The sequence below is a fragment of the Gymnoscopelus microlampas genome, assembly GCF_963454915.1.
Source record: "Gymnoscopelus microlampas genome assembly, chromosome: 14".
In the NCBI taxonomy this organism is placed as follows: Eukaryota; Metazoa; Chordata; class Actinopteri; order Myctophiformes; family Myctophidae; genus Gymnoscopelus; species Gymnoscopelus microlampas.
The window spans coordinates 15,945,882-16,017,970 of NC_139951.1; positions in this window are offsets into that span (position 1 = coordinate 15,945,882).

Genomic DNA, 72,089 nt, shown 5'->3' on the forward strand with positions numbered 1-72,089 from the left:
CACACACAGCTTTTGAGCTCATCCTCCATTTCCTGTAAGGACACATTGACAAAGACAGGAATACAATTTCAACTAAGCCACACAATGTTTTCTCTCTGATGTCACCTTGCCCTTTTTAAAAGCAATGTCATGTCTTTTCCATTTCAACACTTAGCTCGGGACAACACGCAGTTCTTATTATCTCAATAGGGGTTGAAGCGACTCTGGCACACAAGCCCCAGTGAGCATTTCAAACGTGCGTGCCCAATTTATATGTGCTGCCAGTAATACATTTAATACATGCTCCGCAGCCAAATGCATTTTAAGAGTGTAATAGAGTGTGAGCACAAATTGGACTTCTCTAATTAGCGCAAGTGACTTTAAGGTGGGAAGGGCAGCCCAAGTACTTCAATCAATAGTATTTTAGTCTGCTGGATAAGGCTGAGCACAATGGACAAACTTTGTCTATAGGTTAAAGAGTGCTTAGAGTGGTTAAATACCAATTACCTCAATATCGATCTTGTGACAATATTGTAGGGATGAGTATTGTCACTTTCACAAATTAATTACATAGAGATGTTTTAAGAATTATCATCAGAATTGCCTCTGTAACGGCATGGGTAAAGGCAAATAACAGAACAGCAAGAACAGAACAACAAGAAGATAAGTTAACAAAGCACAAATCACAGCATTACAATATCCGAAATCCCAGACGATATCATCTCATGATATCGATAATATATTGACCGCCCTACTGCAGGGCACACATATGACCCCTGCATCAACCAGCGAGAGATAAAGCATGTCCCAGGGTCAGTGTTTTTGAGCAACAGATTTTTAACTCCTGCCCGCTCTTTGATCTATCTATAAATTATACAAATGTCTCTACAGTATGTATGTATGTGTGCGTGCGCACCCGTCTGTGGCTCTAGCTTTAGCCTAAGCATATGGTATGACTCATATTCATATTGATATTCATATTGATGACATTGTCGCCCACGAATGACCGGTACTGTACTGCACTAGTGGACTGCAGTGTCAGTTAAATCGTCTCTGTTGGGGAGAAACCTCATATGTCCAAAACTGTAACTTTTCAGGATTTAAATAAAACAATAGCAAAAGTAACAGATCTACAAGCTCGAAACGCGTCGCTTCGCGCAGCGTTTCGAGCTTGTAGATCTGCTACTTTTGATGCTTTTGTGTGACGCTGTAGTATGATCAATAGGGCGCTAATTTACGAAAAAACACAAAAAGTTAAAATATGGAGATAAGACGTTTCTGCCCGACGCAAGATAGAGAGCAAAGATACTTTGGTTTTGGGGTATTTGTCACTGCACATAAGTTGAAATGTGTCCTCTGCCTCTCCCCATCCTAACTAGTAGGAGCAGTGGGTGCCATACATACAGTGCCCTGTACATTCATTACTCTCAACCTGGCATCCCTATTTTGAGCATGTAATTATGTCCTATTTCAAACATAATTCAAAACATTTCCCGAAAATAGCAGATCTACAAGCTCACCACACTCAGCATGACAACATAATTGTGAGCTTGTAGATCAAGCTTAAGAGGTTATGGCTACTGTCCCGCATCAAGTAGGAACAAGCAGTGACGTGTATGGCGTTCAACCTCTCTCTGAAAGTGCTTCAAGTGGGCTGAAGGCACATTTTGACATAATACTGTAAATTCAGCAAGTGAAATATAAGTGTTCCAGACGCGGGACAGCCTCCATTCTCTGCAGATATTCCAAAGAGACTACCCTGTATATTAACAACGTCAGCAATCTTTCTTTCTTTGTGTAAGCACGGGAGCGTTGGGGAGCTTCTCGGGAGGAAGAAATGTGCAGCCGTGAGATGAGGCACATTTCCCCGTTGCCAGTGGTGTAAAGTAACTAAGTACATTTACTCAAGTGCTGTACTTAAGTTCACTTTTGAGTATTTCTTTACTTTACTGGAGTATTTCCCATTTTCAATACTTTTACTTCTACTCCACTACATCTCAGAGGCAAATATTATACTTTTACTCCACTACAATTATTTGAAAACTTTAGTTACTAGTTACTTTGCAGATAAATTATATTATAAAACACATTAACCACTTTAGCCCTATTTTATACATAGGCTATTTGAAAATAGCCGATCTACAAGCTCACAGCGCGTTGTGCGCTTGTAAATCTGCTATTTTCAAACGTTGTAGCACTTTTACTTTTGGTACTTTAAGTATATTTTGATGCCAATACTTGCCTGTACTTTTCCTCAAGTAACATTTTGAACACAGGCCTTTTACTTGTAACAGAGTACTTCTACATTGTGGTATTGATACTTTTACTTGAAACTTTTTCCCTCACTGCCCGTTGCTCAAACCTGCAGAGGCACTCCAGAAAACTAATTATTTCCCGGTGCTTTTTTTTTGTTATTTAATTTTGGAAGGCATTTATTATTGCGTTGTTGTGCATGTATTATTTCAGTTGTGGAATACTTTGTCCACAAAGCATCATCAGTTTAAAAAAAAAAAAAAAATCTTAATACATCATTCAGTTCTCATTTTATCATCATCTGTCTATTGTTTTGGCTGACTTGATTCCACTGTTTATCCATGTTATTATTTGATCTTTTGTGTTTCCACCGGAATCCAGTCTTTATCTTCATTGTCTTGTTTCCCATATTGTTTCATGAATTCTCTTTTCAGTTCTTAATCTTATAGGTAGTTTCATTTTAAACCCCGCTAACGGCAGGGCTATAATTATGGTGAAGTTGGTCGACCTGTCCAACCCTTTGATCCAAACACGATACTGTATCTCTGAAACTACTGGCTGGATTAACATGGAATTTGATGTGGCTGGATTAAAAACGTTCCCGGGCACCTAGGCTACAATGTAGCCTGACAGTGTGCCTTTGCTGCGTGTCACTCCCCATCTCACTCTCCCAATTTCCTGTCAGCCTACTGTCCTATCAATATAAAGGCATTTTTGGGCAAAAAGCCCAAAAATAAATCTAAAAAGTAAATAAAAAAATCACACCCAGTGTGAAGTGGGCGGTGTGTGGTCATCACAACATGACTCACTTAAAAAAAAGGATAAATTACTTTTTTTAAAGTCCATACTGCTATTCATAGGGCTGCACATGTGTCATGTGTTTCGCTAGCCAATCACAGTCCTGAATTTGCCAAGTCAGCCAATCACATTACAGTTAGTGGTGATGACACTAGCTGTAATGTGATTGGCTGATATGAAAAAAGTATCGATTTGCATTAACAATGGAAGGGTTAGGGGGTACACACATTTTTTGGTCGGTGTCCAAAACTCACTTATAGGGGGCGGCTACACCGCCCCAAAAATAAGCACTGCAATTAGTCACAAAACATCCCCAAAATCGCCAAGGATCCCTGTGCCGTTCGGGTGATTATACAAAGAAACAACTTTGCTGACACAATGATTAGTTTAACGTGTTCAGTAAAAGTGAAGTGAAAAGTGAAGTGAAAAGTGAAATGTAAACACTGAAAGACTCTCTCACCTTCACAGTCTCGGTAGGCTCTCTCTCTCGCCCATCACTCAGACATAACCATAAACAAACCCGATACGCCCATATATAGGCAGGACCACGGCCACGTCACTCTGACTCAGATATAACCATAAACAAACCCGATACACCCATATATAGGCAGGACCACACGTCTCTATCACTCAGATATAACCATAAACAAACCCGGCCGATACACTCATATATAGGCAGGACCACACGTCACTATGACTCAGACATAACCATAACGTAGGTGTGAGGGCCGCGTAGCAGCCCGAACCTCTAGTACGCACGCACGCACGCACACACACAGCCTGCCTTTGTTTCCCTAGTCTGTAACTGTGCCTCCGCCTGTCTGTCTGTCTGTACCGTAAGGTGTACATTTAGAAGCACGCACACGCACACGCACACACACACACACACACACACACACACACACACACACACACACACACACACACACACACACACACACACAGTGCCATTCAACAACAAGCAGGAGAGTGATTATTGATGATTCCATCAGCAACTCCGATCCTGCTGCGTGTGTGTGTGTGTGTGTGTGTGTGTGTGTGTGTGTGTGTGTGTGTGTGTGTGTGTGTGTGTGTGTGTGTGTGTGTGTGTCTGTGTGTGTGTGTGTGTGTGTGTGTGTGTGTGTGTGTGTGTGTGTGTGTGTGTGAGAGAGAGTTTGTGTGTGCCTGTTTGTCTGCCTGTGCATCCTAACTGAGAAATCATCAATCACAGTCTGGCACAATTGAATCGCATGCGTGCAAACGCACACGTACACACACCTGATCACATGACATTCACGCCTGTCCAGACAGTTTGATTGTCAGGTGTTATTTCAGTTTTCACATTTTGTCCTTTGTCAGGCATTTAAATGAAGCTCTTATCCGGTGGGAGCGTGCAGTGACTGAGCGAGCATGGTATGGTCCAGCGGGCGGGGCACATTTTGACAGCAGATCACGCCAACCTGGCGAAGATGGCTCTCAAGCCGTGACGGTTTTGTGAGACACTTGAACAAGGTGTTATGTGGGTATTATTGGACAGATGTTGGACTGTAAAATATTGATAATAATAAGAGATTCCATTTGCTCAGCACCCACTATTGTGAGTAGCCAGAAGCTCTACTCATTGCGAATGCGACATGTTGAGGCCTTCTATATCTGCTATTTTTGGCAAAGAGATTTGGTTTAGAGGGAAAACAAGGAGGGGACGAAGTATAGAGCCATGGGGGTCAATGCAGTATGTTAGGGTTTAAGTGGTTACTTTGACCCACAGCTGTAGACAGTAAAATCTGGAGTGTTAAGTTGACCCAATAGTACCCAAAAGGGTACATTTTTACACTTTCAGAGCTAAACTAACACTCTGGATTTTACCGTCTACACAGAGCTTCACAGGCCAAGGTCTTATCCAAGGTAAGTGAAAGAGAGGCAAAGAGGGAAAGTGAATGGGAGATGTATTCAAAGGAGAGGGAGAGAGAGTTATAGAACGAGGGGGTACAAAAAAATCAAATTAAGCGGTGCAAACTGTGCTAAATAGAAGACTATTCAACAGCAATGAGAGCTGGAAGTCATCTGTTCTCCTGGGAGATAGAGAGAGAGCGAGAGAGAGAGAGGGAGAGAGAGAGGGGGGGGCTTACCTTGAAGGAGTGGACAAGATAAGTGGAAGATAACGAAAGACAAAGAGAGGCAAGTGAAAACTGTTAAAGACAGATAAAATGAAAGGGAGATAAAGTCATAAAAGGAGAAGGGATAGATACGCTTTCTTATTTCTCCAACGTCACCCTTCACCCATTGTTCACATTTCATGAGGGGGAGGGGGGGGGGGGGAGGAGAGAGGAGAGAGAGAGTTCACATTCCATGTGAAACTGAAATCCCGATTCACTTAATGGAAGACACGCTAGCATGACTGCACACACGTATGTATGTACGCACACACACACACACACACACACACACACACACACACACACACACACACACACACACACACACACACACACACACACACAGGGAGAAGAGACAACATACACATATTGCTCATGGCTCTGGGCTTTGAACTAGCTACTATTATCCCTTTTCGATTTGCATGCAATTTGTACACTTTGCATAAAACGGTCAATTTCGGTGGGGTGTAGGGGTGTGTGGTTATGGGGGAGATGGGAAGATGTGGGGTATGGGGGTATGCACTTTGGTATGATCTTGAATGTGCATGTTAGCGAAGGTGCAGGCCGAAGGACAGAACACTCAGCAAAACAGATTTGTAGAACATCTGGAGGATGTGAGCAATCGTTGCTTGTTCAGTAACAGGTGTCTCTCCATCTCTCCAGCTCTTTAGTAAACAGGAAACACATTTTCATGTTGGGATATTTGATCCTGATTTGATCAATTTGAGAGATGGGGAGACCTCTGTTTCCGTGTTTCCGAACAAACACTTTTATCTCTTAAGCTATAGCAATGACTACTATCAGAATATCCTATTAGAGAAACATCTGTCAGTCAGTCAGTCAGTCGCAGACACGACAGACTGTCTGTCCCCCACATGGTTCTCCTCATTGGGTTGAGCAATTGATTTAAACTTGCACACGGGCATTGACCATTAGCATATGCACAAAATGACGAGCCCCGTTTTTTAACTTTCCCAAAATGTAAGCTTTGGCAGTTCAGCCTATGGGATCTGTCACCATGGTTACAGCAGCCCCGCAAGATATGAGATGATCATCTCTAGCCACTGGCTATGCACTGCCGTTGGCTACAAACTGCCGGTCTGCCACACAGAGAGAACGCTGGAACACACTTATAAACTTATATGTGAACGCTGGAACACACTTATAAACGTATGTGTGAACGCTGGAACACTTAACACTTGCCCATACGTTACCCAAAGTCGGCAAATACTTTGAGTGCGCACGTCCCGAGGTATGGACTAGAGCAGCTTATGTTTGTTTTCTCAGTATTTTATTGACTTTTTCATCCCCATTTCCCCCTATTTAATCGTTGGGAATTCAATTCAATTGAGCTTTACTGGCATGAGAAAACATACAGTACGTTTACATTGCTAAAGCAACTGTCCATCTGTACTGTAACCCCCCCTTCCCTCAGGGAGGGTACCGAATGTCTCCTCCAATACACATGATGCACCAGATGCTTCTTTTCACTTGACAGTGAAGAGCTTCACAGGGAGGTTCACACCATCTCCCCCAGACCCCTTCCACACTGAACAGATGCCCCCCGACCAACCGGTAGGAGTCGCTAGTACAGGGACAAATCATTTGCCGCCATTATTTGAATCCTAGTCTCTGCGGTGGCGGGCGAGTGTTTAACTTCTCCGCCACCCAGATGCCCCCTTTATTGATTTAACTTTGACTATGCTGCTCAAAGTGCCTACCCCCCCACTCCCCCTGGGTATTCCGTCGGTCTAATGCTCGACGTTAGAGGACCAATTGGGTTTGTGCAGGCACTGATCCCCAGACCAGCTGGGCAAATCTGTGCCGGAGAAAGTAAACAAGCAGTTCTATCTCCTCCCTCGGCAACTGCTGCTGAAGTGGCCTTGAGCAAAGTACTTCACTTAACCCTGGGCAGTAATGCTGAGAGAGAGAGAGAGATCCTGAGAGAGCAGTAATGGAAAATGTACAGTATATTGATGCTCATTAATATTCTAAATAATTCTTCACGTGGTTCTGGGATATAATAATAAAATAAAATAAAACTGAGGGGTAAATGTGCGTGGGATTCCAGGATGTGATCACCGTGAAAAAGCGGAATAAATCAGTAGCTACTTAGTTGAAACATTGTACTTCCCCTCAGGGCACAGGACTCATTCACTTTGATGGAAGGTGGTAAACACTCGGCAAATATTTGAAACCGACAGAAACCTCGCCAATTCCAACTCTCAATTCATTCTGATTGGATTAAGTAAAGATCTCATTTCCACCGGTAATGTCCTCAAAATGAGGAATGGAAATCCGTTTGCCCTGAAATTACCGGCGCTCACAAGCTGTCATGGAAAAGTGATGCGGGTGATGATTAGGGTTATGAAACGCTTCAGCTCATGTTGCTCGCCACTAATTGGATGTGTCTGGTAAGGGGTTTTGGACAATGCCTCAAGGAAATAAATCACGCCACACACACTCATATAGTACGTACTTGTACACACACACACACACACACACACGATGTGCCAGAGTCGATATGAGTGCGTACTGTATACCTCGCCGTATGCAGAAACATGTTATTACGCAGTCTTTTGTGAGGTATTAATTTGGTTTTGATTTCGTCTCAGGTATCATTTCTTTGTCTTTGTGAACAGTGAGCTCTGGAATGTTGACCACATGGAAAGAGTGCGCCGTGCCTGGTTTCCTGCCTCATTAGCCCCGTGATTTTCAACCTTTTGAATTTCAAGGACCCCCCTTTTTATATCGTCTCTGTCGGGTGGAAACCTCATACGTCCAAAACTGTTACTTTTCAGGATTCAAATACAAAAATAGCAAAAGTAGCAAATCTACAAGCTCAAAACGCGCCGCTTCGCACAGCGTTTCGAGCTTGTGGATCTGCTACTTTTGATGCTTTTGTGTGATGCTGTTGTAGTATGATCAAGTAGGGAGTTAATTTACGAAAAAAAAAACTTTAAATATGGAGATAAGAGGTTTCTGCCCGACAGCAACGATATACTTTATTACAGTAGGCCAGACTGTTTGACACGATTCTAACCTCTGGGACCCCAATCCACACTTTAGAAACCACTTTAAAGAGAGTTACACATTTGGTTCCCAACTATCAATCATTAAGCTAAGCCTGGGGACCCCCTGGAACCCCCTCATGACGGTCCCCAGACCCCACGTTGAGAACCAGTGATTTAACCAATATTATCTGAGGTTTTGGTTTATAAGCCTTCTGATTAGACTGCTCTTGTGCTTACAACTCCGTCAATTATTTCAGTAGCAACTCTACTTTTCTTTTCTTTTTTTAAGTAATCTCAAAGAAGCCCTGTTTGTTTAGTGTTAGTGTAATTCTGAAAAAAAAAGGCGATTATCCAGCCAGTTGTTTTGGGAAGCACTCATTTTGGGCCACTCAATGTCCTTTCTATATCACAAGGCAGGCACGCTTACAGCAAGGCCCCTTGAGCAAGACAGATTTGACCTAAGTGGAGGTATTCATCAGACAACAGGCTGCTCATACTGTAAACTACTGGCATGTGTGAATGTGTCTATGTGTCACTCAGTGGGGTTCTACACAGTGGTCTAAAGTATTTAAAAATGTCAATACTTTTACTCCACTACATCCCAGAGGCACATATTGTACTTTTACTGCACTACAATTATTTGAAAGGTTTAGTTAGTTACTTTGTAGATGTACAGTAGATTATTATTACAAAACATGCATTAACCAATCAGCCCTATATACATTTCGGCCTTACAAGCTCACAATGCATCGCGATGCGACACATTGTGAGCTTGCAGATCTGCTATTTTCAAAAGATGTTTCTACATGTTCTACATTTAAAAAGTTGTGAAATGGAGTTGCATAATGAGTACATTCTACGTTTGGTACATTTTGATACCAGTACTTTTGAACTTTTACTAAAGTAAATTTAGAATTCCGGACTTTTACTTCTATTTCTACATTGCAGTATTGATATTTTTACTTAAGTAAAAAATGTTTTACTTTTTCCACTACTGGTTCTACAAACAGAAAGCATGCTCAGCAAAACGCTCCCCTGGATACACAAAGGTTAAACAAAAATAAATCCACTACAGTATATTAATAACTGTCAATTCTTCAAATATCTACTCCCACCAAGTTCCTAACTGTGGCTAGCCTCTTAAAAAAGAAAGAAAGAAAGAAAAAAGAAAGCACCCTCCACTAACAATATGAAACCAGAGCCTCAACCTGATCATCTAGGAAATAAAAAACAATATAACACTTTTACCAGGGTTGAACGTTTTGCTCCCATGCTTCAGTAGAGTGTAGTTCACCATTATGATTTATTGAGGTCAGCACTGTGAAGCCAACCCTCATACCAGGAGCCCTGCATGAGCATTTCATTCACACCACCCACACATATCACACATGTCTCCCTTTGTCCAATGACCGTTACACGATGCCAGACAGGGAATAAGGAATGTTTTTACAGTTTAAATTGAAACAAGTTAGATTCAGAGCATTTATATTGAACCCATCACCTAAGCATCCATTTTGTTCTGAAGTGCCGGTCTCACGTCAGCAACTGAATTTTGCTTTACCCCAAAATGTACCTCAAACCACAATACATATTTGTTATGGTGAGAACCATTAGAGGACTAGTCCAGAACCTCAAAGCTTTAGAGGTTCTAGACTACAGTGGTCTAAGTGTGGTCCGGGGAGTCCTTGAGAGGGTTCAAGAGGGTTTCCTGGCAAAATGAGTTGACATTGCATCAACTAATTTTATTTAAAGGTAGGGTAAGTGATATTTTTTGGTTAAAACAAAAAGTATTTTGTTAAAAGGATAAAATACTATATTCTGATAGTAATCATTGCTATAGAGTGTTTTTTCAGTAACAGATGTCTCCCCGTCTCTCCAGCTCTTTAATAAACAGAAAATACATTTTTCGGTAGGTGTCTAAATCTCAGCCAATCAGGAGAAAGTACCCATTTTTAAGCTTAATTTTTATAGTGTTCCAGTTCCAATTTTGCTAATTTCTTAGTGTCATCACTTCCAATTTCACTTGTTTAATCTGTATCGTGATTGAGTTCTCTGTCCTGGTTGGATAAAATTGGAAATGAAACTGAAACTGAAACGAAAATGCATTTTCTGTTTTTTAAAGAGGTGGAGAGACAAGGAGACTCCTAATACTGAACAAACACTCTATAGAGCATCGCAGTTGCGCAGAATCCGGGTGCCGGAAGTAAATACTCAATGCATTTTTCCCATTGACTTTTCCAAAAATATTTATAACAATGAATTTAAGCCTAGAATCAAGCCATCCAGGATTCTGGTGAATCATGACCATAAAACCTTTTTTTCTGTGATTTTTTAAAATTTTATATTTAATGATATGATATACTATGTTTAATAAATACCCTTTGTTTTGCCGTTTTCAAAAAAGTTTTTTCACAGAATCAAACGTTTTATGGTCATGATTCACCAGCATCCTGGATAGCTTGATTCTAGCCTTAAATTAATTTATATAAATATTTTCGGAAAAGTCAATGGGAAAAATGCATTGAGTATTTACTTCCGGCAACTGGAAGTGGGCGGGAACTGCGACGCTCTATAGCAATGAGTACTATCAGAATATAGAGCTACAGTTATTTTAACCAAAGCAAATCACTTACCCTACCTTTAACCCATTAAGACCTGAGGCCGATTCTACAACAGAAAATCTTCACTGTCAAGTGAAAATAGGCTCTAGGCACAGCAGCCATATAGACGGATTTCCGCGCGACGTCATCACAGAGCAGAATGCGCAATCTGCGCATGCTCGGGGGAAACGAAAACGAGCGCCGTTCACTCTGTTGTTGTGTTCGGGAGTTAGATAGCCATAATTCTGCTATTATAGGCATAATAGGCATAATGCTGCTATTATATACAAACAGATCCAACTTTCGACAAATCATTTTTATTGAGTAAACAAGGTATTACAAACGGCATAATTTAATCTACTTTCATTAAACCCGGTGAAGATCATTTCTTTTATGAATGGACATTTGACCAGAGCTGCTGCGGGTAATGGCGCCCTCTATAGGCTTCCCCCTCCTCTGCGCGGTCATATCCTCTCAATGTTTACAAACATGAAACCCGTCTATTGGGAATGAATTGGGCCCCTTCCTTACTTCCTTCACAGGTGTTACCAATAATACTAATTAAGGCACCGTTCCATTTAGTGTAACACAGTGGTTGTCTTATTTTCAAGGACCCCCATAACTCTGAGAGTGTACAAATGGAACCAAATGGGCCCACCATAAGGGGCCATTTGGGAACCAAAATGGAGTGTTTCTAGCGAGCCAACATGCACAATATCACCACCCTGACCAGAATGAAACAGAGCCTTCATTAGTATCATTGGTAACACCTGTTAAGGAAGTAAGAAGAGGCCCAATGTCTTTCCAATATGGCTGCTGTGCATAGAACCTATTCTTAACAGAAAAACACAAGTTATATCAGTGGTGCTCAAACTTTTTCATGTTAAGGACCCTAAAAACTAGATGTATTTGGCCGCGGACCCCCATCTAAAAATATTTTGTTCCAGGGACCCCCAGAAGCAAAGATTTGAGTTAACAATGTTGTTTAAAAAATGTATGTATTCAAAGATTTGTGCAAATGTATAGCAGATCTACAAGCTCGTATATCTGCTATTTTTGAATAGCCAAAGAAATCTAAAATGACACAGATGCGTTCCTGGTCTTAATGGGTTCATCTAATGCTCTACTGCGATGCGATGCGTGGGCGGACCACATCAGAAACATGGACCTCTATACGTGGGGCCTCCAACGGGTCACAGCACGGGCACAGAGAGAGAAGGACGAGGCTGGCTGGGCACTGCGTCAGGCACCCGGAACCGGTGGCGAGCAAACTGACACGGTTCCCCTCCAAGGCGCGCAGCTAGGAGGCGAAAGAGGTGCACCACCTACGCAGACACACTGAAGCGCGACAGCGGAGCTAAAAACACTGCAGAGCTCAAGACCTTCATGCTCGACAGGAGGATGTGGAGGGCAGCGATTCAGGAGTCCCGAGCTGGTGTTGGATAGTCCGCACAAACAAAACATAAGAGGGGCTAAACGGGTTCTTTGTACAACAGCGGTGATAAATAGCACTAAATAGCACTTTAACCATCCTGAAGAACTGCTGAAGAACAAATATCTTGTGTGTGTGGCACCATGGCTTATAGATGTTATGTTAAAGAGACCACTTTGTAATTGCAGCCACCTACCCACCCACCCACCCACACACACACACTTCGTGAGCCAACCTGCATAGAACAATTGCAACAAACTGCTTTGTCCACATATTTTAAAATTGCTATCTAAAGCCAACATACTCAACAAATAAAACTGGAGTATCATTATTGTCTGCCCTAACAACCATCTTTCTCCCACAATCCCATCTCCCATGTCTCCCAAAACAGTGCCTTGTGCAGAAAATAATTATAAATAAACATATTTGTCTAGTTTTATAACTCACTTGCTTTTAGTTTGAGCTAAAAGTATTAATTTAACAGTGTTCAATGCATTAATGTTGGATAATTACTGCAGGGGGAAGGAAAATGAAGGACGAACCATTGAATTACCATGATGAATTAATTACCAGTTACCATAACCCCAATGTCAATGTTTACTTCAACTAATTAACCTTCTGCTCAAACACAACACATGCATGTGTGATGTGCACATACATAGAACGTCACACACACACACACACACACACACACACACACACACACACACACACACACACACAGTGGTGTCAGAGGTGAAGCTTATTGATGCTGTCTGTCTCCTGTGTGTGTTTGATGATCATGACCCAATGATTCATAACGTTTCATAAACAAATCATCATCAGCAAGTCTGTTTGAATTGCAGATGGAGCTTTAAGCAAACACCACACCGATGAGTGTGCGAACACACACACACACACACACACACACACACACACACACACACACACACACAGGAATAGAGGCTGTCATAAATGGGCTTTTCTGTGAGTACTTCAGAGAGAGAGAGAGAGAGAGAGAGAGAGAGAGAGAGAGAGAAAGAGACACAGAGAGAGAAACAGATATGAGAGAGAGAGAGAGACAAAGAGAGAGAGAGAAACAGACACAGAGAGAGAGAGAGAGAGAGAGAGAGAGAGAGAGAGAGAGAGAAAGGGTGGAGTGTTAAATGAAGAGAACATTTGAGAAAAAGGGAATTGGGGGCTGGGGGATATGACACAACTTTGCCGCGATTATGATTAATGAGCGATTATTAAAAAAAGAAATAGCAGACCTACAGATCTTTAGATCTTATATTTTCGCTACTTTTGTACAAGTACAATATAATACAGGGCATATGTTGTTAATCAGACTAATTCATTTAGTTTATTATAACATATCTATTAGAATTGATATGTAATAAATGAATACAAAACTACAGAACAATTATCATCCTACTACATGAGCAAGATTAAGTCGGTTAGAGGTTCTAAATGGCGTTTTCGATATATTTTCATTAACTGTCCAGCCCCAGAGTGTAATAACATAGCCGAGAGAGAGAGAGATGGAGAGGATATAATGCTAATTGCACAGAGCATTTGAGAAGAAGAGGGAATTGGACATTGTAGAGATTGATGGAGATAGATGAGTGAAAAGTAAAGAGTGAATGAAGTACAAAGTCAAATCCTCAAGTGTCGATCTATCCGTTTGTAACTCCAAAGAGTGGATATAAATATCTGACCCTTACAGATCCATTTGATTACATTTATACACTCTTTGGATACATGTGCTATGTGTGGGTGTTGACAGCGGGGGAGTAAATAATAATGTGTCATCTGAGCAGAAATGTTTGTTCAGAATTGGGTCTGGGAGGTGGACGTTTGGCAAACAGGAACGTTAGATAATAACGAGTGCGAGAAGACATTGCGTGCGCGCAAAACAGCAAGTATAAGACGCCAACCTAGTGCCGAAAATACCTTTCAAATCCCATGACTTGGTGAGCAAAATCCTAGACCTCCATGCAGAACAGAAGCAGTCGGTGGTGGAAAAAGTACTCACATTTTCTACTTAAGTCAAAGTATCAATACTGCAATGTAGAAGTAATCTGTTACAAGTAAAAGTGCGGAATTCAACATTTACTTGAGTAAAAGTACAAAAGTATTGGTATCAAAATGTACTTAAAGTACCAAAAGTAAAAGTAGGCTACTCATTATGCATCATTTCACGTTTTCAAATGTATAAAATGTATTAAAAAATTGCAGATCTACAAGCGATGCGACGCATTGTGAGCTTGTAGACCGGCTATTTTCAAATGGCCGAAATGTATATAGGGTTGACGTGGTTACTGTATGTTTTGTAATAATAATCAAAATCTCTCGAAAGTAACTAATAACTAAAATTGAGATGTAGTTGAGTAGAAGTAAAAATATGGAAAATTGGAAATACTCCAGTAAAGTAAAAGTACTCAAAATTGTACTTAGGTACAGTACTTGAGTAAATATACTTAGTTACTTTACACCACTGGAAGCAGTATCAAAATATTCAACATTCTACAATCAGCAATAGAAATCACTGATTGTAGAAATCAACTTTATTGTCACATAACACGATTACAGGTGTTTTGTGTGTGTGTGTGTGTGTGTGTGTGTGTGTGTGTGTGTGTGTGTGTGTGTGTGTGTGTGTGTGTGTGTGTGTGTGTGTGTGTGTGTGTGTGTGTGTGTTCTCAACATTGCAGATACAGGAGTGGTTAGAGTAGGGCAAGAGAGCATACAGAAGAAAGGAACAAAACAACAAAAAAAGATAAAAGAAATATACAAAGGTGCATGATAAAAAAATGTGCAACGATAGATGGCACTACTGAAGGCAGAAATGCTTCTCGTGCAGGTGGAAAACATATCCTTATATCCAGCATAATATAGAAATGGCAGCAGGTATATAACATAACAGTTTCATGCTCATGGTTAAACTGACATGGTTAAAGACATAAAAAAACAACAACAACAGAACAGCAGGTACTAAAAAACAAATCAAGTAGCAGCAGATGTAATCACAGTTTCGTGTGCATGGTCATACTGACATGGTTAAAGAAGAAGAACATGGCAATATAGCAGCAGGCATTGAAATGCAATTCATTTCAACGTTGTTGGGTGAAACCTTGTATGTCCAAAACTGTTACTTTTCGGGAAATTGAAAGAAATCATGTTCCAGTGGATCCAATGTAGCTCTTATTTAGTCTGTAAATACTTTTCATTGTTTCAATATTTATAAACTCAGACAAATGTATCTACAAACTCACGGCTTGTAGATCTGCTATTTAACAGCTACACTGTTATATGACAAAGTAGCCTTCATTTACTGTACAAATGTACGAAAAAACATACAAAGTTTAAATATGGAGATACAAGGTTTCTGCCCGACAGGGACAAATTGCTATCTAGGGTACAGTCCCAAAAGACACACTGCCTCACAATTGAGCCTTGTCACTCCTTTCACTGAAAGGCACACTATGGGGTGGCGTTTATACTTAACAACATTCAACCTGGCACATATTGTCCTTTTGGCTGGACCAGTGAGGCCAACAAAACACCAATGTCACAGACTGATGAGGTTATTATTATTATTGGCCAGCCGGATGGCCTTAAAACGACCTAGCCAATCACAGAGCAAGCGTCCCTCCAGGCTACGGGATTTAGTCTATCCTATAATCACTGATATGTCCGGTTGCCCAAGCAAGAATCTACCCTGTCTGTGTCTGTGTCTGTGTGTGTGTGTGTCTCACACCACTGGACAAATCAGCACCAAATGTCTTGGGCACACTGCCAGCAGGCCAAGTAAATCCCAGATATTGTGAATATTTCCTTTAGTGATCAAATATTGTTCACATTTTGTGAATTCATAACCTCAGATCCACCGTCCTCCAGTCCCTGCAAGACTGATATCTTCACATACATAGGACCACAATGGAAACAAGTCCCCAGGACCTTTTTGTGTTATCCTTTTAGGCTAAATGTCTGACTGTATCGTGCTGTTTACATTTATGACTAATAACGTTTTTTTTTCTGTGAGCATGCAGCCAGAGTAAAGCCTGATTTATACATTGTTGTCTATCTATTAGCTCACCATGCATTGTGAGCTAGTAGACCAGCAATTTTTTTTTTTACAACTGACAACCAACTATAAATCAAGCTTAAATCGATCTGTCGGTTTGTTGGTCCAAACAATTTCAAGCATAAACCGAGAGCTGGCTGAATTATGCCCTTGTTTACATATCTTCTAAAAGTTTGAAGTTAGCAATCAAGACTCAGCAATGGTGAACTCAGAGGAGGTGAGGCAAGGTCGTCATAATAGAGACAGATGGGACAAAATTAGTATTGCTTTCCTGCAGCAGAGTAACTTTTAAGCAAATGTTCAGTCCCACTTTTGACTATTAATAAACTTCCTATAAAAGGGAAAGCAGGAACTGGCAAGTGGATTTTTTTTGTGAACATCCTGTCTTGTTGACATGACAATAGAGATAATATGTACCGATTTGCGTGATGTTTGGACAAAATCTGTAGGAGAAATAGCAAAACATGCGTTTTGCAAAAATCTGCCTCCTGGTGGCCATTGTGACGTTTCACAGCAATTGGACGCTGTGTTCTTGATTCGAGGCATTTTGTTCAAAACTAGCCACTCCGGCAAACTTCAGATGCCAATCTTAGCCAATCAGGATGGAATAAGAAAAATCAGGCAGATCCGTTTTGAATGATCACATGATTATAGGGCATAGGAGTGGCGGCCATTTTGTGGTGCCACAGACAGAAAACCCATTCATTTTTCCCATAGAAATGTCCTTAAATATTTATATAAATTATTTTCATGACCATAAAATATTTGATTTTGTGTCAAAAAATATATTTAACTAGATAAAGTGCTCCTCGGAGCACAGGTCTCCGCCAGGTCAGATACGTTATTGTGGCCTCCTGGTGGCGCTATAATAGGCCAATGTGAAAAGGGTGCCATTTATTCTTAGGTCGTTCACGGCAATCGGACACTGCATTCATGATTTGAAGCATTTTGTTCCAAAAATGTGTTTTGCTAAATTAGACCTGCTGGTGGCGCTATAACAGGCCAATGTGAAAAGGGTGGCATTTCTTCCTCGGCCTAGTGGGAATGTGCGTGTGAAATTTCATGGAAATCGCACGCTGCGTTCATGGTTTGAGGCAGTTTGTTCAAAACGGACCAATCCTGCAAACTTTGGATGGCAACCTTAACCAATAAGGATGGAATATGGGAAATCGGACAGATCAGGGTTGATCACATGACTATAGAGATACTGTGTACCGATTTGCATGACGTTTGGTTAAAAACTGTAGGAATAATGTGAAAAAATGGGTTTTGCACAAATCGGCCTCCTGATTCACTAGGAGTTTAAAAGAATAACCACACAACAGCTTTGCTCCTCAGTGTTTCGTTTACTTAAAACACATTACAGGGTATGATTCGGCCACAGTTGGCCTTCTCAGGTGTTTTGAACATGATTCACTAGTACCTTGGATGGCTCTACAACAGTACAATGTGAAAACAAGGGTGGCATTTCTTTCTCTGCCTAGAGGTAAAATGGTGCATTTATATATCGCTTTTATCCAAAGCGCTTTACATAGATTGTGCATTACATTCACACATTCATACACCGATGGCGGAGGAAACCATGCAAGGCACCAACCTGCTCGTCAGGAGCAATTAGGGGTTCAGTGTCTTGCTCAAGGACACTTTGACATTAACTCTGGGGGAGCCTGGGATTGAAACGGAGACCTTGCGGTTCCCATCTGGCCGCTCTACCGGCAACTCTACCCCTGACCCGCTGCCGCCCACATGGGAATGTGTGTGCAAAGTTTCACGGCAATCAGACGCTGCGTTCATGATTTGAATCATTTTGTTAAAAACAAGCCACTCCTGCAAACTTTAGATGCCAATCTTGGCCAATCAGGATGGATTACGTAAAATCGGACAGATCCATCGTGATCACCTCCAGAGACTTTGATTGTAAAGCTGAGAATCAGCACCACAACTAGCTCTACTCTCATTCAACTCGGAGTCTTTAATATGACTCATATTTAATGTAACTATATTTTACTTTTGGGTTAAATTCTAGAAGGGTGACAATGACTCTGAGAAACAATATGACAACATCGCCACAAAACAAGAATATTCTTGTTGTTTTTTTTACTATGAAGAGTTTTGATGCCGTTCTTTGACATGGCACAGATTCAGTTTCACTGCAGTGTGCAGTTGCGGAACATGCTGGTGGAATAATGACAATTCTCACACAGCTTCATTATAACCTGGAGCGTTTGTGATTGCCATTGTGTAATTCAATTCCAGAATGTCACCCAAACCTTGGTGCCATAATGACAAAAACAACAGGGAGATATTCTTATGCTATCAAACCACGGGAAAATCATGGCTTGAATGAATCTTCTTACCGTTTTATAATTGTTGTTGTCTCTGCCTGCAATGTTGCTACAATACATCTGAATTGTAAGTGCATGTTACAATAGAACACCTTGAATACTTTGAAACTTGAGATTCTACAGACCAACATATAAAAAGTTTTTTTTTCTTTTTTTTTTTCTGTCAATGTTTCAGACCCAAGGTCCATATGAAAGACATAGTACAAACTACAAAAAGTGCTCCTCCGAGCCAGGTCAGCAATGTTCGGAATACGTCAATCAGGATGGAATATGATTTTTTTTACAGATTTGTCTTGATCACTTGACTATAGTGATAATGTGTACCAATTTGCATGATGACGGACAGACGGACAGGCTGCAAAACAGTCTCTGCAACAAAAAGACAAACAATAAAAACATGAAAGCAGTCCTACCTACAGACAGATCACATAAGATGTTTACAGTCAATAGAGACTACAATACCCCATACATACATTTTATCCATCAGGTTTCTTAAGAGAACTTGACAGGTAGGCACTCCCAAGTTAACAAACAGCTGGCTGGCGCTGTGCCATCTTGATACTTGCAACAGCAGCCGCAAAGCGTCATTAAAAAACACCTTAAGCCTCTGCATGTTGCTAATCCTGTAGTTACCCCACAGGTGAGCAGTATATATATCGGCATACAAAATGCAGAGAAACCTTAACATCAGAAGAGCACTTATACAATTTCCATACCATTATGTTTGCCTGGGCGTACAATTTGCAACATTGTTGTTGTGTTGTGTGATGAGAATGTGCACATTTTACAGAATTTACACCACGCAAGTGCTTCCATTTGAACAAAGGGAGTGTTCTTGTTTGAATCTATTATCCATTTTAGCTACAGTATATTTGTTTTACTACCCGTTTTACAACCTTACAGCCCCTCCCGCTCACTCAGATCACAGGGAAGCTGTCTGAACCTTCCCTAAAACATCTGGGACAACGGTCCACACATCCTAGACTCTTCTCCCTTCTGGCTTCCAAACTATGGAACAAACTCGCCATTGCATTTAGAACTGCAGACTCACTCCCAATTGTCCACCTTAATCTGAAGACTCACCTCTTCAGACTCCACCTTAGCCTGTAGCACTTGACCTAGCCTTGACGACCATGCATTCGTATGCAAAGGTAATTTAAATAGCATGTTATTTAGACAGACGCTAGGTTCATTTATTGACCTGGCATCCTATAGTTTCTATAGCTTCAATGGACAGATTATTTTTGATATTATACTGTTTAGACTGATTTGATGTATACGTTTACCTTGCTTATTGTAGGTCACTCTGGATAAAGAGTGCCTAATTTCAAAATTGTACTCCCATTTATTAATCTAAACACTTTGCACAGAGCATTTTATTTTATGAATTCATTGTATTCATAGATAGATGTTTTGCCTTATTGATATGTGTCATTGATCTGGTTTCAAAGGCCTGCACACACACACTCACTCTCTGTCTCTCCCCATCTTCCTCTCTCTATGGCACATCCATCCCATTGTTTGGATTGCTCTGCAATTGGCTAGATTCTTGTTAGGGCAACCGGCCATGTCAGTGATAGACCATAGCCTGGGAGGGACGATTGCTCTGTGATTGGCTAGGTTAGTTTTAGGGCCAACTGGCTGACCAATGCTGTAACTTCATCAGTCAGTGACATTGGTGTTGTGGTCAATAAAGGGGTAGTATTGATTGGACTAATTCAGTGGTTCTCAAAGTGTTGAGGGAGTTCCAAATTGACCCTTACAGATCCGTAACTCAGAGTTACACCTGATCTCTGAGCCGATCAGGTGTGCATAAGACCTGTGGTCCTTGAAATTAAAAAGTTTACCACTGGACTCTTCACTTCGATTTCTCCACATTGATGCATGTGGATTGTAGAGAGAGAGAGGAGAGAGGGAAACAGGGAGAGAGGGAGAGAGAGAGAGAGAGAGAGAGAGAGAGAGAGAGAGAGAGAGAGAGAGGGGGAAAGAGGGAGAGAGGGAGAGAGAGAGAGAGAGAGAGAGAGAGAGAGAGACCACAGAAAGATTTCCATGAACACGAGCCTAAAACTATGCCCAGATGTAAAGTATGAAATATGTATTCATCATGATGGTTTATTTATTCTTCCACTGGCAACATGACACAGAGATGATTAGAGCAAAGGGCTGGCAGGACCTAAATGAGTGTGTGTGTGTGTGTGTGTGTGTGTGTGTGTGTGTGTGTGTGTGTGTGTGTGTGTGTGTGTGTGTGTGTGTGTGTGTGTGTGTGTGTGTGTGTGTGTGTGTGCGTGTTCATGTGCGTGTAATATTTGAATATTCATGTTATTAAAATTCAGCATTGTGTGTACTCACCCTGCTGTGTGTGTTAATCTGCATAAAAAATATTTATGAATGCACATTCTGTCATTGTGCGTGTTGGTGCATGAACAAATGTGTGCAAATGCGCACGCACGCACACATGCATGCACACACATTTTTTTCCAGTCCAGACACCATATTTGGTCAGGTCCAGTCAGAAGGATCCATAGTCAGTTGCTGTGCTGTACTCAGTTATACAACCTCATCCACTGCAACCTTATGCACCATACTGTTTTACATTACAACCTCATCCACTGCAACCTTATGCACCATACTGGTTTACATTACAACCTCATCCACTGCAACCTTATGCACCATACTGGTTTACATTACAACCTCATCCACTGCAACCTTATGCACCATACTGGTTTACATTACAACCTCATCCACTGCAACCTTATGCACCATACTGGTTTACATTACAACCTCATCCACTGCAACCTTATGCACCATACTGGTTTACATCCACATCCACTGCAACCTAACCCTAATCAGAGCCCCATTGACCTCCATTATACAAAGTTAAATATTTCAAATGTGAAAAAATAAATAGTGGAGGTACTTCTGTTGCCTACTGGCAGTGTGCATTAAAAGTTTGGTGTTGAATGGCCCAGCGGTTTTGCGAGGTTAGCTGCAAACGCACGCACACACGCACGCATGCACGCGTGCACGCACGGACGCACACACACACGTGGCCAACCTCTTGCTCTCACGCCATAAAGACAGATTGAATAATGCACTGCCAAAAAAAGAGAAAGAGATCATTATGAAAACTGTATGCGAAGGATCAAAACAAAAGGTTTGAAATGAGCCTTCTCATAATTGCATTGCACTTATCGTCAGTGGGTGAAATGTAGCCTGCCCTTCAAAAAAGAAAAAAGAAAAAAGCATTTTGCTAGTTTGTTCTGAAAAGCTAAACTAAAGAGTAAAATAATAAAACTGGATTAAACTAGATCAAACACATAATTAAGTAAAACTCATTGGCCTCTCTACTTAGGGTGTAATTGCCCAGCCCTTGAGTTTAGGGCTGGTCGAAAATACATCAAAACCGACATTTAGAACCAATAACCGACTTAATCTTCCTCAAGTAAGTTAATTGAATAATCATATAATAATCTAGAAGCAGAAGATTTTTAATTTCTTATATGTCAACATAATAACATAGATCTAATCAACCACTTAACTCATTCACTGCCAATTCACTAATAGCCCAAAAAGCCCAGACTGCCAGGATTTAGCGATTTTCTTACCTTTTCAAGTAGTCACCGAATATTTCCGTATTAATCACGGGGGGTTTCACTGTGTTTCCGTGAAAAAAAAAGAAATATCATCGCGATTCCCGTTTGCTTGTTATACCCAGTTGAAAATAGCATGTTTCGCTCAAAAATACATAGTAAAACACAGGAGCCGAGATTCAGAATATTTCCCTAATACTTTAACCAGGAAGTGAATGGAGCAGTAAATCTTTGGATCGCGTTATCTCCTGGTTCTGTGTGAAAAACAAAAAATAATATATATATATATATATTTTAAGGGACGTCAAAAGACGTCATTGGCGGTGTGGGCTTACAAAAAACAGCCGTCAAAAGACGTCATTGGCAGAGAATGAGTTAAGCTTGTTTTGTTTACAATGGTGCATACATCAAGGAAGGTTTGAAATAATCGTGATGTTGATTTGAAGTCACACCCAGACTACTTGAGTTTGTTTGAAACACAGCTTTGCATCCCAGAGGCATTTGGGGTCGTATTCATTCACACCTGTATGGACAGACATTGGATGGGTCTGTGGGTCTGTGTCATTCACACAGGTCCATTCAACACTAGTGTTCCGGCCAAGCTGCTGTGTAAGCAACTCCGGCCTGAATTATATGAAACAAGGCCTTGTTAAATCATCCAGTGTAGACTGTGTGTGGATAACCGTCATACAGAGCCTATAATCGGCACACGCACACAAATACACGCACACACACACAGACACACATGCACGCCCTCACTGACTAGAGTCGCCATCTGAATGTCAAGTAGACAATCTAATTTACAAAGGCCTGCAGCAGCAGACAATGCGAGGACAGGGCCGCATAAGGACACTGTGTGTGTGTGTGTGTGTGTGTGTGTGTGTGTGTGTGTGTGTGTGTGTGTGTGTGTGTGTGTGTGTGTGTGTGTGTGTGTGTGTGTGTGTGTGTGTGTGTGTGTGTGTGTGTGTGTGTGCACTGCAGGTGTTTCATAAGTGTCCAACCTGGGGATGTTCTCCTAAAAGTTATGTTTGAAAATAGATTGACCGGCAGTCATACTCTGAGGGACAGCAGAGTACTGACAGGCTGTCTGCCCGTCTGTATCCTTGTCTGTATCCTTCTACTATTCTATATCTCTACACCGGTTTCCCTCTCTCTGTCTCTCATTCATTCATACATTCTAAAATGCATGTATGTTTTGTCTGGTGTCTCTCTGCCTCTCTCCAATTGATGTCACTCATCAGGAATCAGTGAATTACAGAGAAACAGCTTCTTTTGCCATGCTCTCTTTGTCTGTGTGGTTCTACCACTACCAATCTTGTACAACAACTATAGGTCAGTTCCAAGCAGAAGCCATGTCGGTTCAAGAACATCGTCCATGACTCCAAGCACACATAGTGTAGATTTTAATTGTACCAAAGAACACATTCAGATGATAGAATAAATGATGAATGCCACGAGATTCGTGGAAATATTCAAATGAAATCCGTAGGCAAATTTCGTGGGATTTCCTCAGTCTAGGTGGCTGAGGGCAGCCTTGCGCTGGGGGAACGACATGAGCAATGTGCACGACGTCGTGTGCAACATAAACTACCTTTTAAACCAATCATTAAACTGCTTTTCCTGCTCAGCCACAAGCCGTTGACTAATGAGTTGGACGACGTGAACAAGGTGTTGAAAAGCTTTTGCTTTAGAATTACAGGCGAACCCAGTAGGCTACTTTAAGAAATAGGGACTCAGGCCACGGCTCATGTCCATGGTGCTGACTGACTGAATTATTGTGGTTTCACAACTAACTAGACCATACCCGTGGGGTGATATGCACACATGATCTGGCAACCTGGGAGCCAACGAACACAAAAGCGCTAATAAACAGCTGATTTTGTGTAATCGGAAAACGGGCTTCGCTGTTAGGTGCACATGGTAATGGTCAATGGCTGTGTGCAAAATCAGATCAATTGCTCCAGCCACTGAGGAGAAACGGGCAGAACCAATGTTGGCCTCACCACTACACCACGCACTACAGAGGTTGGTCAAATTATAGGAGGATAGATTGAACACTGTTGAATAATACCCATTGCATTATCATTCAAGCCTTAGTCTAGATATTCGTAGAGTATTATTTTATATAATTTATTTGCCTCCTGGTTACATGGTTACGATGTTTCAAAGGCACACAATTCATCTTAAAATACACTGTAATTAAAGAGCGGTCTATTAAAAATGCAATGTTGCCTGGAGTTCTTCTAACTCCTATTAGAGTAAAACGTGATTGTCCGTTCATGTCCCCTACGTGGTACAATCCGGCACCCCTGGTCAAATCCACTGGTCCCATTGCATTGCTGATTCTGGCATAGATTAGCATAGCCTGTAAAGAATAGATGACATCACTCATACAGGCTATACTAATTAAAGCCAGAATCATCAAACGTCTTCCACAGAATCATCAATGTCTTCCACACGGGGCCTTCCATCTTGGGTTCCGGGCAACATAAAGCCATGGATACATTTCCATGAGAAAGGGATGAGGGAGTTTTATTATATTACTTGACCTTCACAGATATTTCAGCATTCTCAAGATAGATTTGTTTGTGGTACTCTTGCAAAATATCACACTCGTATACCACAAATCAATTTTCCGAACAACATATCAACAGAACTTCTAGCACAAAAAAATATTAAATTACTGTAAGTCTGTAATTTGAGTGCAAGTGTATTTTGTTGATTATAAATAATAACCGTTGGTATGTACTTATTTTATTCTCCTACATTGTCATCTCTAAACGAGGGCTCTTTCCATTCATTCCATTAGTTCTAAGTAAAGTTGAATGAATGAGCGATTTAATGAGATCAAAATGAAAATATGAAAACAGCTGTCAACATTGTGTTATTTGAACTCCGGCTGTCTTGCGTATCGGCAAACAGTCCCTGAGGACTGGAGGCTGACTGCATGTGTTCTGCTGGGCTGCTCAGTAGAAGCCAGCATTATGGAAATTAATGACTCTGAAGCTTGGACGTTGCAGTAAAACAACATGGATACTTCAACCGTAGGCCTACAAGACGTTACATTATCGTTGCTGTCGGGCAGAAACCTTGCATCTCCATATTTCACATTTTTGTGTTTCTTTTCATAAATGAATGCCCAATTTTTATTTGCATTTTATTTGTTTGAATGACACTATGTCGCGCAAAAGTTCACAACATTTTTGGGGAGGGATTTCCACATCTAATATCATGCTGGGTTTACAGTGGTTTAGTCTGTGTGTGGGTTTTATAAATATTTAGCCAAAGAAAAGTATTAACAAGAGCTTGTGACTATAAATAATAACTACATTGGAACAGGTTCTTTTTTTCCATTTCCTGAACACTTAAGAGTTTTGGACATACAAGGTTTCCACCCAAAAGTGACAATAGGGTTCAATGTTTTCAACTTTATTTTTTACATCTTGAGTACAGATACATAAGAGTACAACTTATTTTGTTTTGGCTTATTATATGACTATAATAACAGAATAATATAAGAATGAAGAAATCGTAAAAAGATTTAAAAGAAAATAAAGAGTGCAAAAAAAGAGCAAAAAGAGAATAAAATAGAGCATCATCAAATGTACATGTGCATAAAAACTTGGTTTATTGTAAACACCAACATTTTTCCCAGTAGCTGCCACCTAACTTTGTGTAATCAACTTCACAGTATAATCTATATACAGCAGATTAGGTAGGTGCAGTTCAAGCATAATAGTGATAGAAAAGGACGGATGGGGGGGGGGGCATGTTAGCATTTCCCTTTGCCCTGGTTAGTTCTGGTTCTTGTCAGATCGTTCATGTACCTGATTGTACGTGGAAAGAAGCTTTTTTGCAGTCTATAGGTTGTAGCTTTGAGACCGCGTAGCCGTTTTCCATGCAACAGGCAACATCTCAAACAGTCTGTGGTTGGGATGGTTTAGATCTTTGCCGATTCCTCGAGCTTTGCTGACACAGCGTTCGTCGTACAGGGCTTGGATGGGGGGGGGGGGGGGGGTTAGGGAGGGGGGTCACATCCGCCGATGCGTTCGGCTGTCCGCACAACCCTCTGCATCGCCTTGCGGTTGAGGTCGGTTTGCAGCTGCCATACCAGGCAGAGCAGCAGCCAGTCAGGATGCTCTCTCTGTGGTGCCTCTGTTAGAAAGCTCTTAGGACTTTTGGACCCATGCCAGCTTTCTTCAGTTTTCTGAGAAAGCAGAGGCGGTGTTGTGCTTTCTTCACCGCTCGCTCTGTCTGCGCTGCCCAGGTGAGATCTTCAGTGATGTGTGGCACCCCCAGGAATTTGAACTCTCTGAATATGCAGTAGAACAATATACGGTAGAACAAACAAACAACAGACAGGATTTGTGTCATTCACCAAAATGCAAATCATTCCACGTTGTTTCGAGCTGTTGGGTTTCCTTTTTGTGGAGCTGCATATTCAACATATCTTAACCCAAAGCTGACTTTGTGGGAAGCGTGGTCATCGTGCAGACATCTGCAGATATGTTTAGTTTCTAGAGACGCCACAAGCCTTCAGAATAGTCCAGACAATGAATTCCAACTCTGTGATGGATTCACATGTAGACCAGAGGTGCACTCCTGTAAGTCACCAACTTCAAAACACTATAACTTCAACTGCCTCTCAACCAGTGGTGGAAGAAGTACTCAGACGTAAGTAAAAGTAGCAATACCACAATATAAAAATACTCTGTTACAAGTAAAAGGCCTGTGTTCAAAATGTTACTTGAGTAAAAGTACAAACGTATTGGCATCAAAATATACTAATGTTTGAAAATAGCCTGTGTATAAAATAGGGCTAAAGTGGTTAATGTACGTTTTATAATATAGTAATTTATATCTGCAAAGTAACAAGTAACTCAAGTTTTCAAATAATTGTTGTGGAGTAAAAGTACAATATTTGCCTCTGAGATGCAGTGGAGTAGAAGTAAAAGTATTGCAAATTGGAAATACTCAAGTAAAGTAAAAAGTAACTCAAAAGTGTACTTAACTACAGTACTTAAGTACATGTACTTAGTTACTTTCCACCACTGCTCTCAACCAACCAAGTACCTTGTCTGATAAAATCAGATTAAAATGAGAGCAACACTGGATGTTCTCCAGACAATTCCTCCAGTCTTCCAGGAGCAAGCTTGAGACATCAGCTCAGCTAGCACTTAGTAACGAATACTGCAGTGCTTGTGTAATGGCTAGATTTGCATAGGCTAGCTCACAACCATTATGTCATTGTTATACATTCAAATTTAAAAGGACCCCCCATAACTCTGAGAGTGCACAGATGGAATAGGTATACTCTCGAGAGTTACAGACTGGCCAGGGTTCATTTGGAACCCCGACAGTCCCTGGACCACACCTTTGAGAACCATAGTTATTGGTCTGTGACTGTGATTAGAATTAATGTGATTAAAACCAATGGCGCGCGCGCGCGCCACACACACACACACACACACACACACACACACACACACACACACACACACACACACACACACACACACACACACACACACACACACACACACACACACACACACACACACACACACACACACACAGTACTGGGAGGGATGTTACATTGGCACCACATGTTTTGTTAAGTTTCTTGTAAATATATAACCCACTAGAGTTTCGGGGGGCTACGCCCCCCTCAACCCCAGCCGCGCACGGGGCCCAGCGTGGCCGTGTGTATATTGGGGGACCCAAATCGCCGGAGTAAAACTGTGGAAAAGTTTTTTTGAAAAAGGAAAAAATTTGAAGAAATAATATTTGTTATGTTTCAGGGGGTCCACAGGGGGTCCGCGGACCCCCTGATGGTCCACTGACCCCCTGTGGAGTGTTGGGACGCGCGGGGACACCCCTGGAACATTGCGGACCATTTCGGTGTTTTTTTTTTTTTCATGAAGGTGGTTGCTTGTTTCTGGCGCTGGCTGTGCAAACCTGGCAACCCAGCGCATGCTGGCGCACGTTACAGCGCGCTGGCTGTGCAAACCTGGCAACCCAGCGCATGCTGCCGCACGTTACACCAGATGTTTTTTTTTTTTTCATGAAGGTGGTTGCTTGTTTCTGGCGCTGGCTGTGCAAACCTGGCAACCCAGCGCATGCTGGCGCACGTTACAGCGCGCTGGCTGTGCAAACCTGGCAACCCAGCGCATGCTGGCGCACGTTACACCGGAAATGGTGCCTGGAGAAAATGGTGACCAAAAAAATCAGTTTGGAAAAAAAGGAAAAAACCCCCGCAGCGGCTGCCTGCTGTTGTGGTGATGAGGTCGTGCGCACGGTAAACGGTACGAAGCTGCCTCCCCTTCCGTTTTGTCCGACATTTGGTGAGTAGAATTAATTATGTTGCGCGGTGGAAAAGGTGTAGTGAGCAGTGAGATGTCCCCTACGCGAGGCGTAAATTCAGCGCGGCCGCCGTGGCGAGTCAGTTGGCGACATGTGGTCTGGCGGTGCGTTGTTTATTCGATAACAGAGCTGTGGGGTGTCGCCACCGAGGGTGCGGAAGTCGGTCGCCATTTATATAGTTAGATGCTTATACACTAAACTTTGACCTTGAACCTTGATGTTTGAAAAAAAAACAAAATAAAGTGCAGATCCTGAACTGTCGGTTCTGCTACTGTCAGTAACTGTGAGTTATTGCTGTGAGAGACAGACAGACACAAACGATAAGAATACACCATCTCCACGGGATACAGGTGTGAAAATCAGTCGGTAAAGAGTGAATGAGAGAGGAAGGCAAACAGATGGTGACAGGGCCAGCTGAGCTGTGGTCCGTGCTCGCTGTGTCTTTCTAGTGTTTTATCTCTCACAGGCACCTTACCCGAAAGAGAGAGACACACACAGACACAGACACACACACACACACACACACACACACACACACACACACACACACACACACACACACACACACACACACACACACACACACACACACACACACACACACACACACACACACACACACACACACACACACACACACACACACACACACACACACACACGAAAAGTTGTGAATGCTGCCTCGACTTTAAAAGAGAATTAAAGTTTTCTCCAAGCTGCTGTGTGCTTGAAGTGAACTACAAAGCCACGTTTCACAATGAATCAGGACTTAATACCTACTGTATGATTGAAGTGTTCTAGAATGCCTCTGTGTGTGTGGTCAGCATTCTTTAGTCAATTCTACCTGGCAGAATGATTAATGACAGAGGGAACTTGGATACAGAACAAACAGAGATGCTGTGTGTGCGTGCGTGTGTGCGTGCATGCGTCCATAGGCATGTGTACATAACATTATGCACACCTTTATAACCTACATACTAACAAGCGCGTTTGTGCATGTGTGCCCGCGCATATATTTAAAAATATACCAACTATCAGCTAATTGATATTGCAAGCTTCCACACTAAGATAAGAAATTAACATTAGGCCAAATGTTTACTTCATAGCATGGCGTCACTCAGTGAAAATGTCCAATTTTCAAACTAACAATGGGTATGAATTGGGCTTTGAGCCCTCATTATTTCTCACTTACTTTCTTCATATCTCTCTCTCGCTCCATTTCTCTTAATATAGTTCTCTGTCTATCTGTGTCTCTCTCTTCCTCTGAGTCACTTTCATGTTTTTGTTCAATATGTGCGTCTTTTATCTCACTTTTCTCTGTCTTTCTTCGTCTATTTGACGTCCTCGGCGCATCTTGTTTGCTTCCGTCTCGTTCCGTCTGACTGCCTTGTCGGGTTTTCTCTCCGTCTGTTCATCTGACAGTCAGGGGAGAAAAAGAACCTCAAAGGAGCAGATAAAACAGGATAAAGGTTAATTTGGCTGCTTCATCGCATGACCGGGATTTTCATTTTAAACCCGACATCGCGGCAAGAATCAAGGTTCTTTCTAGATTATAAAGCCTGAGTTGTGAGCTTATAGATGGGTTATTCTCTGTGTGCGACACCGGCACGCATCTAAGTATAATCAGGCTTTATAAAGCAGTGGTGGAAAGTAACTAAGTACATTTACTCAAGTACTGTACTTAAATACAATTTTTAACTTTACTGGAGTATTTCCAATTTTCAATACTTTTTCTTCTACTCCACTACATCTCAGAGGCAAATATTGTACTTTTACTCCACTACAATAATTTGAAAACTTTAGTTACTTTGCAGATATATCATATATCATCATTATGTTATAAAACATACATTAACCACTTTAGCCACTTTATTTTATACATGCGTTGTGAGCTTGTAGATCTGCTGTTTTCAAACATTTTAGTACTTTTACTTTTGGTACTTTAAGTATATTTTGATGCCAATACTTTTGTTCTTTTACTCAAGTAACATTTTGAGCACAGGCCTTTTACTTGTAACAGAGTATTTTTATATTGTGGTGTTGCTACTTTTACTCAAGTAAGTACTTCTTCCACCACTGTTATAAAGTAGCAGTAGGCTTAAAGACTGCAGTGACTGGACATCATGAACGGCCCCGGTAGGACTCACACAAACGCAGACAAACAAGAAGCAGCTGGCGATGACAGGCAAAAAAAACGGATACACACACAAAGAGAGAAAATATAGAGACAGGGGAAGGTGAGGCAAGAAGCAAGGGGGGGCGGGGGGGTGGGGTGGGGAGAGAGAGAGAGAGAGAGAGAGAGAGAGAGAGAGACACACAGAGAGACAGAGAGAGACAGAGAGAGAGAGAGAGAGAGAGAGAATGTGAAGAATGGTTTAAATGCTCCATGGCCACACTGCCAGATAAGGGAATGTGAACAGTGTGTTTCTGTCTGCTATGAAACTCACACATACTGTACTATATGAATGACTTTAACCAGTGGGCCTCCACTGAAGTCAAATCTATCTTTCTCTCCAATCGTTTTTGTTATACCAACCAGGGTCAGATACAGAGAGAGAATGAGAGAGAAAGGACAAGAGGGGGGCGTTTGAGAAAGAAGAGATGAGAAGGGAAAATCAAATAAGGAGCCCTACAGCCAATCTTTCAACTGTGGATAGACAGAGAGCAGCCCTTCTTTGTAAAAGCTGCAATCTGGAACTTATTTTAATGAATAAAATGTTATTTTGACCAATCTGTCTGGTCAAGTATGTTCATACAATAGATGTAGTACATTTGCAGTGGTTGGAGGTCTACCCTGCTCTTACTGCATATAGAGAAGAGCAGTGTTGATGTATCTTTGAGCAAGACACTGAACCCCAACAGCTCCAGATAAGCTGTTGGGAGCCAACCAGTCAACCGTATGTGACGGCACAGGTTGGTGTCATGCATGGTTTCCTCCGCTGTTGGTGTGTGAATGGGTGAATATAATGCACAATGCACATTGTAAAGTACTTTGGATAAAGGCACTATAGAAGAGAGTTCAGTCTTAGCTCTCTGGTAGAAATGTCGTCCCGTGTGGGAGACTTGGTTTCGAATGTCAGGAACACACTCCTATTAGATGGTTTTCGAAACGTAAATCTCACAGATTGCAGCTTTAACTTTGTGCACGAATGCACACTGTGGCATCCAGCTCACAGGGCCACAGAGTACTGTATGGTGTGGGAGGGCTGATAATGTTTCTGCTCTGTTATGGCAGACCTGGAGAGAGAACAGGTGAACAGCAATAGGCTCTATGCACAGCAGCCATATTGGAAAGAAATCCTCTTCCTTAACAGGTGTTACCAATGATAATAATAAAGGCTCTGTTCCATTCTGGTCGAATGGAGTCAGGGTGCTGATATTGTGCAAGCCCCGTTTGGAACCTCTCCCTCTGCTGTATTCACCTGTTTCCTAGGCTGTGTGTTTTCCACTTCCTGTCGATTTGATCCAATGAAATCCAATGAAACTGGTCAGATGACCAATGATATCCCATGAAATCGACAGGAAGTGGAAAACACACAGCCTAGGAAAGAGGTGAAAAGCTCTGAGATTAGGTCCCCCTGCGTGACTGCGTCAGGTGCTGGCAGAGTGCGACACTGGCGAACGGTGGCCAATATTGTTGATACTTCCTCTTTTTACGCATTTAAATGCTAGTTTCAACCCCTCGCGTAACTTTTCTTGACTGCTAAAATGACAAATATCTGAGTGCAGGGGGGAAGACCTTTACTTTTTGGATACGATGTGCGGAAAAAGGTAAGAATCGCACTCTGCCGGCACCCTACGCTGTGGAACCTCATCTTGGAGCTATACAGCAGAGAGTTCGGTTGGAGCTAATATTGTGCATGTTGGCTCACTGGAAAGACTCACTGATTGCTACACCAGTGGGTCTCGAATTGGGGTCCAGGGACCCTCATGGTTCCTTGAGGGGGTTCCAAATGGCCCCTTATGGGTGTGTAACCTATTGTGAGGCCCTATTTTAAGGCTGATTACTCTGCTCACCAGACAGAGTGGAAGGTGGTTGTTAAGTAGGAGACCCTCAGTGAGGAAGAAACAGAGTAAAAAGAGGAGGAGGTCGACGTTGAAGATTGTTGGAAAGGATATGTGACTGACTAACTGTAAATTGACTGTTCGGTGTTTCCCTTTCGGTACTGAACGGACAAAGGCAAAGTGAACCCGCCAAGGGTGGGACTGCAACAGTACAGTATAGGAAATTGGACAACGGAGTGGAACACGGACGAACGGTCGTAAGTCTGTCAGCCATTCCCTGACTGCCCACATGTATTCACCCCAGTCTTCTGTGTTTCCCCCAGGTGGACTCACCCTCTACGGCCTAGAGACACTGGTCCAGCGAGCCCCCAGGCCCTGCAGCCTCAGCCATCCCCCCCAAGCCCTTCTCCCCAACACCTTGGTAGAATAAAAATCCTGTTGTTTTGCATCTTAAAACTCTGTCTGCCTCGTATTCCCCATGGCCAGGTACACACACACACGCACTCACACGCGCACGCACACACGAGATATGATACCTACAGCAGTTTCTAAATTGGAAGTGTTATCAGACCCTGAGGAATATGAACCAATAAAGCCTTGTTTATCCTCTAGTGTCCTTGGTGTAAGACAGCAAGAAGAAAGTTTGAAATGTATTATTACCATTCCCTCCTGGAGTGACGGTAATAATGAATCTAGCTACCTGCAATATCTGAAACCGGCTGAAAACAAACAGAGGCAGAGTAATATTTTTCTAAAAGCTACTTATGTGCCATGAAGTTGATGATGATGTTTATATGCATTAGCAGAATCTTTCATATTCACCAAGCAAGGTTTCTCAAACAAGGAATTGAAGTACACAGCAAGAACCATCGGGTCCATTAATGTAAACGTTTTCACTCTCAGAGTTCAAATACTGTAGGGCCCTACAGTATGTCCTTCATCGTAGAACTAATAGCCAATCTTGTGAAGAGTTTGTGCCAGGGACCCCCACAGGAGAATATTTGTGTTTTTTCCCCAAAGGTTTTTCTAAAATAGCCGATTGTACAAGCTCACGACACATCGCAACACGTCGTGAGCTTGTACATCAGCGATTTTTGAATAGCTGAAGTATAAAATAGGATTCATGTGGTTAAAACCTCACGTAAAATGGTCCACTGCTTTCAACAACACGTTTTGTTTAGATGGAAATTAATAACACAATAACGCATTTGCAAACATAATCAAAAATTAAGAGTAGAACTGCAAAATGCTCTGGCGGCCAGCGGACTAATGCATTCCAGTACATTAACTCATTTATATGGAGACTCTCAGGCAAAAAAAAAAAAAGAAGAGCAACAGTTGTTTATTTCACTTTGCATAATGGAGCTGGTGCTTAGGCAGGTGTGAAGTAAACATTGAATATTGCTTTCTCAAAAACATCCCCTACTATGAATATTTTGTTAAATACTTATTTTCAATCCCTGCGGATTTGCTGTAAGCGATGGATGGATGGAGAATAGAGGGATAGATGGGTGGAATAGGGGAGGGGGGAGGCAAAGAACGGCTTTAGTGTGAGAGAGCAAACTTAGGTGCACTTAATCTACATAATAATTCTCCATCCCAAAAGGTAATGGGACCCTTTGACGTACGTTTTCCCTCTATATTGAAGCCAACCACCCCCACCCTCAGGCGCGCACGCACGCACGCACGCACGCACGCACGCACGCACGCACGCACGCACGCACGCACGCACGCACGCACGCACTTCTAAAATGGTTACCATTGTACTTGATGCCACCTATGTTCTGCAATGCTGTTCAAACCTGCCGCAGACTCATAAAAAGGGAGCACACTCGGGCACGCACGTACGCACGTGCGCGCACGCAAGCACGCACTACCTTCACTGCTTATCACGCTCTCTGTTTCTGTACCACTGTTCGAGTTCCTCTATCGCTTTCTTTAAAGATTCATAGATGCATTGGATGTATTTTCATTCCCGTGTTGGATTTAGCACACGCTGGTAAATTATTCTGCAGTTGGCTCATTTCAGTCAGTTCTGATTCAGTGAGTTGCACATCACTCCAGTGTCAACATGTACAGTAACGCTTTGATTATTGTTTCAAGGGTTTCTTTTACAAAAGGTCGGTGAAATGAACATTCCGCTGCAATCTAAAGAAATGATCCTACCAAATGAACTCTCAGGTATCAACCATAAATGTCCCAGGTCTGCTTGCGTTCACCAAGCAAAGCAATCGTTATAGATTGACTGTAACACCAAATACAACTTACTGTATACCAGCTACAGTATGTACAGTACATGACCTCCTGTTTTTATTTTAGTACCATACCATAGTCATTAACCATCTAACTACTATAAATGAACTATAAACACTATATACTTCGTTGACCGGGGTCCCCGAGGGTTTATACTTAGCCCCCTCCACCAAATGCGAGGTTATACTGTAGATCGGCTATTTTCACCAAATGTTTGCCTATTCTAACCGAATGGTCACCTATAACATGGTCAGAAAGGGTACGAATTAGAAACATCAAATAGCCAAATGTTCGCCTATATTTGCAGAAAGCTCTCCAATCACATTCACGTGGTTAAAACGTCAGCGAACGTACCTGAATAACTGAATAAATGTTGGCCAAATATCATTGCACACAAGTCCAAATCACTCATCGCTTTAAAATGCATTAAATGCAACAATAAGGCATTTAATGCCCCTTATTGTTAGCCTGGGCATTGGCCAGACTGATAACGTGGATTCACTCTCACGTTCCTCCCCGGTATCAGCCTGGACTTGGGCCCATAAGGAGCGAGTATGAGAAATCAGAAAATGATCGGGCCAGATTAACTGCTGTCTGTAAACAGTGAAAAGCATCAAAATAATTTTCTGATTTCTCATACTCGCTCCCTATGGGTTGAAGTCCAGACTGATACCGTGAGAGTGAATCCACATTATCAGTCTGGCCAATGCCAGGCTACCTTATTGTATGGTTAAGTGGTTAGGGTGCGTGCCACATGCTCTTGAGTTCCCTGTTCGATTCCCTGCAGGCCAGACCATTTGCTGTATGTCACTCCCCAACTCTCGGTCAGCAAAAAAATGCAATAACAAAACTTTGACAAAATATAAAGTTTGCCGTGTTGGATCATCCATCTCAAGCAAGTTCCAAGTCTCTGCAAGTTGATATTCATATAGAGCATAAATTAATTGAATTCAGTGGCTTCCTTCAAGAACAAACAAACCACACATCTTCGCTTTTGGGCAGAAATCTTATATCTCCTTTAATATATGCTCTCCCTCTCAAATAAACAAGTACTAGTATTACTGGGATAGCAATGGGTCTGCCCTTATCACACCCAGAAAGATTTTATATTTCAACCTTGTGGGCATGTTGAAATGTGAGCGTTAATATGAAAGTGTGTGTCCTTACAGATTATATTCAAGCAAATGTGAACATTTGTGCATGAGTTTGGATGAGGAACTTTGCTGTTGGCACAACTTCTACAGTATATGAATAGACAGTCTGCTGGTAGCCCAGAGGGGCAAGAACTCAAGAGCACACAACATAAAAGAGGAGCAATCAAACAACATCAAACTAATCCCGGCAAAGCACTTCAGAGCGAAAATGCATTGGCGGATGGGTGGCTGACCGAAGACAAATTCACTGCCCGTTTCAATTTGGAGGCAGCGAGGCATTTCACGGTGCAGCACGCTATAGGTGGTGAATTTGACTGAAGAGGACAATCACATGGTCTCGCTCTCTCTCTCTGTCCTTGTCCCCATCTCCCTCAATCTGCAGTATGTCTCTATCCACTGCAAAGCCCTTTGCAAATTCTGAATGAATGCTTTAAGCTCCTGCCCCGGACCAATCCAAAAGCTCTCAGACAGATGAAAAGAAGTACTGTCACAGTGCGACATGAACACTCATAACGAACCTGGGGTGCAAAAACTTAACTTAACCGAAGCAATGGGGTACTTCAGCATCGCTGAGTGTCTTCACCAAGAGATCCTCACGTACTCCATTGATTTACCTTAACCACTTAAACCCTTGAGACTTGGTAAAACTGGACCTGAGTTAGCTCACTTGGACCGTTTTTCCCCCCGTCTACATCAGGGGTCTTCAACAGGGGGTCCGGGACCCCTAGGGGGTCCTCAGAGTTACTACAGGGGGGCCGTCAAATCTTTTTTTTTTTTTTTGCATTAACCACTTGAACCCTAGCATCCCTATTCTGAGGAGAACTTTAGCCAAATATAGCAGATCTACAAGCTCACAACGCCTCGCACTGTGAGGCGTTGTGAGCTTGTAGATCAGCTTTTTTGGCAAAGGTTTAGTGTAGAGGGAAAAAAGAGCAGACCAAGTAGAAAAAAAAAAGTTTAATCTGAAACACAATTTTATACATTATAGAGGGGGTCCCTGCTTCATCTCTCTCAGCTAGGGGGTCCTTGCCCTGGTCTACACCAAATGTATTCTACAAGCTCACAACCCGTCGCGACGGGTTGTGAGCTTTGTAAAGCGGCTATTATTGGCTAATGTTCCCCGCAGAATTTGGATGCTGGGGTTCAAGTGGTTAACTGAAGCAAGGGGGGGATTTGAGTGCCTTCACCGAGCGACCGTCACGTACGGCATCGATCACATTCAACTTAAAGGTAAGGACTTACCAGTGTGTGAAGAGAATGTCGAGATGAATTCACCTCTGGTCACCGTGCAGCCCGAGCTTTCTGCGGAGCGGGAACGTGGCGGCGGCAGCGCTCAACTGGATCATTTCGCAGAGAAACTTCAGAAAAAGCAGAAAGAAAAGCAAACAGAGCAATCAGAGCGCTATTAGCAAAAGGCAGACGTGTTTTAGTTGATATATACGACGACTTCTCCGAGACCGTATAAGGAGAACTTCTCCGGTGTCATGCAATTATATTACCACCTGTGCCGTAGCCCATGTGAAATGGGATCCGCACATTACACCACCTCAGAGGAAGTGAAATTCACTCTGACTCGACTAATGAAGGCTTATTCAAACACCCTGCCGTCTCCATGCTGATTATACACATTAATGAACACTTCCTGGTGAATGTGAGTTTGGTCGATTGTTTTTTATTAGCCGTTATGCAAATATGAGAATACATGTCTCAGTGGTTGGTGCATTACACTGAATACATTTATTTACAACTATTTAGGACACAATTATCTATAACTACTCAAAATGTACAACATACAAGGTAAGTATGCTGAAATGGCAAGAAACTATATACAGCATGCAATAAACACTATAGCAATATAGTAGCACAATATGCAATATAGTTTACTGTACATCCTATAGATGGCAATATACAATGTGCTTGTACAGGCTGGTTTAGCAGTGTAGGTAGATGAATAAATAAAATGCTGATTATTGCAAATGTTAAAGTCCTAGTTCCAGGATTTTGTCAGTGGTGCGCAGTGGGGGTGTTTGTGAACCTCACTGCCATAGGGGGAAAACTGCTGGCGTGTTGCAAGGAAGTGATTTTGATGGACCAGTACCTCTCGCTGGAGGTTGACTTTTTAACCCATTAAGGCCTGAGGCCGATTCTACAAAATGTCTTCTAAATCCTAACTGTTTTTTGAAAAAACTTGTGTTTACTATGTCAGTGGTTCTCAAACCTTTTCATGTCAAGGACCCCAAAATGTATATGTATTTGGCCACGGACCCCCATCTCAAAATATTTTGTTCCAGGGACCCCCAGAAGCAAAGATTTGAGTTACAAATGTTCGTTAAAAAATATATATATATTCAAAGATTTGCACAAATTTTAACTATTTCTCAAAAATAGCAGATCTACAAGCTCATAGCGCGGCACTCGGTGCCACGCTATGAGCTTGTAGATCTGCTATTTTTGAATAGCCAAAGTGTAAAATAATGCTTTTTAGCTCAAATCTAAAAATGACACAGACGCTTATTCAGGGAGAGGTGGTGAAAGGGGGTGAAAGGACTCAGCCATAATGTTCCTGCTGGCTTCTCAGTCCAGGATTGGTGGAGGTTCTGTAGAGCATTGGTTCTCAAAGTTGGGTCCGGGGACCCCCAGGGGTCCTTGGGGCCCAGGGGGGTCCCCAGCAACAGTAGTTAAAGGGATATTTCACTTTCACAAAAACTTTTGGTGATTTTATCGTCTACTCAGGCCTTTGTGAACCCCCAGACCGTTTTTAAGTTGCTTGATTCAGTATTTAGATATTAGATATTCATTTTATCAGACACGCCCCCTTCCTATACAAACCCATTGTAACTTCAAACTCCATTTTTAACATGTTAGATTCATCAAAAACACCCGTCCTTGGTTCTGGTGACTCATACCGCCCCCCTTACAGCAACTTACAAACTGTCTGGGGGGCTCACAAAGGCTTGAATAGACGATACAATCACTAAAAGTTTTTTTGAAAGTGAAATATCCCTTTAATATAGCATCACATTTTAACCACTTTAACCATATTTTATACTTTGGCTATTCAAAAAGAGTAGCTCTACAAGCTGATAGCTCTACAACCTCATAGAGCTTGTATATCTGCTATTTTTGAAAAATCCTGGCACACATTTTTTTTTGAGACAGGGGGTCCGCAGCCAAAAAAAAAACATCGTTTTGGGGGTCCTTGACATAAAAAAGTTTGAGAACCACTGCTGTAGAGACGGCAGGTCCTGGAGAAGTGCAGGTCATGGATTGGTGCAGGTCAAGGCGAGATGCAGGTCCTGGAGGGGTGTACAGTAGGTCCTGGAAGTTTTACAGGTCCTGGTAGAGACAGCAGGTTGCAACCGCTGACCCTCTCAGCTGACTGGATGAATCATGTTTATATCTTCCACTCCGCTGACTTCAAAAGATAAACAGGGTGGCACGGTGGTTAGCACTAGAAGGTCCGGCGGTTCGAACCCAACTGGGTGCCTGTCTGCGTGGAGTTTGTATGTTCTCCCCCATGCCATGTTCACGTGAGTTTCCTTCCATAGCAAAACAACATGCATGTCAGACTCAGGAACACACTCCTATAAGACTAAGGCTGGGGAGAGTGTCATGGCTGCCCTCTGTTCTTAAAAGCTAGGATGGGTTAAATGCTGAGGATGAATCCCCCCACGGGGATCAATAAAATATGACCTAGCTTTACTGACCCACAATCTGTGCACATCATCTGAAATGAAATGAAATATTTATTGGATTAGTTAGATTATTGTAATATTGTGGTCCTTCAAAGCTCCATAGAGCAGGTCATACAGTTTGTCCTGCAGGCCCCCTGCAGTGGGGTGTGTGTGTGTGTGTGTGTGTGTGTGTGTGTGTGTGTGTGTGTGTGTGTGTGTGTGTGTGTGTGTGTGTGTGTGTGTGTGTGTGTGTGTGTGTGTGTGTTTGTTTTACTATACTTGTGAGGGCCAAATGTACAGTAGAATTTGAGAAATAAGGACAGTTGTCTCTGGTGCTTACAAGAGAAAATGATTGTTTTATGGTTAAACAAGATTTGGGCAGTTAGGCTTACAATTATTAAACAATTCAGGATGGGATGAGGGTTAAGATTAGACATTTAGAGGTTAGGTTTAAGGGTAAGGGTTGGAGTGCTGCCTGATTTATAAGCCTCAAAGCTTGTAGATTGGCTATTTTCATCTTTTAGGCCAAGAAATTGGCCTAAAATCACCCTCTGAAAATGTCCTGACAAGTACACTTAATACAAACTTGTGTGTGTCCGCCACATTGCCCCAGTGGGCATTCTGTGTTTTTAATCATTTAGTCTTCAATAACTGTGACAGTATGTTGGGGAACGGACACCGAGAACAAATATGAGTGCGCGCACGCACACACACGCGCACACACACACACACACACACACACACACACACACACACACACACACACACACACACACACACACACACACACACACACACACACACACACACACACACACACACACACACACACACACACACACACACACACACACACACACACACACACACACACACACACACAGTATCCCTCCATAAAGGCATGCTAGGTTGTCCCTAGTCCGAGAGTATTCAACCTGCTGGGAAGAAATGTCATTATGCGGCTATGAAATCAGATAAGGCTCCTTATCTGTCCCTCTCTCTCTTATAGTATGTTATTATATATTATACAGTATATTGTCTCTGTCGGGTGAAAACCTCATATGTCCGAAACGTTTCAGGATTCAAATTAGAAAGAAAAAGCAGTAGATCTACAAGCTCAAAGCGTGTTGCTTCGCGACGCATTTCGAGCTTGCAGATCTGCTACTTTTGATACTTTTATGTGACGCTGTAGTATGATCAAGAAGGGCGTTAATTTATGAAAAAACACAAAAAAATGAATATGGAGATAAGAGGTTTCCATGAGGAGACATCAGCAGTGCAGACTGCAGAGCACTGACAGGTCAGCAAAAAGCATTACCATAAAAAACATAGACAATGTAGAAGTTGAACGTTAAACTGAATGTTTTCTGCCTTTATTGATAGATACAGTAGACTGCAAAGGCCGTCGGGATCGGCTGCATTAGCAGCCTAGGTGCCCGGACCGCTACGCCAGCTGTCCGGGCCAATCAATAATAAAAAAGAAATAGGTAATCGACAATTGAACAATATAATCAATTAAGAATAGATTTTGGCATTGGTAATTATAGGCGAAAGGTTTTGTCTTTCTCCTCTCTTTCTCCATCTCTCCGTCAATTCCAGCCCTCTCCTACTCGCTCTGGTTGCCTGGCTTCTTGATCAGCCTCGTGTTGTCTGATGCCCCCACCTCGCCGTTACAGCTCACTTTCTCGTTGCCAGGCTTCCAGACATCAGCGCTACTCTGCCCCGAGCGCTCACTCTCTCTCTCCCTCTCCCGTCTATCTCTCTCTCCCCACCCTACATCCAAGTGTCAATGTTTCCCCCACTCTGCTCAGTTGAGCTGAAATGAGTTGAAAAGCTCCTTTCTGACACACATGGAGCCGCAGGAACAGGCTTCTCTCTCTCTCTAAGTGTGAGCTCAAAGCCGTGATAGGCTATCAGGAGAGACTAACAACTTACTGTATGTAGCAGTAGTTTTCAAACTGCTCAAAAGGCTCAGTGCTCAGCTCTAATAATATCAAATGTTTTCCTATAATGACATGCCCGAAATAGGGACACCAGGTTGAAAGGTTAAAATATATATTTCTATATTCACCAGGAAATATGCCTTTGTATTAACCCATTCAAACAGGGAACGCAACTGTGTAACAACTTTATCGATATGTTATACTTTGGCTATTCAACAATAGCAGATCTACAAGCGCATAGCAAGGCACTCTGTGCCGCGCTATGAGCTTGTAGATCTGCTATTTTTGAAAAATCTTTAACATTTGTGCAAATCTTTTAATATATATATATTTTAAAGCGAGCATTTGTAACTCCAATCTTTGTTTCTGGGGGTCCCTGGAACAAAACATTTTGAGATGGGGGTCCGCGGCCAAATACATTATAAAAAAAATATTTTATAAATCCTAACGTTGTTGTTGCTATATCAGTGGCGCTCCAACTTTTCCATGTCAAAGACCCCCAAAATCATATGTATTTGGCCACGGACCCCCATCTCAGAATATGTTGTTCCAGGGACCCCCAGAAGCAGAGATCGGAGTTAATAATGTTCGCTTTAAAACATATATACATATTCAAAGATTTGCAAAGATTTTATATAGTTGTATAATATTAATAATAATGTTTGATTGTGACAAAAGCCCGGTGTGCCCTGACACACTGTTTAGGAACCACTGAAGTACAGACTCGGGCACCACTCTGCTCACGTCTCCCTCTCTGTCTGAGAAGACACTCAAACACACGGAACACCAATAAAACAAAGCCATTAAAAACACATCTATGGTATTAAGCTAAGTGAACTCATGACATTAAATTGAGGGACTGAGTGATAACCCCCACCCCCAAGCAAAAACAATTACCTTTCTTGCTCATGGCCCATTCATCTGTGTCAATAACCAAAACAATTCAATCAGAGTATTGCACTTGGTCGTAACCTGCCCTCTACAAAGAGAATTTATGAGCCATGTTTAATACCCTCTATCCCCAGTCTACCTACACCACACTGCTAGATTTTGTGTGTGTGTGTGTGTGTGTGTGTGTGTGTGTGTGTGTGTGTGTGTGTGTGTGTGTGTGTGTGTGTGTGTGTGTGTGTGTGTGTGTGTGTGTGTGTGTGTGTGTGTGTGTGTGTGTGTGTGTGTGTGTGTGTGTGTGTGTGTGCGTGCGTGCGCGCACGGGCTACTTCCCATGTTTATACAAAAGTGTATTTGTTTCAATAAGAAACACTCACGTACTTCGACACAATTTTGTCTTAGCAGCCTGCTAAGCATATATTCAGGGAGTGCTTAAGCAAATCCCCCGTAGGGATACAATGTCAACAATAAGCAGCACATTGACATATTAGTTTGAATTAGCAGATATACATGATAATCACAAGTATTTGAGCCTATGCCAGACTCTAATCAAAAGGTGGAGGCTGGGGTGGAGGAGGAGCTAGCAGAATGCATTGGTTCAGCAACCAAGAAAGACCTAGAGAATTCGAACCGTATTTAAAGGAACCTCTTTGCTAATGCATGAGCTGTGATTGGAGTATGAGTGTGTGACGTAATGACCAGCAGTGCTGTGAATGGGGAATATAAAGCTGATGTTCACATCAGCTGACAGATAGCTAGTTACACCTTTGGCGTGCAAGACTTCCGTGTGCGTGCATGCATGTGTGTATGTAGCTCTTAAGCCAAATGACTTTGCATAGCCTTGCGATGATCAGATAATAATGTAGGTAATTATGACTGAAATTGAAAGTTAAGCTATGCAATTTCATCCATCGGCTCAGAGCACAGAAAAAAAGACACTTTCAAATGTAATCTTTTAAATAGGACGGAATAACCTGCTTAAATGGCGTAATCGTCATTGAAATCCCTGTGGTCCCTGTGAAGTGATCAAAGTCAGTTACCCGTGTTGCTTAACCATATTAACCCCGGTGTCTCTATTTTTATCACATTTCTGATGCGTTAAAAGATTGTCCTCCACCCCTGAAAATGTAGGAAATAGACGATCTTCAGCACAAGCTCACAACGCGTTGCGGTGCAATGCGTTGAGAGCTTGTAGATCAGCTATTTTCACTATCTGTCGTACGACAAAGTACATGGGGTTGAAGTGGTAAATGATGTTTTTCAACAGAAGCAATGTATGCACAACATGAACCTGTTTGTATTTGTTGGAATGAAATGAAATATGGCCTTAATATCCATTTCCCGGACCCCCATTGAGCTTCTGACACACAGATGGAATTAGCTCCCGGGAGAAGACATGTGTTTCGTGCGCTCTTGTACGAGTGAGAGTATGACTCACAATCAATGACCGGGAGGCACGGCGACAGAGACGAAGGGGGGACGAGAGAATGAGACGGAGGAAGAGGAAGAGCCAGAGACGGGAGCGACTAGACTCCCAGCGGGAGAGTGAGACGAAGGTCGCGCAGCTTTTCTATCATCTCGACACGACTGATAGAAAATAAATAAACAACGCAGCTCATGAAGTGGCTGTAAATTAAACACTTGTAGGTGTTCAGTTACAGTGCAATAATGTACTGCGCTTTGATGAAGGAAAGCAGCAGTCTGCGTGTTCCAGGGATGGGCAACTCACTGAAAATACATCAAAACTGGCTAAAAGAGGGGCACGGTGGCGCAGTCGGTAGCGCTGTCGCCTCACAGCTAGAAGGTCCTGGGTTCGATTCCCGCCAGGGACGCTGTGGGCGCTGGGGGCGTGTTCTCTCCTCCACGTCATCGGCGCCCATACCCTAGGTGGGGTTGGCGAAAGGGCCTACTCTGTGTGGAGTTTGCATGTTCTCCCCGTGTCTCCTAGGATAGTTAATACCCTCACAAAAACATGTAGTAATCCTGGTCACTATACTGCCTCCCCCTGGTCAGCCGGGGCGCCTGATGGAGGAGAAGGGAACTGGTTGGAATAACGTGTTCCTTCCACGCGCTATGTCCAACCAGGGAAACTCCCCCCTGTCGGGTGATAAGAAGCGGCCTGCTTGCTCCTCATGCATTGAAGGAGGCATGAGCTTCAGCTTGGGCTCTCCCTAGGCTGGCAGAGGGTAGGTAGTGCCCAGGATTACATAGGCAATTGGCACTGGGTGAAAAAATGTGGGTTACAAAATCGTGGGACAAAAATTATAATAAAAAAAAAAAAAAGAAAACTGGCTAAAAGGTTTAAGCACTACATTCTGATAGTAATCATTCCTATGGAGAGTTTGTTCTCTCCAGCTCTTTAATAAACAGAAAATACATCTCTGATGCGTTGCCAATTTCAGCCAATCAGGAAAGAGCACCCATTTAAACACCTTCAAGTTTGCAGTGTTCCAGTTCCAATTTTGTCTGCTCATTTCTTTGTGTCATCACTTCCAGTCACACTTTAATCTGTATCCTGTGTGAGTTATATCTCCTGATTGGTTCAAATTGGTATCCTGACCTGAAATGCATTTACTGTTTACTAAAGAGCTGGAGAGACAGAAAATCACAATGCAACGCGTTGTGAACTTGTAGATCTGCTATCATAATGAAGTTAATAGTCGTTCATTAATCGTAATTGAGGCAAAAGTTTGAAATAATCACACTGCTGCAACGCATGTGTAAAGCTTGTAGAGCGGCTATTTTCAGCTGTAGGATATTTAATGTAGAGCGCAAACAGAAAAGACACACATAAAAAGGGTCAATGTGGTTACGGTGAAGTCACTTCATTCCTGTTCATCAAGAGCAGAGGATGGCACCATGCATCACTTTCTCTTACACAGACTCTCTCTCCCGACAACTAATTCTCTCTCTCGGTTTTCCTCCAGGTATCGCCCTCTCTCCCCATCGCTCTCCCTCTCCCTCAAAGTACCCCACCCCCTCCACCCCCACGCACACTTACAGTGTGTGTGGCCTGTAGCCCTTGCCGTATTAATTGATGTTTCCCTTGGCGACACGCACTGTTGAGCACAGCATCAGAATGTTGCCAAGGCACTCTCCGCTTCTTAACGCGAATGTGTGTGTGTGTGTGTGTGTAATCACAGGCCCTTCTGAACATGAATGTGTGTGTGTGTGTGTGTGTGTGTGTGTGTGTGTGTGTGTGTGTGTGTGTGTGTGTGTGTGTGTGTGTGTGTGTGTGTGTGTGTGTGTGTGTGTGTGTGTGTGTGTGTGTGTGTGTGTGTGTGTGCACGCAAGCAGCTGTGCATGCATAGTGTAATATTTATGTGCACAGAGTCAAAGAATATTAACAACACAGAACGAAGTGATAAAAATACATATTGTTTGGGTGAGACGGAGGGAGAAAAAAAAAGAGTCTAAGAAGCTTATGAAACATCTCACCCAACACAACAATCAGACAGATACTTGACACGGTAAGATCTCAGATGGAGCATATGAAATAAATCGATTACTGAACAAACAATAACTAGATCCCGTACAGTTCTCAGGCTTAACTGGTGCAATGAAGTCTGAATCATCCGCATCGGAAAGAGAAGCATTTTATTTGCCAAGTACAACATCGTGCCAAGGTTTCTGTGGGTGGCACCAGTGCAGAAACACTGTATTAACGTGGTGAATACAGTACAAAATACCAAACCAAACAGAAACCCAGGACCTGACAGTCAGTGCTGAAACACCACGGGGGGCCATGGAAGACACATACAGTATCGCTCTACATATGCATTCAACCTTCAGTCAATATGTTCAGTTTCCCCCATAGGCTATATCATACATAAACATGGACCATTTTCCCAAACCATAACTGTACTTCGTTGACCGGGGTCCCCAGGGGTCTATACGTGGCCCAGGCTCCTTTTTTTCTCTCAAAACCAAATATCTATGTCGAGCAGTGGTGTAAAGTAACTAAGTACATTTACTGAAGTACTGTACTTAAGTACAATTTTGAGGTACTTTTACTTTACTGGAGTATTTCCAATTGTCTATACTTTCACTTCTACTCTCACTACATCTCAAAGGCACATATTGTACTTTTACTCCACTACAATTATTGAAAACTTTAGTTTCTAGTTACTTTGCAGATATAAATTATTACATTACAAAATATACATTAACCACTTTAGCCTTGTTTTATACATAAGCTATTTGAAAATAATCAGCTATTTTCAAACATTTTAGTACTTTCACTTTTGGTAATTCAAGTACATTTTGATACCAATACTTTTGTACTTTTAATACATTTTGAATTCCGGACTTTTACTTGGAACAGAGTACATTGCAGTATTACTATCTTTACTTAAGTAAAACATTCAAGTACTTTTCCCACCACTGATGTCGAGAATAGCGCTGTATATAGGCTCACAACGACACATTGTGAGCTTGTAGATCTGCCAATGCCCCCCCCCCCCAACCCAACTGAAATAAACTGAATGGGACTGGACATGATGTAACTGCACTTTTGAAATGCACAACGGCACTTTATTATACTGTGCTGGTAACTTTTTAAAGGATTGCATCATGGCACTTTATATAATATATGTACTGGGCTAGTAACTCTGCAAGATGGATTGCATGTCATCCATAATGGTTTATTTTTACGTTTGTCGTTTAGATTTTGTCCATTTGTGATGCTTTTTAGATGGTTTGTTGTTTTATGTTGCACTGCAAGTGACTGAGGGGGTATTTCATATTCTTTATACAGGGAAATTGACAGATAAAGTGATTCTCATTATTTTTTAGCAAACGTTTGCCACAGAATAGGGACACTATAGGGTTCATGTGGTTATATAATGGCTTCACAGGTAGCAAGCAGAACGGTTACGCAGTAGCTATGAAGTAAGCAGAGTGTGTTCAGGCAGAATTCAGTCCTTTTTTTCCCTTTGTTCAATGTTTGAAAGACAAAAAAAAACGGCAACAAAAAAAGCAGTCACCCTGTCTGATGTACTGCTAATTACATGATGGCAGCCTTTGTTTGCATCGTACATAAGAAACAAAGAGGAGCGGGTGATGTGACTCACAAGTCATTCATGGACACAAAAAAACAAAACAAAGCCTGAATCATTATTGGTTATTGAGGGGGCGGACGGACGTTCGCCGGGCCATGTGCTGCGTTTCCCTGGCTCACGCATGTTACTGCGCTGCGATAGCCATCTCCTAGCTACAGGCTGGTTAATTAAAACTAAAGATTATGGGAGGCCAGGGATCGTCGACTTCAAACCCTCCGGACAAACTAAAATGGCAGCGTGAGATTGACAGCAGAGGAGGAGAGGAGCGCGTAGGAAAACACAGGGCCAAACGCAAGGAAAACAGGAACAGAGATAAAACTAATTAGGAGGGTCCCAGAGTCTTTTCTAAACATATAACATGACAGGAAATGGTAAATAAATACCTGCCCCACACACAGGCTGTGCGGAGCGGCGCGGCCGTGTGACACGGGATCTAACATGATAAGAAAGGACAGCAAGACTTTTCCCACACTGTCACGTGTGTCACGTCTGCTCAGTGGTGTATAGTAAAGTAACTGACTACATTTACTCAAGTACATGTACTTAAGTACAATTTTGAGGTATTTTTACTTTACTGGAGTATTTCCAATTTTCTGTACTTTTACTCCACTACAATTATTTGAAAACTTTACTTACTAGTTACTTTGCAGATACAAATTATTACATTATAAAACATACATTAACCACTTTAGCCCTATTCTACACTAGGCTATTTTAAACCTATTGGAAACCCCATATAGAATATGTGAGGGCTAAGATGGCAAAGAGCATTTCTGTTATAAGTAGAGCGAGACACATACTTAATCCCAAGTCATTGCACACCCTCTACTGTGCAATGATCTTACCATATATGCACTACTGTTCGGAAGTATGGGGTAATACATATAAGACGACAATAAATTCACTAGTTACACTACAAAAAAGAGCAATAAGACTAATAAACAACGTAGGTTATCGGGACCACACACACAGATTGTTTCTGGCATCACATGTCTTGAAGTTCACAGACATAGTCAATTTTAAAATTCTGCAGGTTATGTATAGAGCTAGATATAAACAACTTCCTGTAAACGTACAAAACAAGTTTCTGGATAAGGAGGGGGGATACAACCTCAGGAGACCACTGAACTTTAAGAAACATGTGATGCGAACTAATCTGAAAATAATGTGTATATCCTCATATGGTGTAACATTATGGAATGAATTAGACAAGGAACTACAGTATAGTATAAATATTAATCAATTCAAATATAGACTAAAACAATCTATCTACGAAAGGTACAGACGGGAGGAAGAGGCTCTACAGAATGTATGATATGTATGTGTGTATGAATGTTTATACATGTGTGTGTATGTATATGTGCATGTGTGTATGTATGTATATATGTATATATATATATATGTATGTGTACATATATATATGTGTATATGTGTATGTATGTATATATATTATGTTGGGTAGGTGTATATTGTATAGATTATTATAACATACCATAGGATGCTCTTTGCCATCTTAGCCCCAATAAATGACTTAACGTGGACATTGGTGTATTGCATTAGTGCATAGATGTGTACAGTGTATGTTTATGGGTATCATTATACGCTGCATACTGTGTATCTGTATGTATGTATGTATGTATGTATGTATGTATGTATGTACATGCATGCTTATATGTATGTGCATATGTAGGTGTATGTGTGTGTATATATGTATGTATATATATATGTGTATGTGTATATATATATGTGTATATATGTATGTATATATGTTTATGTATATCTATAAATTACGTTCTGTAATTGAGACTATGCGCTTTGAGGCGCGCAAATTCTTGATATATAAGAAAGAGAAATAAATAGAAAAATAAATACAAAAAGAAGAGAGAAAGGAAAAAGAAAAAAAAGGGAAGAAAGATATGAGAAAAAAATAATAATAATAATATTCTTTGGTATTCCGTTATTATTATTATTTATTTTCATTATTATTGTTATTCGGATTTGTTTTCTTAGTTTTTTTGTTTGTTTTTTTGCTTTTCTTTTTTCTTTTGTTGAAAATTATTAAGGGTTGGGCTCGACAAGCTTAAAGCTTCTCCCAAACCCTTTTTCAGGGACTTGGACAACTGATATGATTGATACTATGATTATTATGAATACTAGTGTAAATATATTAACCAAATGAATTAATTGTATGTACATATGCATATTTTTATATATATATATATTTATCTATTTTGTATCTTGTATACTTGTCCAATGAAACTGAAAATAAAACCGAACTGAACTGAACTGAACCAGCCGATCTACAAGCTCACAACACGCCGCGATGCGTTGTGAGCTTGTAGATCTGCCATTTTCAAACATTTTAGTACTTTTAATTTTGGTACTTTAAGTACATTTTGATACCACTACTTTTGTACTTTTGCTCAAGTAAATTTCGAATTCCAGACTTTTACTACAGAGAGTAACAGAGTACTTCTACATTGCAGTATTGATACTTTTACTTAAGTAAAACATTTGAGTACTTTTTCCACCACTGCGTCTGCTGTCAGGGGGAGTCTTGCAATTGCAATCCATCATGTCACCGTGTGGAACAAAACACTGCTTTGGCCTTTGTGAAACATTCTGGCTGTGAAAGCAAGCTTATGAGAAGCATCAGAAAAGGGATGTAATGAGTGAATGTCACAGTATACATGTTCTGCACATACGTGTAATGTGTCCTCTGCATTTACCCCATCCTATAGCCATTAGGAGCAGTGGGCGGTAATGGTTTCAGTGTGAGGGACACGTCTTCGACACATAGACTGGGCGGACCGGGGACCTTCTGTTATGACCCCCCGCATACTGCATGCATACTGAAATGCAGTTCAAAGTTACAGCAATGTACCACCATGCCTCCATTACAAGGACGTTAAAATTGTGAGCCCCTACGGGTCACTATGCTATTCTCCTTTTTCTCTCCTTTTTTCCTCAAGGAGATACTGTAGAGCAACAGAACACAATCACATGTCTTTTCTCTCTCTTTATTGTCCTTGTCACGGTTTTTAATAGTTACATATTATTCATGTATGCATATATATGCCTGAAGAAGGTTGGTCGAGTGCACACAGCGTGTGTGGGTGGATGTTCTTGATACATGTCTACTCCACCAACGCATCAGACATTTTATTCAGGTGTGCAAGAGACTTTTCTCAAAAGGTATCCAAGTAATAAGTAGTTGTGGTGAAATTGCCGTTATAGAAAGGCACACAAACCTCCTTCACACACACACACACACACACACACACACACACACACACACACACACACACACACACACACACACACACACACACAAACACACACAACCCACCACCTCTGTGGTGGTGGGCAGATACTTTACCATTGTGCCAGGAGTAGCTTAACACCAGTGCAGTGTTAAGGAGACACTAGAGGGGCTTTTTGGACTCAACATAGTATCTGATCTGTATCATTATTCAATCCGTTTAATCTCCATCTCATGTGCGTTTTGGTCATCGTTTTCACAACAATGTACGTAGCCTACAAACAGTGCGTATAAGTACAACCGGTGACTTCAAATCCAATATCTGTGGTTTAATGGAGATTTGTGAGGCTCCAGCTTATGTTTCTATGCCGTGCATAACATAGTGGCTTGATTCCGAGAACGCAGCAGAGCTTCATTTACGAACCATCTACAGTTACACCACGGTTTCAGGCAGCGATATTCCAACACTTCAGCTCTGGCCAACTATAGCTTTAAATCAAGGCTCCTTCCTACCGGGACCTTCTTGGTGCTGCCCACTCACTGGTGCATGAATAATAACGCCGAGCATTTTTGGTGAGATTGGAAAGTGCCTGACGATATATTGGGCAGAGCTGCTGCTGTGACAGCTCTATTCATTTTCTGATTTCACCTTTATTTTGCCGGTGCTTTTTCAGCGGCCCTCCTCTCCAAAAAGAAAAGTGAGGCGAAGGAAGCAGTCTACTGAAGGATAAGAATTTGCATGGCACTCCAATACGCCCCAAATGCCACTAATTAAGTGAAAGATAGACATCGGGGCATAAAAGAATGCATGACATATCAGAGTACAGTACAATATACGAGTGAATCCCGCAGCGCTCGTTTTACCATGGATCATGGATGCCAATGACAATTGACCGTACAAAAATAAAATAGATATTGATACATAGTAATTACAGTAAAGTGCCTGATTAGATACTTGTGCTTCACAGCTAATTTGATCAACAGTTTTCTTACCCTTTACCGGTTTATCTGAGGCTGAGAGCAAGGGTCACTGATTAAATCAACAACAATGGGTAAGGATATTTGGTAGGCGTATGAACACTTCATAGACAATCAATTATCAGATATTAAATAGGATTCAATCTACTTGTTAGCACAAATTATAACATACTTCCTCTTCATTCAAAAAATAACCATCAGTGAATTAAAAAAATGATTTAAAAAAAAATGTTTTTCAGATTCTGTCAATACTGGCCCTTCAACCACCTTATTTAGATACAATTATTTATTTGAGATATTAGAACTTGGAGAGAGAGAACACAGACAGGTTGGTCTCTTAACCCATACACACACACACAACATATTTAACGTTAAAATCAGTAGGGCAATCCCGATCAAAATCACACAAAACATGTTATTTCCAAATCCAGCTTGTGCGGCAACTGTACATTTGTACAGTGAGTTCAATATGTCACTATATCAGGCTATATTAATTATATATTACATGTATTTTGGTGGTAGAATTTTTGAAGTTTTTCAGAAAACTTAGGTCAGGATTTAAAAGGCGTTTTTAGAATCGGCCTCAGCCCTCAGGTCTGCTGATGCTGATGATTACAGCATTTGTCTGTCTGTCTGTCTGTCTGTCGGCTGACAGTGACAATATTAATCTCCTGGCAGAGATGATAAAGTATCATAAAAAAGACGATAACTCCCGTTCAGTATAAAATGTAAAAATACATCTCAAAAGTCACAAAGTCTGTCTCCCAACACCTACCTATCTTCAGGGCTATCAGATTGAGATAGCTCTTGCCTTTATTAAAAGTCCCATGAGTTGCCCAAGCATGCCCTCAAGAGCCACATCCATATCTGCAGCAGACATGACATTTTGTTCCTGATTAGTTCTATCTGCAGGGGAAGGGGTTCTTGTAGTCCAAAACAAGGCATCCGTGTCACATCAGGACACAGATGCCTTGTGCCCCATATTGAATCCAAAACCAATATGAAACTAGATTTGCCAGCAAGGTTAAAATATACTTATCTATGGATTACACAGTGATTGGACATGATTCATTATAAGCTAATATGCCTTGACTGTGCAAGCTGCAAACTATGTTCAGATTTGCTCAACATCAGTAATATGATTAGAGCAACACAAATGCCATTCGCCCTACTTAAAGGCCTGAACACTAGGTTAATCAAACAAAAAATATCTAGATTTTTAATGCAATAGATTTAGTAGACCTCTCTAGCTTCCCCACCACAATAGGCCTAAATCCTATAATTCAATAATCGTTTTAGGTGTAGGCCTATTTTTTTTAAATTATGAACAGTTTCTGAACCACAAGGCAAGAAGACAAACGCACTGAAATGTCCGGACTAATTTGCATTCCTGAGAGCTTAGCAAAATAAGCAACATCATATCCTATAGTAGGCAAACATTTGGCAAGCTCACGTTGTGATGCCTTGTGATCTTATAGTTTGGTTATTTTTGTTGAGTTGAAAAACAAATATATAAATACAATTTCCACAAATTAATAGAAAATAGCGGAAAAAAGCAGATCTACAAGCTCACAACGCATCGCTTGGCAACTTGTCAAAGTATGAAATATGGCTCAAGGGTACTTTATAATTGGCATTATTAAATACAAAAATAAACTTACAGAGTGATAAGAGTGACAGCATATTTTAGAGGCTATTTTTGCACAGATATGAACACTTCCTGTGATGTGCCTTGGGATTTTTGACTTGGGCGAGAGTGCCTTGGGCGCAAAAAGTTTGAAAACCACTGTACGAGGCTACACTTCAACAAATAACGCAAAAAGAACAGGACCTACCGCCAGCACAGAAAAACAAGAACAAGAAACATGTAGCAGATGTTACAAAGGCACAGCATAAATCATCTGCCTGAAAGGTGGATTTTTGTTGTATGTCCTTGAGCTGATACTGGTTCCCAACTGTGGTGAACAAAGTGATTCTGATGCACTGTTATACACTTTGTACCATATTATTCCAGTAGATACCATTACATTAAAATTGCTTCATGTATAGTACATTATATTGTTGTTGTCGGGCAGAAACCTCTTATCTCCATTTTTTTCATTTTTTTCGTAAATTAACACCCGACTCGATCATACTGCAGCGTCACACAAAAGTATCAAAAGTAGCAGATCTACAAGCTTGAAACGCGTCGCTTCGCGCCGCGTTTCAAGCTTGTAGATCTGCTACTTTTGCCGTTTTAGAATTTGAATCCTGAAAAGTAACAGTTTTTGACATAATGCGGTTTCCACCCGACAGAGACGATATTTATATCATATTGACCGTTGTCACAGTTCTGCCTAAAAACGTATTACAACGTGTAGTGTCCTGGCTGTTTAATGTTATTAACGCAACTTACATTTTATACCAAACATACAGTATATGACACTATGGTATATCATCACTGTCGGAAAGAAACCGCTTATCTCCATATTTTAACTTGTTTATGTTTTTTCATAAATTAATGTCCTACAGTACTTCATCATACTAAAGTGTCACACAAAACGTAGCAAAAATAGCCAATCTACAACCTCAAAACACATCACAATGCTAGCATTTTGAGCTTGTAGATCAGCTATTTTTTTTTTTTTTGAAAACCTGAAAAGAAACAGTTTTGGACATACAGTATGAGGTTTCAACACGACAGCAGTTATATGTAACATAACATTATGTGACACATTCTGTCTGGCCTGTTAGAATGAACAGATAGATGATAGCCTAGGTGTATGATATTGGCCATATTAGTGTTGTATGTCCCAGACAAAATGTCCACAATGTAATTAGGGATGAACAATTTTGACACTGTGTGATGTCGTAGAATTTGTCACACAAAGACCTATATAGGGCTTCAGTGGTTAAGAAAATGCCTTTTTTCTCCCAAATCGACTGTCTCACATTGACAATAGGTAAAGCTAGGGATTTTATTTAACCATTGTCAGAGAGAGACAGTTATACAACAGGGACATTTTCAAAACTGAATGGGCTTCCATGTTGTGTAACAGCTACCGACACGTAAAAAAAAGAACGTGAAGGATATTATTTGTGTTTACAGAAATTGCTACCTTTTGTGGAGCAATGATTGCAGCAATTGCACAGGTTCGCGTGTGTTTTCATACCAGGGAAACAATCACTCTCTGCTAGACGACAGTATGTGCAGACAGTTTTGTAGAAGAATGGCTGGAGAGAGAGACATATCAGCTCCTTTTGGAGATTAGCCAACTCATGTTGTCCACTTCTGTGAAGACGAGACAAGTTTTTTTTTTTTTTTTTTTTTTCCTCTTCTTTGCTTAGTTTTTTCAAGGTAACGCATTCCCTGGCACAGTGGTTCTCAAAGTGGACTCCCTGGGGCCCTTGGGGGGGGGGGGTTGATATAGCATCAATAATATTAACCCTTTTATCCATATTTCATAAGTTCGCTATTCAGAAAATAGCAGATGTAAAGGCTTGCACATCTGCCATTTGTGAAAAAATGTAAAGTGAATAATTTTTTTAAAAACAAATCTTCACTTATGGATGTCCCTTTCAGATGGCGGTCCGCGGCCAAATACATATCAATTTGGGGGTCCTTGACATGAAAAGGTTTGAGAACAACTGCCCTGGCATACATCGGCTGATGCAGGTCATAGTTTCGTCACGCAGGTAGTTTGAACACACATTCTGACAGGTGGATAATCACATTTTTCCTTTTCCATGTGATAACCTAGGTGATCAGCAACACACTGTGCAAGCGCGGTACACCTTTAGGCACAGTTACTCTGGTAGTGATCGGGGTCTCCACAGATACAGAACTAGAAAAGGGCTCCTCTGTGTTAATATCTCTGCCTGGTTTAATCATCAGAATCAACTTTATTGTCAAATCACAGGTTTACAGGTGTAAATAAACAGTGGGTGAAAATAGCAGCAGATATATACTGTACATGATATGCTATGGACGCGAGAAAAAACAACAGTCATAAAAGGGATTAACCCATTAAGACCTGAGGCCGATTCTAAAAATATTTTTAAATCCTTTTTTTTAAACAAATTTAAATATAAAGAATATATTAAAAATATATAAAAACATGTTTGCTTTAAAAATATATATATTCAAAGATTTGCACAAAATGTTCACGATTTTTCAAAAAATAGCAGATCTACAAGCTCATAGCGCGGCACTCGGTGCCGCGCTATGAGCTTGTAGATCTGCTATTTTTGAATAGCCCAAAGAAATCTTAAGATGACACACAGCTGCGTTCCTGGTCTAAATGGATTAAGGTCCAAAGTGTCAGGGCATGTCGACTGCATAGTCCACATAAGGTAACAAACTGAGGCATAATCTGCAGATAGTGAGTCGAGTTGCCTAGCCACAATTGTGTAAGTCGTGGGTCGCAAGTTGGGGCGGAAGGCATGGCCTGTATGGGAAGTTGCGTCATGATCCATGATGATTATGTTTTTGATAGTACAGCCTACAGTTCAAGAGTTATAGTCCACAAAGTGACAAGTGCCAGTGTGACACCATGAGGCCAATCTGAAAAGCAGTTGGACAGGGGCGAAAACATAATCTCTGCCGGCGCCCAGCCTGGCAGAGCTAATGACAATATAAGAATGGGGAGGGAGGGAGGGACACACACACACACACACACACACACAAAAAAAGGAAATTATAGAGACAAACAAAAGACTGCTTTCACTATAGCTGTGCCTTACATCAACTGTAATGGCACTTTAGCATTTCAGCTGAGCATGCATGAGAAGGAGCACTCTTAATAACAGTCTTTGGCCAACACACATTTGCTTTTTTTTTATCCATTTAGCTGATGCTCTGATGTGACGACGGAGCTAGTCAGGTTCAGTATTCTTTTCCAAGGACACACTGGACAGTGCATGTGACTGTTGATGGGTGCATTGGCTGCACAGAGATGGCCAGTGTGACCATGATGGTGAGACTGTAATATCTCACCAAGAAGACAGTTTGACCCTCAACAATACAGCATGTGTAGTTGTGTAAAAAGCTATCAGTAGCAACACTTGTGCTACAGGTATGTCCTGACCAGAGGGGCGACAGTGGCCGGGTAGAGTGGACTGAAAACCGGCACTCGGTGCCGCATAATGAGCTTGTAGATCTGCAAAAAAAATGAAATCATGAAAATGTGTGCAAATCTTTGAACATATATTCTTTTAAGTTTTGTAACTCAAATCTTTGCTTCTGGGGGTCCCTGGCTGGAACTAAAGTTTGAGAACCACTGATATTATAGCAACATAAGTGTTTCAGAAAACATTTGTAGAATTTGCCTCAGGTCTTAATGGGTTAAAAAGAACAAGCCAGAAAACGGGAGCAGTGAAGCTGGAGTGGAGTGGGAAGCTTACGCCTAATTTGTGATTCTCCAATCGATTTTGGGGAGAGACACCGTTGTATAAAGTAGCATAAATAGGCTTTACAGCCGTGTGTTTTCTTTTACGGAAATGCACCATGAACTGAAGCCAAATTAGCATTTAAGGCACAGCTTAAGATTGTTGTGCCACAGGCAGCGACCAAATTGCAATTAAAACGCCTCTGTTATGCAGAGACCATGAATCATGCAACTTAATTCTCAAAGAGTAGAAGACGTATTTACCATGCTGGTGTTGGCTGTCCGTGAGAGATGGGGGACTATCTAAAAAGTCCAGATGCTTTCTGAGTGGAAATGAAACAACTATAAAAGGGAGGAACTATGAAGCTTACACTGAAGTCAGTTATACTTATACTAATGGCTGATCTACAAGCTCACAATGTGGGCATAACAGGGACAGAGGCAGACGTTTACAATGGGGACCCGCCAACGGGCATTGTTCACGACTTGCATCATTACCGCGTAAGCCGCCAGGACGGACGTGAGTTCACAGTGACCTTGACCGACCACCTATTCTATCCTATTAGGCATTTGTATGAAAAGTGTCATAATTAGCTGATGTGTTTTGTGAGGTCACAGTTAGCTTGACATTTGATTGCCAAAATTGAATAAGTTTGCCTGAAGGCATTCCTGAGATATCGCCTTCGGGAGAATGTGAATGAACCAAATAAATAAATGCGTCTGGCCACAGTTGTCAAAAAGGGAGCACAATGCATGCTGAAATTGCTAGTGATTGATAGTTCACCCAAAAATAAATCTATTGATTAGTCACCAAAAAATAAGTCATTTTGGGGGTGAACTATCCCTTTAACCCAGCAGCAACATACCTAAAGTAACTCAATGGGCAGAGACCATTCAGTTACCACTCAACTTTACTTTCGACCTCCAGTCCACATAGACTGACAATGACATTTTTTCTCCATTTAAAATCATGAAGAAAGCCTTCCTGAAGTTGAATACAACTCTCAAATAAGAAATATTTGAGATTCCTGGTTATATTTCCGTGCAGTTTGTGTGGGCAGGAGTTCCATTTCTATTTTATTCTCAATTAAAAGAAAATATACATCGTCTCTGTCGGGTGGAAACCTCAAATGTCCAAAATAGTTACTTTTCAGGATTCAATTTCGAAAATAGCAAAAGTAGCCCAAAATGATGTGCATTTGGCTGCGCCCCCATCTGAAAAATACTACTACTGCTAATAAATAATATATATCGTTGCTGTCCGGCAGGAACCGGATAAATCCATTTTTTACGCTTTTGTTTTTTTTTCCATAAATCAGTGCTATTGAACGCCCTGTACGTCTGTATATATATATATATATATATTTTTTTTTTTTTTTTTCTTTTTTTTCTTTTTTTTAGCAAACATCTTTAAAGGTAGGGTAAGTGATTTGCTTTGGTTAAAATAAGTGTTAAATAGCTCTATATTCTGATAGTACTCATTGCTATAGAGTGTTTGTTCAGTAAAAGGAGTCTCCATGTCTCTCCACCTCTTTATAAAACAGAAAATGCATTTTCGTTTCAGTTTCAGTTTCATTTCCAATTTTATCCAACCAGGACAGAGAACTCAATCAGAATACAGATTAAACAAGTGAAATTGGAAGTGATGACACTAAGAAATGAGCAGGCACAATTGGAACTGGAACACTATACAAATTAAGCTTAAAAATGGGTACTTTCTCCTGATTGGCTGAGATGTTGACACAGGTACCGAAATATGTATTTTCTGTTTATTAAAGAGCTGGAGAGACAGGGAGACATCTGTTACTGAACAAACACTCTATAGCAATGATTACTATCAGAATATAGTATTTTAACCTTTTAACAAAATACTTTTTGTTTTGACCAAAAAATATCACTTACCCTACCTTTAACTCAAATCATTGCTTCTGGAGGTCCCTGGCATAAAGTATTTTTGCCAAAGAATAAAATATGGTTAAAGTGGCTAAAATGATTGTGACGCTATATTAACTAATTTGGCAAGGACCCCACTTTGAGAACCAATGGTCTAAGAGATTTCTATGTCGTATGACTCCAAATTTGGGCAAGGATTCAGCCCAATCAGAGCCCCATTGACTTCATTACATGGTAATGTCAATATTTCAAAGTATAAGTGTATGTGAAAAAAATAAAGGAAATAAAACCTACTGGCAGTGTGCACACAACATTTGCCGCTGATCGGTTCAGTTGTTTGCAAGATTAACTCCAGACAGACAGACAGACAGTCAGACAGTAGACAGACAGACAGACAGACAGACCCCTCTTCCAGACAGCGCGTAGTCTCCTCAGAGCCATGCCATAATAAAAACCGTCGTGGGGAAACTGTTGATAATATTCTACAACACTAAAAGCATGTCATGAGCAGCTCATCAAGTACCATTTTTATTGTATAAATGTGATATATCATTATCAACTGATCAGATAAGGAGACCAGGTCGTGAACTTGGTAAAACACATCAATAAGTAAACTTTTAAAGTATAGGACAGATTTTTTCTTTCCTCTTCCTTATTAGAATTCCCTGTACAGAACACTTTTGGCAAGAGGCACACTGTGAGACATTTTGATTGGTTAGAAAGTTGCGGCAGTCAGCTCTCATCGAAAGCAACTAATGTCAAAGTTTAAAAGTCTGTATGTTTAGCTTGCTGCGTGTGTAGCCACATTATTTGCTTTGCCAGCGCCTTCAGATGCTGAGGGACAGAGCGGCGCGCCAAATAATTGAACATCAGCGTATATTGTGGCATATCAACGTCAAAGACCTGAGGCTAGGTCTTTTTCTGTCTGTTGTTGTACCGCTCTGAATGCTGACCTTAACCCGTTCCGGGAACGCGTCTGTGTCATTTTAGATTTCTTTGGCTATTCAAAAATAGCAGATATACAATCTGCTATTTTTGAAAAATCTTATATATTCTTTTAAAGCAAACATTTGAACTCAAATCTTTGCTTCTGGGAGGTCCCTGGAACTAAATATTTTGAGATGGGGGTCTGTGGCCAAATACATATCATTGTTGTTGTTTGGTTGCTATTTCAGTGGTGCTCCAACATTTTCAAAAATAGCAGATCTACAAGCTCATAGCGCGGCACTGAGCTTGTATATCTGCTATTTTCTTAATAGCCAAATAAATCTGAAAATGACACAAATGCATTCCCGGTCTAAATGGATTAAGGTTACAAATAGTGTACAAATGCAACCAAATGGATGGGTGGGCTAGCACTAATGTGATGTCATCATACGTAACCTGGTTTAGGAGTGGTGTGGCTGTGGCCCCTCCCATCCAACACGCATGGCTAAACAAAATTACCTCAACCCCTGTAATTAAGAGAAATAGACAACTGGGTCCCCCAGGGATCTATCTAGAAAGAGAATGTGATGTCACCTCATTCAAGATGGCGCCACCTGTCCATTGAACGCCATTGAACGGTTCCTCAAGCTATATACAGTACTTGGTCCCCTCCTGATTTCCGTTTACACCAAATCTCTTCGCCAATGCCAACAAGTGTGCTAGACAGTGTTCATGTGGTTAACTTAAACTCTCTTTCTGTCTGTCTGTCTATCCCTCCCTCCCTCTCTCTCTGTCTCTCTCATCTCTCAACCACACAGACATGCACGCGCACGTCACTTCTACCGTCTTTTATATTCTGATGGTATCCTCAGCCATCAGTGGAAGTGGCAGACTATTAAAACACTTCAACTTCACAATCGATATCGATGTCACACCAAATGGCTCTAGTATTAGTGTCATCGCTTGCTGACATCAAGTTGAGCTGATGAATGAGTGTTTGCATGCCTGAGTATGTCATTTTGTCAGAGTGTGTGTGTGTGTGTGTGTGTGTGTGTGTGTGTGTGTGTGTGTGTGTGTGTGTGTGTGTGTGTGTGTGTGTGTGTATCAGCATGCATCTGTCTGTGTGTGTACTGCCGTGTGTATGTGAGCACGCGCGTGCCTGTGTATCATCACAGTGAAGAGCTCCCTGACCTTGTATTGCAGAATAATCAGTCCCTTGCCAGCTAACTATTGATTCAAGTTCCATTACAGCAACATTATACAGTAGTTCAAGATTCTCACACAGAGCGAAAGCTGAAATCATATCATTACTTGAATGGGTTTAAAAGACACAATAAACCTATTAACTGCGAACGAGTGGCTCACATTTTCACCTTGTTAAACATTTTTTGTAGTCCTGAATTGATCTGCGCACATCGTCTTATATTTGTGCTATGGATGCACTTCAGCGATTGCGAAATTGCTGAAGTAGGGGGAAAGTGCTCTGTGCATTAGATTAGACAGGGGGGGAAAAAAACTGTATATGGTTTTGTGATAATGCTGTGTCGACTTTATATGACCTCCACCAGTGAAGGGGACCTCCTGATGATTTCATATGTTATTTACTGCAAAATCCTAACTGTGAATTTAACTCTGAGACTGTACAAATGTCACCAAATGAACCTGTACAGGTCCATTTGGTGACATTTGTACAGTCTCAAGAGTTACAAATGGGTAAATGAAAACTTTACTGTTTACAAAGTCAAGTGGATTAGTCAAGTTCTCCTGCGAAAGTGTGTGTTTAACCCATTAAGACCTGGAACTGTGTCATTTTTAGATTTGAGCTAAAAAGCATTATTTTACACTTTGGGCTATTCAAAAATAGCAGATCTACAAGCTCATAGCGCGGCACCGAGTGCCGCGCTACGAGCTTGTAGATCTGCTATTTTTGAAAAATTGTGAAAATGTGTGCAAATCTTTGAATATATCTATTTTTAAAGCGAACATTTTTAACTAAAATCTTTGCTTCTGGGGGTCCCTGGAACAAAATATTTTGATGGGGGTCCGCGGCCAAATACATATAATTTTGGGGGTCCTTGACATGAAAAAGATTGAGCACCACTGATATAGAAACAAACGTTTTTCAGAAAACTGTTGAGATTTAGGAGATATGTAGAATCGGCTTCAGGTCTCAATGGGACACATTTAGGACAAAACTAAAGCCATGGCCCAAAATCTCAGGTTTTAATATTGGGATTGCCTCAGCTAAAACGAAAAGCACGTCCTTCTTCTCGGGGCGTCTGGGTGGTGGTGCAGAGGGCCTCTCTGCCACCGCAGACCATTACTCCGTTTAGATTCCCGACAGCGGGGCTTTGCCGGGTGCTCCAACGAACACAACATGCATGGGAAGCCAGAAGGAAATCGTGTCATTGTCACTGCACTAGATTCCTACTGGACTAGTGGCTAGTGGCCCTAAAGCCCTACTAGAACCCAACCTCTATATGCACTACCACAGCATCACCACCGGGTCAGTGGGCCTGCGTTTAGACGCTGCCCTGAGACTGAGAGGTCTGTGGTGCAATACCCAGCCGGGTCATAACATAGACATAGAAATAGCACCCAATGCCTCCTTGCTTGGCTTTCAGCATCAAGGGTTGGATTGGGCTACATCCCTGAGACCAGGGGGTATACTACTACTACCACCAGGGTTGCCAGATCTGCTTATTATAATTTCCCCGCAAGATTTTATTTGAAAATAGCCGATCTACAAGCTCACAACGCGTCGTGAGCTTGTAGATCTGCTTTTTTCAAATAGCTGATGTACATGTTAAAGTGCTCTTGTGGCCCATAGTCGCTTATTTTGGGCTGGTTTTCCTAGACCTGGTTGCTTGTTTCTCTCACAGAATCTGGCAACACTGACTACCACTATCAAGCTATCAATACTATACTACTAATATCAATCCTATACTATCAAGCTGCCCATGCTAGAAATAGTCTCCTGGGCCATGGGCCACCACTGGTTCCCAAGGCTACTTAAACATACAATCTATGGTCCCCCCTAGCATCACCCCTTATAGAATGGCTGTAATTCCACCAGATTAGTTTAATCTATCCTATTTATTCGGCTAATAATGATTTGCGAAGGCATTCAAACTCATTAGACGTCTTTTAATCTCTCCATTTGTATTCTACTCCACGTGAGCCTCAGGAGGAAATTCCACACTCTGCACTGCTCAGAAATAAATGCGTGCACTTCTGGCCTGCTTTCACAACATTCCCATGCACTGTCTGTCACACTTATTCAGATCTTTTATTAAGAGCTACGTCAAATCAATGTGTTTTATTTATTTATGAGAAAACATCAAATGGAATGGGATAAACGCACATGCTGGCACAGGTGGTGCTGTATCGTTTTAAAGTGAGAACAGAAACCTCCCATTTCAATTGAAGTGTTTAACATCAAGTCAAGTGGCAGTCAGAGATGATGACAGCGAGAATTGGTCTTAAATGGGCTGATTCACTCCGTTTGTTTTCAATTACAGCAGGAGAGGAGAGAGGAAAGCCAAATTTGGTTAACTTCATGTTGAAAGTCTCATACTCGAGTAGTATAGGTCTAAATATGGAACGCTCTGTAACCCCCCCGCCCCCAACCCCCTGGAGGAGGAAACGAGAGATTCTACTGGTTAATTTGGAGGCAGGCCAGCCAATAGAATTTAAAGCTGTTGTGAACTGCTGTATCAACAGCATGGAAACTGGACAGTTGGTCAATAGATCCCTTCAAATAATCTGAAATAATATTTCCTGCAGGTCTGTTCACTGTGCCTTTATATAGCAAACGGAGCTAACCTTTAACGTAGGCTGTGTTTGCTTTCCTCTCAAATTGCCAAAGTACCTCATGGACTCGCATGGAAAGAAAAAAGACAGCAGTTTCCACAGAGATCAAACTGACTGCATACGGTCACCTCAATCTCCTCTGTTGAAGTGGAAAATACACCAACCTCAGATGACATGCTGGGCTTATAAATCTATTATCCATCATGTTAAATCATTGTAGGCTGTCCTAGAAAGTGGCTGCCGGCTATTCTGAGGCAGCAAGAAGGGTAGGGCAGAGGACGTGTGTGTGTGTGTGTGTGTGTGTGTGTGTGTGTGTGTGTGTGTGTGTGTGTGTGTGTGTGTGTGTGTGTGTGTGTGTGTGTGTGTGTGTGTGTGTGTGTGTGTGTGTGTGTGTGTGTGTGTGTGTGTCTGTCTATACTTGTGAATGACAAATGTTCCCACAAGTATAGTAGAATATGAGAATTAGACATTGTGAGGACAATGAAATTATTGTTTTATGTTAAAAAGAATATATGTATTTTTTATTAGGCTTACAATTAGATTGTAAAAGATTCAAGTTGGGGTTACGGTTAGGGATTAGACATTTATAGATTAGGTTTAGGGTTGTGGTTAGAGTTATGCCTGACTGATACTTGCACATCGGTTTCACACATCACAAATAGCAGATCTACAAGCTCACAATGCGATGCGTCGTGAGCTTGTACTGTAGATAGGTTATTTTCGATGCACAACATCAACTCAGGCTTGAGTTAGGGTTAAAAAATACAAAAAAGGGTAAAGTGGCATATATTAAATTGCCATCCTAAAATGTTGATGCCCTCACAAGTATAGTAATGTTGTGTGTGTGAGTGTGAGTGTGAGTGTGAGTGTGTGTGTGTGTGTGTGTGTGTGTAACTGAATTAGCAAGTGAAGCATTCATTTGCATGACTGTCTTGCCCATGGTTCCCTTACTTTATACACATTATATAATGTGTATAAAGTAATAATAATAATAATAATATACATTATATACATTATATGGCAATAGACTGGAATAGAGATTTCAAACTTGCACAGCTCCACACAGTCACACACTGCCAGCTGCCCAGTACAACCACAACAAGCTCTGTCCCAATTCAGGGGCCGTGCACTTTGAAGGTTGCATTTGAAGGTTCATTACAAAACAAACCAAAAAGCACCAAACAGGAACCTAACACGAGCGTCCCAATTAATTCGGCAAAAAAACGGTGAACAGTCTGCAAAGAGATTTGGTATATAGAGGGGAAAAGATGTGGGACCTGTATAGACACTGCTCAACAGTATATAGGGTTTAAGCAGTGGCCCTGGTTTCAAACATCATGTAAACATGAACCAATAGGTACTACGAAATCAGTCTCTAATCTCATCCAACAGAAATATCAGTGGCCAACACATTTCAGCCCTCTGGCCATTCAACCACATTACATTTCAGTGATAACAGATTGCATGTAACCAGAGTGTGGGGGGGAGCAGGTGTTTGTGTCTGCTGCACCACACCTCAAAGTCTTCTCGGAAGATGCAACACATTACCCCAACACGCCGACACAAGACCACAGATGCATCATTAGGAACAACACCAGGTGTCACAGGACAGTATCAAAGAACAGATTGTTCTCTCACTCACAAGGAGCTTCAAATGGCCGGACAGAGCAGATGGTGCTCGGAGTCCTGGAGTGGTTCCAAGCAGAGAAGAGAGAACCCGGGATGTGAAGAGAACTTTAAATTGATAGAAAGCCACTGTGCCGTCAGGCCCCGTGGATATATATATACTGTATAGTGGCGGTCAGTCAGTTCACTTTGTGGATTGGCCCTGGATTGATTTGATATTTGTTTATAGATTGCTGAAAGTAATTTATTACCCCGCCCGTAATTTGCACACACATAACTTCTGCAGTATGTTTGGGCGAAAGGAGCATTTGAGGACCTAAGGGCCTTGCTTAAGGGCAACTCCACAGCAGATGTTGAGAGAGGGAAGATTTCTGCTTAGCTCGCTCCTGCCCAGATTTTCCATGCCATGGTCTGTCAAACGGACCACCTTCTGGTTGAAAGACCACTTCTATCAGGCTTAAATTAGAGCTGTCCGTGGACTGATATGATCCATCCAACCAAGTCACTCTTCATCTTAATGATTATGCTATACACAGTATATGAACAATAGCAAAACAATATTCTATAATTGGCACAATAGTGATCTGATTCACGGGTGTGTTCTGTGAAGTTTTATAGTCACAATCTGTACCTCTCAAATTGCTAAAATCAATAAAGTCAGTGTCCTACGAGGAAAAAGTGAAGTAAGAAGCATTTGTCCTCAATGCGTTGTAAGCTTATCAATGGCCTATTTTTGGGCACAACACCGCCATATGAAAAGGTACAAATCAGGCTGAATGCATAGTCTCAGGTGTGCGCACATGTGTGTGTGTGTGTGTGTGTGTGTGTGTGTGTGTGTGTGTGTGTGTGTGTGTGTGTGTGTGTGTGTGTGTGTGTGTGTGTGTGTGTGTGTGTGTGTGTGTGTGTGTGTGTGTGTGTGTGTGTATAGAAGTATGCGACAGGTTTGAATGCACAGCACTGCAGAACACAGATGGCATCAAGTATGTGACAGTGCTCATTAAAACAAAATCACAGTTACAGGATGACAACAACATCCCAAATGAGACACCGACATTGTTTTTCCTTTTCCAAATCGTTGTGCTCTCTCTGTACATTTTATGGAGATTAATGTGTTGGGCAAATGCTTTAAAACATCAAAATTGATCATCTGGTTATTTATTTTTTACCATTGCAGTGGGAAGAGTTTCTGTAAAATCTCCTGTGCCTAATTAAAACCATTTGGAGGTGCCATCATTCAGTTCCGTTAGTTGGTCCAATATAGTTTTATGCTATAAAACTTGGAAACAGATGGTAAGACACCCACAGTATAAACCTGACTGCATTAAAGCTGAACATATGAGGTTTGTGCGGTACTACAGATACATACAATGACAACCACTGACGACCACTCCATGCCTTGGAGAAGTTTTTAAAGATCTTTTCTTGGCATGGTGACGCCTAACAGTGCAGCATCAGCAGCTTTACTTTTAAGCCTTTCCTTACCGAGTTGACCCTGATGTACCGTTCCATCAATAGCTTGCTTCATATTCCTACAGTTCACAGTAGAATCCTTAGTGTTAATTTTACTCTGAAGAGTGCACAAATGAACCCTGATGAGGGTCCATTTGGTTCCATTTGTCCACACACATTTGTGTGTTCACATAATGTGAACAGACGATAGTCTTCAAGAGACAATAAAGTGGCCTCTCACACTGGTAGCCAAAGTGCCAATATTTTATTCTGGACGCACGCAGAGTAATAAGAAGAACCAACGTTTCGGCAGCCAACTGCCTTCTTCCAGTGGTGTAAAATAACTAAGTACATGTGTACTGTACTTAAGTACAATTTTTAGGTATTTTTTACTTTACTAGAGTATTTCCAATTTTCAATACTTTTACTTCTACTCCACTACATCTGAGGAGAATATTGTACCTTTACTCCACTACAATCATTTGAAAACTTTTATTAGGCTACTTTTTAGATTTTTATTACTAAACATACATTAACCACTTAAGCTCTACATATATATCGGCCATATGAAAATAGCCGATCTACAAGCTCACAACGCGTCGCGTTGCGACACGTTGTGAGCTTGTAGATCTGCTATTTTCAAAAGATTGGTATACATTTTGAAAACTTGAAATGGGACATTCTGCATAATGAGTACTTTTACTTTTGGTACTTTAAGTACATTTTGATGCCAATACTTTTGTACTTGTACTCAAGTAAATTTAGAATTCCTGACTTTTACTTAACAGAGTATTTCTACATTGCAGTATTGATACTTTTACTTAAATGTAGTACTTTTTTCTACCACTGCCTTCTTCAGGGAATGTATGCGTGCACATAATGTGAACACACATAACAAGCCTTCCAAGATGAGCATTGCTCATTCTTTTTCCCCGCTCAGCCTCAGTCAGACTGTTCCCGGCTGCCCAGCTAATCATAACAGCCACCCTGAGGTCATAAGCTTATCTTGCATGCAAGCATATACAGACCGGGAAGTCTAGCCGATCACGACTGCATTTTAAATCATCTTTAATCAATACGAATCTAATAATAAAAGGGGGATAAAGAGGAGTTCTGCCCAATAACTTATTCTGCCCAATAACTAATGGCATGGTTTGGTGCATGAGTCTGCCCATGTATGGTGGATCCATGCAACCAGTGGGACAGCAAAGTATATAAAATAACACAAATCTGATCATGAGACAATCAGAGGTGTGCACCTATACCTACAGTACAGTATATACAGTTCAGGATTACTGCCTAATAAATACACAAATATACATTACATTGTGTACAGCCGTACACCAAGATATCAGGAACATACAATGAAGCATTTCAAATAGGTCAAAAATAATAATTTGACATAGAGATCCAAAAGGTGGACAGACGCAGACATAACAACTCACAAACGTCAAAATACCATATTTGTTGCTGGTGTAAACACAATACTAGCATGGCACATCGACATAAAACAACAACACTGTCTCTCTCCCACCAAGACTGTCTCTCTCCCACCAAGAATGCAATGTTTTACAAGCAACAATGTTTTAAAATCAACAGTACATTGAACCTTTGCAATAAAACAATAGGGCTTGACAGTATTTCATAAGCCCAGGCTTACGGAACTGTTTCCATCACAGACCAGGGAATCCTTCCGTTTAAGAGAAAACATTCAAACCAACTAAGCTGAGCGTCATGAATCTCTCACACCTGATAATCCACAAAAATGTGAAAATATTAACACTCACTTTCTGCTTGATGGATACATTTATTTTATAAGCGAGGAAATGCATCATCACAGCCAGTCTGTCATTATGTCTCTTGAGATTTAGTTAGGTGCCTCATTAATGCAAATTCCAAATCAACGCGCTGCTACAGAAAGCTTTCTAGTGTACCGGTTGTTATTGTTTGGGGTGTTAATAGTGGCTTTTAAAATTGAATGACCAATGCTGTGCATTATATATTTGTTTCTGTAGTAGCCTACATATTATGATTTTGGCACATATGATAGGATTTTATAGCAAATTAAATGATAAACCATGCATTTGTTTATATTGTACAGGCTTGATTCTGGCTCTTTTCCTAACTGGTACAATGAAACCTATTTTCCTTTATGGTGGCATTGTGAAACTACCAGTGTGCCGTGACTGCAAATGCATACTAAACCATTGAACTGTTAAGAGTTTCACAACTTGAGCCATATTCTTTTAATAGGGAAAATAGCTAATCTACAAGCTCACCACACTTCACCATGCGATGCCTTGTGAGCTTGTAGATCTGCTATTGGCTCTGCTATTTTGCATTTTTTTCACTTCTGACATTTTTTGAAAATGTATGAATACATCTAAACAAACTTAGAAATTGTTCTCCTATCATGACATGCCCAAAATAGGGACCTCAGGTTGAAGGGGTTCATCATAATAGGGGAGAGAGTCAGACCAGGGCTGGTTGGCAACATTGGTTGTCAGTTGCACAAGGTCGAAGACACAAAAATGTCATCAGACATCAGAATGCTTGCATTCTTGACCTGCCTGCCCTATGATAAATCATCTGAAAGTCACTGTTTAACTTATTTGGTGAGGGCACCATTTCAGTTATGCATGACACCATGTACCAGCCTGAATGCTATTTATCAATTTGCCACAGAGCAGAGGGCAAAGACGAAGTACTGCTGTAACAGTCCTCTGTCTGTCTCCAGAACACATCTGCCCAAGGTAACAATCATGTGGCTGTTAGTTTGCTTATTTTCTGGAGATGAAATATGTTGGACAAATGCTTTTAAAACACAACAAAATTCATCATCTGATACATTTTCAGTGGAGATGATGACAGTTTGGATAGGCTACTACAGTACAGCCTGGTGTGAATGTTGAAGTCAGTTTGTCTGTTAATTATCCACACTGACGAGCCATAATCCACAATGACAGATTAATAAACTATTTTGAATGTATAATGACATTAAAGAAAACTCCATAGCTTTGCAATACAAGTCAAAAGTAGGAGATTGCGTCGATCTAATTTCAATAATAGCGTCGTTTAGAAATTCATTAGTATTGATCTTCTCAATAGCCTGATACATTCACTGAAAGGAGACATGATGACAGTGACATGTATATCCACCTCGGGTTCTCAACGAGCCCATATTCTCCTATGCCAGTGGTCCGGGGACCACCAGTGACAGTGGTCCTTGAGGGGGTTCCAGGTGGTCCCCCAGCTAAATGATGGAGAGTTGGTATGGACCCTTGTAGATCTTTAACTCTTGAGAGCGTAAAATGAAACCAAATGGAGCCTTAGCTACGAGTCCATTTGGTTGCATTCCACGCTCTCAAGAGTTAAATGATTGTTAAACATCTGCATTACTTAATTTACAAGAAGTCTACACAATTAGAGAATGTAGAAGAGTTGTTAGTTTTGATCAACGTTTGCCTGTTATCTCTCCTATGGTGCCAACATCAATACAGGATGGAATTGTGGACAAAATCTTATCCAACGACAACAAAATATTGGGTTCTGACTCAGAGAGTCTAAATCTCATCAAACGGTGGTCCGTGGCTCAGATGCCGAATAAATAATGGACCTTGAAAAGGAAAAAGGTTGAAAAACCACTGTCCCATATGCCATTACTTAAGGTGGATTGATTAAGCGCACTTACAGTTGGTATACCGACTGTAAGTGCGCTTAATCAATCCACCTTAAGGCTTAAGTAATATTACTTATAAGTGCGTGGGGTTCTAGCTGCCTTCGGACACCGAGTCAAGAACTGACCAAAACACTGTGGAGGCGTCCAAAAACACCTGATAAAACAATATAATAATAGTCTATAATTCACTACTCACCGGTTCTTCTTCTTATTCCTCCATATTCATTATGGGGAGGAGGAGGTTGTGGAGAGTTTTCTTTCCCCCCGGCTTTTCTTCTGTCTTTCTCTCTTTTTAGCCAAAAGCAATCAAACCAGCACCGTCAACGTCTTTATGCACCTCCATAAAACACAGACAGTTATCATGTCATATCCCCATGTCCTCGGTTCAGTCAGCTATATACGGACAGCCACAGCCTCTATGAAACCACTCGGCAAACAACGGATAACTTGCCAAAAACTCAACCACAATATATAGGAGTCAGACGGACTCTCTCCACGACTCCACCGCTGCTGTGTGCAGTTTGAATGGACCAGAGCGCTTACAGTGACAACAGGAGCAGCCCTCCTTTAAAGTGAATGACAATCACCCCGGGAGCCCCACAACCAGTGTTGCCATGTCCGCTTATTATAAGCGACTGTGGACTTGCTTCTAAACATTGGTAGTTGCGGTTTTTGGGCTTGTTTTCAAAGTGTGGTTACTTGGTCTTGCAGCAAGACAATTGCAAGCAAGACTCTTGCTTCCAATTGTTTTTTTTATTTGTATTGTTTCAACCAGTTCTCAAACATTAATGTCAAGGTCCAGGACGGCTAAATCAATCAGATCTTTTTGAAAATAGCAGATCTACAAGCTCACAACGCGTCGCATCGCGACGCCTTGTGAGCTTGTAGATCGGCTATTTTAAAATAGTCAGAAGGCGCTCATCATGTGGTCGCCCGCTTAAGTCGCTTCTTTTGGCCTTGTTTTCATAGACCTGGCTGCTTATTTCTCTCACAAAATCTGGCAACGGTGCCCACAGCCGGTGCGCTTACGGTCGAGCTGTGATTGGACCAGACCAGACCGACGTGACGCAGCACACAGGGCGCAGCAGGTGGCACAGAATCAGACATTAAAATCATCAGTCACTCAGTACTAGACCATTTTTATTCATCCGTTTCTTCTTTTTACAACGTTATAATTTTTCTTTTGATCAAACTGATTTTAATGAATAAAGGCGTTAGTTTTACCAATCTGTATGGCAGCCTGAGACAGAGTAATATGTTAATGTAACTAGCAGTACATGTGCAGCCGTGGTTGGAAGTTGGAGGTGGTCTCCCTACTCTTCCATTCAGAAATGTAGACCCATGGTGTGGGGTAGGGCCGGGTAGGGCACATACTGTACAAGTAGGCTAGCCCCGCCTGAAGCTCATGAGTGCAAAATATGACCCGTGTACAAGAAAGGGGAATGCCACTTGCATTATTAGGATATTGAACGTGTGGTCTCCTATTTTGCGGGAGATCCCATTGGAATCCAGGGGCCCAGGGCCATTCGTTGTGAATGTGGATTGCA